The 67,540-nt window shown below is 41.5% G+C and overlaps 4 protein-coding genes and 1 long non-coding RNA gene across 9 annotated transcripts; 2 read left to right on the forward strand and 3 right to left on the reverse strand.

The window, feature by feature from the left end:
- Window positions 1-1,419: 1,419 nt before the first annotated feature.
- LOC124131068 lies at window positions 1,420-9,943 on the reverse strand. Of its 2 annotated transcripts, XM_046494157.2 has the most exons (6): window positions 9,840-9,943; window positions 9,104-9,241; window positions 7,555-7,704; window positions 5,099-5,332; window positions 4,254-4,420; window positions 1,420-3,585 (listed from the first exon to the last, which is right to left on the reverse strand). In XM_046494157.2, exons 1-6 carry the CDS (start codon window positions 9,871-9,873, stop codon window positions 1,801-1,803), a joined length of 2,508 nt encoding a protein of 835 aa, XP_046350113.2. In that variant the 5' UTR covers window positions 9,874-9,943; the 3' UTR covers window positions 1,420-1,800. The 2 variants fall into 2 exon arrangements, with proteins under 2 accessions (XP_046350113.2, XP_046350122.2); XM_046494166.2 differs by lacking the exon at window positions 9,104-9,241 and having other exon boundaries at window positions 9,840-9,930.
- A 1,411-nt stretch (window positions 9,944-11,354) lies between these two features.
- Window positions 11,355-28,093, forward strand: LOC124131099 (evolutionarily conserved signaling intermediate in Toll pathway, mitochondrial-like). The gene is made up of 5 exons (XM_046494194.2): window positions 11,355-11,413; window positions 20,407-20,901; window positions 21,530-21,753; window positions 24,009-24,225; window positions 27,742-28,093. The coding sequence occupies exons 2-5, from the start codon at window positions 20,433-20,435 to the stop codon at window positions 28,002-28,004; spliced, it is 1,173 nt and encodes a 390-aa protein (XP_046350150.2). The 5' UTR covers window positions 11,355-11,413; window positions 20,407-20,432; the 3' UTR covers window positions 28,005-28,093.
- On the forward strand, window positions 11,424-15,619 carry LOC124131081. Of its 2 annotated transcripts, none has more exons than XM_046494177.2 (2): window positions 11,424-11,693; window positions 12,795-15,619. In XM_046494177.2, the coding sequence occupies exons 1-2, from the start codon at window positions 11,670-11,672 to the stop codon at window positions 15,114-15,116; spliced, it is 2,346 nt and encodes a 781-aa protein (XP_046350133.2). In that variant the 5' UTR covers window positions 11,424-11,669; the 3' UTR covers window positions 15,117-15,619. The 2 variants fall into 2 exon arrangements, with proteins under 2 accessions (XP_046350133.2, XP_046350141.2); XM_046494185.2 differs by having other exon boundaries at window positions 11,424-11,684.
- On the reverse strand, window positions 15,384-16,279 carry LOC125382675. Its single transcript, XR_007222530.1, has 2 exons — window positions 16,146-16,279; window positions 15,384-15,526 (listed from the first exon to the last, which is right to left on the reverse strand). It is a non-coding gene; the product is annotated as an uncharacterized LOC125382675 (long non-coding RNA).
- A 2,051-nt stretch (window positions 28,094-30,144) lies between the features above and the next one.
- Window positions 30,145-56,548, reverse strand: LOC124131108 (folliculin-interacting protein 1-like). Of its 3 annotated transcripts, none has more exons than XM_048400825.1 (20): window positions 56,457-56,548; window positions 50,013-50,136; window positions 49,268-49,336; window positions 48,921-49,021; window positions 48,438-48,500; window positions 47,884-47,984; window positions 47,386-47,466; window positions 46,399-46,559; window positions 46,073-46,143; window positions 45,349-45,469; window positions 43,583-43,755; window positions 42,803-42,920; window positions 41,898-41,950; window positions 40,097-41,308; window positions 39,217-39,327; window positions 38,748-38,916; window positions 38,017-38,078; window positions 36,838-36,973; window positions 35,769-35,884; window positions 30,145-34,514 (listed from the first exon to the last, which is right to left on the reverse strand). In XM_048400825.1, exons 2-20 carry the CDS (start codon window positions 50,058-50,060, stop codon window positions 34,442-34,444), a joined length of 3,039 nt encoding a protein of 1,012 aa, XP_048256782.1. In that variant the 5' UTR covers window positions 50,061-50,136; window positions 56,457-56,548; the 3' UTR covers window positions 30,145-34,441. The 3 variants fall into 3 exon arrangements, with proteins under 3 accessions (XP_048256782.1, XP_046350167.2, XP_046350160.2); XM_046494211.2 differs by lacking the exon at window positions 56,457-56,548 and adding an exon at window positions 54,281-54,398; XM_046494204.2 differs by lacking the exon at window positions 56,457-56,548 and adding an exon at window positions 53,673-53,918.
- Between the last annotated feature and the right edge of the window lie 10,992 nt (window positions 56,549-67,540).

A 67,540-nucleotide genomic window follows, 5' to 3' on the forward strand; every position in this document is an offset into this window, starting at 1 on the left:
GTTTTTACTTCACGACATTAGAGTGAGCCAGTCTATATTGTTTTTATTTTACGACATAAGAGTGAGTGAGTCAACATTGTTTTTACTTCACATATGAGAGTGAGTCAATATTGTTTTTACTTCACATGAGAGTGAGGCAATATTGTTTTTACTTCACGACATTAGAGTGAGCCAGTCTATATTGTTTTTATTTTACGACATAAGAGTGAGTGAGTCAACATTGTTTTTACTTCACATGAGAGTGAGTGAGGCAATATTGTTTTTACTACACGACATGAGAGTGAGTGAGTCAATGATTTTACTTCACATGTGAGTGAGTGAGTAAGGAAACATTGTTTAACGCTAAAATCCCCAATACGCCTGCTACATCACTACAGACCCCTGAAGATTCCGGAGTAGAATAGGTCTTCAGCAACCCATACTTGCCGTAAAAGGTGACTATGCTTGTCGTAAAAGGCGACTGACGGGATCGGGTGGTCAGGCTCGCTGACTTGGTTGATACATGTCATCGATCCCAATTGCGTGGATCGATGCTCATCATGTCAATCACTGGATTGTCTGGTCCAGACTCGATTATTTTACAGACCGCCGTCATATAGCTGGAATATTGCTGAGTGCGGCGTTAAACAACAAACGAACAAACAAACGAAACATCACTACAGCCTGTCTAGGGCATATTTTGGGATGAAAAAAGGGAAGAGAAAGGATCTTTCTTTGACTGTTTCTAAAATACACTGTCAATGCACGGTAGCCCACCTAATTATGTGGTCAACGGTTTAAAATGATAAAGACAACAAAGACAGCCACTAAATAAAGATTGCAGTCAGCATGGACCATTTCCGGCATATATACTGAGGAACCCACTAAAACCCTAATGATTTGAAGAAAAAAGTATGTCAGCCAAAAATAAAACAAGGTCGAAATATATAAGATTGTTAAAAGGCGGAATATATGCGTTGAGTCCTACTACTTACAAAACAAATTCCAGATGTCATTATGATTGATAAATTTTCCAATATGGCTACTGTGGCGGCAGTTGTTTTTATATCTAGAGAGAATATATGATGAGTTACGATTGATTCCTGTCATTCAACTTTCACAGTATAAATTATTTAACGTGTCTTGGAAATTTTGGGTTCTATCTAGTTGCTACTGAAAAGTGTGAATCGCCAACAGCTGACATATTTGAAAGTCATATATACTATAAACAAATGTTCTACATTGATTCTAGCTGTATTATGTGCACTTATAATGTAAGTCATGTAAAGGAGTGACATTCAATATACCTCTGTCGGTACAAATGGGACGAACTTAATTTTAAGTTCATTAAGGATCTATCATACATTCTGTATCCTATCCTTTCAGAACAAGGCAGTCATTTTTTAAAGCGAGTATGTGAGTGAGTGAGTGAGTGGGTGGGTGGGTGGGTGAATGAGTGAGTGAGTGAGTGAGTGAGTGAGCCATACAGCGACTAATGTTACATTACACAAGAAAGAATAACTCTTAGGTTTGATCAGAAGTGATATGCTTTCAAGGAACGGCTAACCCAGTACTAAATATTACGTCCCTTGGCAGTGCCAGCATTCAGTTAATTTGATTCAAAACCCAGTTGTCCATCCACATGAAGATGCCACGCTGGAACAAAACGGACATACTGCTTAAAGCGGTGTTAAACACTCACTCACTGACTCTAAGAGGCAATGGAGCCACGCGTCACATTCTCACAATAAATACGCCTAAAAACATACGAGTCTTTTCTCATCTGCTTCTTCATCCCGACTACACAGTTCGCGGTTGCCTCTAAACATCGGATGGATTCCACACAGCTGCAAAGTTCAAGACACCTTCTGACATATAAGAAGAACACGACTGCAATCTAAGATTCCTGGAGGCCGCTTCACGTAGCTCTTGTAGCAGACCATATTTGGAAGCACCATGCCTCTGGTAACGATCGGAAGCAATGTTCTTAGTTGCCCAAACCGCACTGACATAGGGTTCTTCATCCAAAGAATAAAACTTGACATAGTGTAGGTCCCGGCATTTCTTCATCTGTCTCTGCTGCTCCACGAGAAACTCCTCGGCTGTTATCTGGAGCCAAGAGACTGTGTCTTGACCTGTGTTTTGTAAAATGGACGATACGTAGATATCACCATTTAGGACAGATGCTGACTGGCATGTCACTCTCATACCGTTTGCTTGTTTTTCAGATATCATTTTGAGGTACACCTTCGCAGGCACTATAGGCGATATGATTCGCCCTTGGTTATGGCCTGTACTTTCATGAAATAATATACTATGGTGGATTTTGTCATTTGTCGTATACGATTCTATAAGAACTGGTTGACGGTTTCTATGTTCCTCCTGTTCAAGAATTACAGAAAAACCATCATCGTCAACATCAAAATACACCGACCAACGGGTGATGGATTGTCGAAAAATTAAATTAAAATACACATTCGTGTCAACATTGCATGCATTAATCCACGTTAGCATAAAACCAGCTGACTCAGCATCTGCAATCAGTGCCTTGACGTCTGGAAGCGGAACAAGCAGCAGCACCTTCTCCTGCACATCCTGAGAAATGATCTCATGGATGTTCTTGTCCTTATCGGCTTCATAATAGAGCGGATATCCCTTGACGGTACTGAGGGCGTATTTAACAAGTCCGTCTAAGTCCATGTCTCTTGACCAAGCATTCATCAACATGACCCAGCTGAACCCTGATTTATGTTGCATCATTGTTCCACAGGAACCTTCCATAGCTCCAGTGTGTCCAAAAGAGGTGCCACAATCCTGGACATCTAATCCAAGACCATACCACTGTTTACCATCGTCACAACCGGGTCCCGCCAACATCTCAGAGACTGTGAGAGGTTCAAGTACACACTCGTGTTGGATATTATCTGCGGATGTTTCTTCTTTATAGTCTTTCTTTAGATCTCTAGCAGTTTCATCACTCATCCAGGTGTGTCTGTGACACTCAAATTCACAAGGCTTATTTCGGTGAGAATATTCGTCTTGTATTGGAACTCCGAATGATGTGAATGTGTTACATTCCAGACAGCAGTGTGACACCCCATCTTCATCCCGAGACGTACCCACGTCATCCCACGTGCAAATCTCCACCTCGACATAACCAATTACAGGGTGATGTGGTGTGGAAGGTTCCTGTGTGAAACAGCTTTCTTTGACATATTTGTGACAATATTTCATTCTCTTAACATCAGTCTCGTCAAGCATCCCATCTACATCTCTCTTTGCCCCAATCTGTTCACCGAGAGCCTTCTCTCTAGCCTTAGATGTGGGTTGAGGCCCAGTCTGAAGCCTCTCCATACACCCTGGGTGGATCTGGCCGCTCTTTGGGCCTGGGTCTCGGGCCTCTTGGATGCTCTCCACAGCAACCTCGTCTCCACAGCCGCGCTGCAATGAATGCAGTACGGTCAACAGATCTCCCACAGATGCCACCCAGCCCCCGTACGCGCCCGTATTCTCCATACTGAAGGAGCCGTACTGAGGCAGAACATGACCCTCGTTGGCAAAGAGGGACTTCATTACATTTGGATCTCGATTGTTGAAATATTCAACCTGAAACATAGGTACAATTGTTACTGCTTTCACTAATACAGCGCGTTATGCTGTTTGGTACATGCATATCTCGAACATGCACCTACATTTTTCATAAAATCAATACTAGTTTAATATATGACATGATTTAATTCATACTGACTGTATGAACGCTAAGCACTTCTACTCATCCAAATTCATACTGGAATTATTCATAGTTCAGAAGGTGAGTTTCCAAATTAACATATTTTTACTACATGATAAATACTAGTAATACAATATGGTTCATAAATTCATGGTTGAACGCTATGATTTATCATAAAATACGGAGGGAAGATTCTTTGTTTGTTTGTTTGTTGTTTAACGCCGCATTCAGCAATATTCCAGCTATATGACGGCGGTCTGTATAAATAATCGAGTCTGGAACAGACAATCCAGTGATTGATATCATGAGCATCGATCCACGCAATTGGGATATGATGACATGCATCAACCAAGTCAGCGAGCCTGACCACACGATCCTGTTAGTCGCCTCTTATGACAAGCATAGTCGCCTTTTAGGGCAAACATGAGTTTTTGAAGACCTATTCTACCCCGGATCTTCACGAGTCACGGAGAGAAGATGGCAAACATATACTTAGGGTCAAGCTATGTATTAAAGATGTTTAGGAGTAATTAACAGTTAGCACCTCTTCTGTATCACAGAGGATCCGTTTCGTGAAGCCGACTCGTAGCCGAGGTAGACCCATTTTAAGAAAGATCTCCCTCATGAATGTTTCATATTTCATCTGTGTCATTTTCTCCAACACCAACCCAAGAACCAGGAAGCCGAAGTTGGAATAAGCATGGCGCTTACCTAGTGGGACAAAACACCGTGTTAGTCGCATGACGTTAAAATGTATACATTTCACAGTTGACATGTATTCTCAATACATTAGACCTTTCACGGCAAATTCTATTATATGCTCTCACCTGAAACAAACGAATCGATGGTGAAGACGAAAAAAAGATTCGCTGGTGCGATGGTGCAATTTTTCACGAGAACAGAGTATATTTACATATACCCGATAAAAATCTCTTGATGACTGAGACTTAATATATTTTTTACATACATGTGGTTACTGGTACTATTGTTTTCCCTTTGAATATATACATACATCAGTTCACTGTGTGAGTGGGTGAGTGAGTTAGGTTTAGCACAACTTGAACAGTATTCCAGTTATATATTGTGGGAGGCAACCCGAAGTGATGCAGGTCTCGGGCGTTTACCACTTCGGTTAAACCCACGAGTATGGGTATGGTGCTGACAAACATAGAAACATAATCAGAGCGAACCATGATTCAAACCCATAATCATAGGTTTCTGGCGTGCGCAAGGGACACAACTCTACACAGCGAATTACGAAACCTTATACGACGGGGCAATCCCGAAGCCCTTCTGGATTTGAAAAGCCATCTTGCTGTGCGAAAGTCAGCGTATTTAAGAAACATATTCTTATCGGGAAGAATACAGGTTTTTAAGCCATTGCTTCACCTGGTGCAAACTGCAACTTCCTCGTCATCATAAATTTCACCAGTTTGACATTTAACTGGTCACTGATAGGCGAGACAACACCGTGTTTTGCGTCTATGGCGTCGAGATTAAAGAAGACTGGGTCTCCCGCTTGATCCCGGTCCCAGCCGGCCGAGTGACGCAGCAGGTGGCGCACTGTTATCTGTAAAACACGCTTATCTCCCTTGGCGCTTGGTTTAAATTCTTTCAGAATTCCTACAAGAGAAAATGTCATGCTTACCCCACGTTGTTTAGGTATATAAGATATCTCAAGGAAGAAAACAAATAAAGATTAACTTTCAACGCTGACCTTGTCAACAATAATTTAATTAGCTATGAATAACAACAACTTGTATACTTAGTGAAGTTGAAGAGGGCTGCCAACTCATTTTTGGTACGCGGGATTTCCATTTAGACGTTATTCTGGACTTAGCAGTGGGCACGCGGGACGGACATAAGATCGTATTTGATACGCAGATTATACATTTACAAAATAAATAATGGTGTACGCAAACATTTCCTTTATATATTATACGTTTTCGCTATTTTTCAGACATTTAACATAAATCGAACCCTTTTCTCAATGCCTTAAGTATTGGTGAGCAATGAAACTCAGAGTGAAAAATTAGATGGTATACGGGAGGAGGGGCGGGGGTGGGGAGTGGGGAGGACACCCTCTTGAAGTTCCGACAAGTACGAGTCATGTTACACATATCATGGTCGAATTGTGTAGAGACATTAAAATTCTTATTGTGCTTGACTGCAACAGGACAAATTAAAAGATCGCGGCGAATTTACACATGAGTTTGGGTTTTACGTTGCTTTTAGAAATGTTCCAGCAACTTCACCGCGGGAGACACCATGGTCCACCCATGCTCACTTGTGGGTAAATACGGGCCTTCAGAATTACAATGATAAGCGAGCGTTTTAACCACTAGGCTAACCAACCACGCCTACTGTGGTGCCATTAGAGATGACTGATATGAAAATTAAGGATCTTCGAAATTCCATGCCCAGGTCATCCTCTTACATCCGGTGTATGTAATCGCCATTCTATTGTGATGACTTCATTCGCTACTACAGCTCGCTATCATGTCCTATTCGAATGACTAATGGCTGAAAATTACCAGCCAATCAAATCACATTCTAACGTAGCTATGGAAACGAATAGGTCCAGGGAACACACTGAATAAACGAGGATGAGCCCCCAAATGTACTATTTTATTTCTCTTTAACATATACATACATACGTTCACTGTTGAATGTATAACATTTTTGTTCGAGTTCAACTAAGTTCCGGTTTGTGAAATCCTGAGTGAATGAGTGAGTGAGTTGGGTTTAACGCCGCTTTGAACAGTATTCCAGTTATATCACGGAGAGTCAGCTTCATGTGGGAGGAAAGGCCGACGTGATGCAGGTCTCAGACGTTTATCACTTCGGTGAAACCCACGAGCACGGATATCGTGCTGACAAACCTGGATATTATCGGGGCGAACCGGAAATACAACCCACAATCATAGATCTATGGCGTGCCCAAAGGGACGCAACTCTGCATTGATACTCTACGCAGACAGAATATACTGAATCCAAGCCAACAAGTCCTAACTGTATCCTCTTAAAGCCAAGCAACATCTTTTAAAGTCTTTTTTGGTATGTTTGGTTGTTTATCGACGCACCCAGCAATATGCCAGCTATATGACGGAGGACTGCATATAAACGAGTCTGGACCAGACAATCCAGTGATTGACATCATGAGCATCGATCCACGCCATTGTGATACGATGACATGCATCAACGAAGTCCGCGAGCTTGACCACCCGATCCCGTTAGTTGCCTCTTACGACAAGCATAGTCGTTTTTCACGGCAAGCAGGGGTTGCTGAAGACCTTTTTTACCCCAGATTTTCAGGGGTAATTTTTGGTATGAAGCGGCCGACGACCGTACCATGTACCGGGCCGCCATCGTGGTCTAGTGGAAGAGCGTCCGCGCGGATACCAGAAGGTCGGGGTTCGATCGGCATTAAGGGGCTAAAACAAAGACTTGTCGGCTCGGAGTCAGTATACTGTGTCTGGGTAGCCAATGGGGTATTCATTTTAAACTGGGGCATGGTAGATAGCGCTATAAAAACGTTATTACTCCGAACACGCGCGTGCATGCCAGACGCTATATCATTGCAATTATTTTGGACGCGACGTTAAACCCCATTTCACCTCACCTCACCACCATGCACCGACCTTCCGCACTCCGGGTTGTCTCTTTATATCCACTCGGTCACGGAGGCGGTCGGTCCATATTCTAAGGAACATACCTAACGGATTATCATTCCTTCCCATAAGCTTCAAAAGGAGAGGATACACATCTTGTAAAATTGTAGTTTTAATAGAATAGTTCATGGATGAAAGTGAACAAACGCAAAACACTAAGTACTGTAGCCTTACCCTTGGGGCCAAACACTTTATCCTCCAGGGTCAGCTGACCCTGTTCAACCAATCGCATCACGCCTATGGCCGTGAGCGGTTTGCTCATACTTGCGATACGGAACCGAGAGGATGACGTCACCGGCCTGTTGACTCCTGCCATCCCGTAGCCTGAAATACACAGTGGTAGAGGTGAGGTGAAATGGGGATTAACGTCGCGTCCAAGATTATTGCACTTATTTAGCGATGTGCATGCACGTGTGTGTGTGTGGCTGCTTGTACTAGTCCGGACTGATGCCGATTTATAGTGCTAGCTCACTGAGATACCATGCCGGAGTTTAACATGAATACCCCACTCAGACACAGTATACTGACTCCGAGCCGACCAGTCTTTGTTTTAACCCCTTAATGCCGAGCGCCAGACAGGGTAACAACAAGTACCATCTTTTAACGTCTTTTGGTATGACGCGGTCGGGGATCGAACCCCGGACCTTCCGCTCTCCGGGCGGACGCTCTACCACTAGACCACGGAGGCGGTTCACAGTGGCAGACCTCTCATCTGATGTGATGTCGTACTCAAGCTACATTCATTTATAATATACTCAAAAATATCTGATAAAACACGAGTCTTTCATAAACTAATCAGGAGATACTGTAATGGTTATTATTTTCTTATTTAATGCCATAATACATGGCTACATTTGTATTTCATATGGACCGGATGCCTTGGACACAAAAAAATACTTTGATTATGACTATGTATCATAAAGTTATTTATTACCAACGTGGTGATGAGACAGGTGGAAAATATTACATCCGTACGTCACAAATGTGTTTGTTTATTTGTTTGTTTGTTTGTTTGTTTGTTTAACGCCGCACTCAACAATATTCCAGCTGTGTGACTGGGGTCTGTAAATAATCAAGTCTGGACCAGACAATCCGTTTATTGACACCATGCGCATCGATCTACGCCATTGGGATACGATGACATGCATCAACCAAGTCAGCGAGCCTGACCACCCGATCCCGTTAGTCGCCGCTTAGGACAAGCAAAGTCGCCTTTCACGGCAAGCATTGGGTTGCTGAAGACCTGTTCTACCCAGGATCTTCACGGGCGTACGTCACATGTGTGTCGTACAAGGTTGGTCTCGTTCTGTTGATTATGATTGGATAATCGTGACCCTGTTAAGTCACTAACGAAAGGTTACGCCGGAGCGATTTCCTTTCATTCATAAAATCCTCCTCTGTTCTACAGCTTGGAGGGGGCATGGGTGGCCCAGTCGTCTAAGGTGCCACGATTCGCTGTGCAGAGTTGCGTCCCTTGGGCACGACAGAAACCTATGATTGTGGGTTCGAATCCCTGTTCGCCCTGATTATGTTTCTAGGTTTGTCAGCACCATACCCAAGCTCGTGGGTTTCACCGAAGTGGTAAACGTCTGAGACCTGCATCACTTCGGGCTTTCCTCCCACATTAAGCTGACACGCCTCGATATAACTGGAATATTGTTAAAAGCGGCGTTAAACCCAACTCACTCACTCTAAAGCTTGGATGTGCATGCTCATGGCCTACCTTGTGTATATATGACGTTACCATGGTAACTGACTGTCAACGCGAGACCAGGAATTCCTTGATCCTTCATAAATTCAGAAATGACGTCATCGAATTCCTTGAAATCCCTACTTTTGGCCTCGTTTCCATCCTTTGACGCTACAACGACATTATCACAAAAATAAAGGTTGTCTGTCATGAAGGTGGTAATATAGAAATTAGCATGAGGACAATTATATTTGTAGCTTCAGTAAATAGGTGTGACATATATTAATATACCAATGTAATGTATAGACTTTTGGCACCAATCCACTTCTTCCTGGATAGAGTATGTATTCATTAAGTTTCCCCATTGTATACCATACTCTGCCAAATAAGACTGCCTTGAAAATAGCCAAGCTTAAATTGATCTCTATACGTGCGCGTTACCGCCTAACATTCTAAGCAAGTCTTGCAAAACTAGAGTTACGTCCCTTTCTAAGTACGTCCCGTTGTGTGCACCTCATCAAGATATATTATAGATGTCAAAACTGTCTTCGAATCAGCCCAGCATGAACACTGAGAACAGTGCCGACTAACAATACCTGCTTAAAACACAGGATATTGGAGGTTTCAAATTATGCTGTTCGGACACAGGTGACATACATGTGAAAACACAAAGACTTCGTTCATCTGATGACAAGTCTATTGAAACTCTCTCATCGTAAATGTTGTTGGTTTTTACGTAGCTTCCCCAGTGACACATAATTGAGCTTACCAAACAATACACAGTAGCTATGATCGGCAGACATGTTGCCAAACAAGAGACGGTCGCATCGTTGTTTACAATGGCGGAGCTACGTCCGATATGTGGGTCAGCTTCGGCATATTTTATGTGCGCTTCTTTAGGATAGCAGTATTTTCTTCGTAGACCTAAGTCAACAAGACTTATCAGATTAAATAGGTTAGTACCTGTTTGATAAAGGAGATTGCCTCTCTCTCTCTCTCTCTCTCTCTCTCTCTCTCTCTCTCTCTCTCTCTTTCTCTCTCTCTCCAAAAAAGATCAAACATTTGCTATTGAATTAGCATTGACATCTTAATTCAAACATAGTTACGTTTCTTCAGTACATTCAAATGGCTGAGTAACTGATTAACTGATTATACGAGCACGTACACGTATGTCAGTTCTTACATATATTATAAGAAAAAAGGAAACAAAATAAGAAGAAAAAAATTGCCAGTGAATATATACAAGTTAAACAGTGAAAATACAAAATATGTCTGACAGTGTGTGTTTCTTCAAAGGAAAGTTGTCGTAAATGAATTTCCGTCTTTTGCAGTATTTATTCAACACTGTCGTCCTGCCATGTCATTGTTGTTGTTGTTATTTAGATAACACCAGTTTATTCCATGCAATGTATTTCCATGTTTCACAGTCGTGGTCGCCATCTCACGCGAGTTTGTTACCCACAGTCCCAGCTGTGAACTGAGTGAGGGAGTATTGTACGCCGCTTTTATCAATATCCCAGCCATCTCCAGACGGGGGACACCAAGCAACCAAGGATGTCACACGTTGTACCGTGTGGGGAACCGAACTCGGATATTCAGCACTACGAGCGAGCACTTAACCACTAGGCTACCCAAACGTCTCTGTATATACTAGAAACTACATGGCTTGATATTATGTGCCTTGTCTACATGCCGAAGATTTTGGTTTGTTTGTTTGTTTGTTTGTCTGTTGTTTAACGCCGCACTCAACAATATTACATTTATATGACGGCGGTCTGTAAATAATCGAGTCTGGACCAGACAACCAAGTGATTGACTTCATGAGCATCGATCCAAGCAATTGGGATATGATGACATGCATCAACCAAGTCAGGGAGCCTGACCACGCAATCCCGTTAGTCCCCTTTTACGACAAGCATAGTGGACTGTAAGGACAAGAATGGGTTGCTGAAGACTTATTCTACCCCGGATCTTCGTGGGACAGTGATGCTGTTACGTATACATTTTTATTAAAAGGCAAATGTAGCTGTGAATGTTTGAAATTGATCATAAATAGTTTGGAAGCATAAAATACTCTAAATTGTTTTATTTTAGGTTTCTGGTGAAGACACCAGTGGCTTTTTAAAGATATGTTGTAATATCTTTAAAAAATCATATTCCAACTGGGTTTTAAATGTTTGGTTGGGTATCAGTCTTCCTTCACTATCTTACTATACACAATATCCGCTACAGGTACATAACACACAGACATTCGACATATTCATCTGAATATTCACTAGTGGCGAGACAATGGAGAAATTGTATGTTGAGTTACCTCCCTTCGACTGACTTTGAGAAAATGTGGTAAATACTTTTATGTCAAAGAAGTTTGTGTAGAATCATTTATATGCGTGTATGAAACTTAAAATAACAACATTAAACATATGTTTTATTTATCGTATGTACCTTGGAGATTGCATTTCAGAGACAAGCGCGTAACATTGCCTTGCAGCGTCGTGTTCCACTTTTCCACGGGTCATAGTTTTCGTGCACACCGGTCACGCGAGATGAGAAGATGGCGAAATATTGTGCATATTTTACGAAGTAAAAGCCACATGTAATGGCGAGGAAGAAGGTAAATCCGGTAATTATTAATCATCCCTAGCCCCTCGATGTACCTTACTAACTTGACATTGTTTCGGAAGTGTAGGCGAAATCTGTAAATAATGAGGTCACTGTTTTCGCGCACTTGCATGACAACATCATTTAGCATTATCATATTCTGTATTTCTACATATATCTAATGTTTTGTACATGTTTACGAAGATTTATTCAGGGGGAAAATTCAGGGGAAAAACTCCGCCTGCTTCAAACTGAGACACGATTAGGCTTTGATACAACGTGCAACATGACTGTTTGACATATTATTGCATATGTTTGTCCTTTATTTCAACTTGGTGGTTTTTTACCGAAAGGCCGCCTATAGTGGTGAAGGGAATTATTTCCCATAGTTTTAGTAATGGAGGGATACTCAACACCTTAAATTCAAGCTAGTGGACAATAATGTCAGTATTTTATCAATTGATTTTGGGAAGAAACAACTTAGGCCTAATCCTAATAGATTTTCACTTGTCTTGGACTAACAGACTCATATCTATTCCGGTGATGGCATGATTTGTATATTTGGTAATCTTGTTGAGGTATCCCAAAAGGCCATATTAATGCCTGTTTCTATCCTAATCTACTATCAATGGGCATACATACCAGTCCTACATACACTATGTTAGCAAGTTGCCAGTCTTTGTCAGAGTGTAAACACATGACTTCAAGCTCAAGTTTCAAACGCAAGATATAAACCCAACTACCAACACATCATTTGGTAGACATTTTTTTCTCTTTAAATATGTGTTCAAACCTATGATATACAGATTTGGTGTTACTGTTCATTCCACCTTATTGTGCTTATAGTTATATTGAACTTTCATGAATGTATGACCATCATGATAATTAGTGCTTTTTACATTGTCCACTTCAGATGAAAGCATTTCCAAATTACAACGTGGTATTAATCAGTGAGCTAGCTCTATAAATCAGCATCAGTCCGGACTAGTACAAGCAGCCACACACACAGGTGCATGCACATCGCTATATAAGTGCAATAATCATGGACGCGACGTTTAACCAAATTTCACCTCACCTCATAAAATAGTTCCAGATTAGTCAGAAAGCATTCTTCTGTTTTCAGGCCAAAGTTAAGAAGACGTCCGACTCACCAGGGAAGGTGGACAGCAGAACATCCAAGTACAGAAACTACGACCTTCAGGATGTGGAGAATGCTTTCAAGGATGTCATGGAGAACAAGATGTCTATCCGCTCGGCCGCCATCAAGAATGGTGTTCCAGCATCCACCCTCCGAGACCGAGTTCAGGGAAGGATAAAGGTCAACACTGTTCACTCAGGACCACCCCCGTTCATGCCCAAGGAAGATGAAAGGTCTTTTGTGAAACACATGTTGAAGCTTAAGGCAGTTGGATACCGTTATCGGCAGATCGACATCGCTGATGGTGCTGCAGACTATGGACATTACTATGGCAAGAGGGACATTTCTGAAGGACCAATGAGTCGCGGTTGGATAAAGAAGTTTGTGGACAGGCAGAAGAAGAAGATCACTTACATGGAGTATCACTTCCGTGCAAAATGTCCTTTCCCGCCAGTAAGTGTACAGAAGAAATATTATGAAGAACTGGATTCTATTCTGGTCAAGAACAATCTTAAGGACAGGCCACATTTGATATATAATCTGTCTGAAACTGCCCTTACGTTGACCTATGCAGATGAGCCTCACGAGCCTGAAGCTACCATCTTCAGCTGTTTCAACGCCTTAGGACTAAAGCTCCCTCCTTTCTTCATCTTCAAAGGAAAGAAACCAAATGCTAAACTGACCAAAGGGGGTCCCGATGGCCTCGGGGCAGTGATGTCCGAGTCCGGAGCTCCCAACAGTCGAATCATGCAACATTACCTCAAGGACCACTTCCTGAAGAACCTTGAAGCAGATGAAGAAGATGAGAACACCCATGTCCTCCTCCTTTATGATGGACACCGGTCTCGAATCCTCTTCCCTGTCATCCGATGGGCCCTGGAGCATAGGATCATCCTCTTTGTCATCCCACCCCACTGTACATACACTGTTGATCCACACAACCTTGCCAACTTCAACCCCATGGACATATGCTTCCATAAGGAATGTTCCTCCTACCTTCTAAAGCACCAGGATAAGACGGTTGACCGGTTCAATATCTGTAAAATTGCCAGCAAGGCCTATGAGAAAGTGTTCACTACTCCTGCAATAATTGCCTCGTATCATGAGGCAGGGATCTATCCCTACAAACCAAAGATTCTTCATCATCTGCCGACAGCCCGGCATCAAGAAGGCTCTCTTAGGAGGAGAAAGAGGAAACATGCCAGAGAAGTTAAAAAGGAGCCTAAACGAGCGAAGAGGGCAAAGGTGTCCACGGAGGACTATGATGATGAAGATGAAGACAGCTTGTTTGAAGAAGAGTCTAGTGACTTTGAAATGGAGTCAGATGGGGAGGAAGATGTCTCAGGGCACATCTCAAGGGCTGCAGATCGTGATCACAGCTATGGGACATGTAGCAATAATCAGGACAATGATCTTGAAATGGATGGGGAACCAGCATTAGGAAACAGTGGAGTCACTGACAGTGTAGACAGACAAACAGTTCTTGTCAAACCCCCTGATGAAAAAGACTCCACTGCAGGAGTTAGTGTTGTGGCTGTTGGAGAAGTTGGCGATGTTGTAGAGGAGGTTTGCATCCAGAGTGGCGAAGTTTCTGTACCCAGTCAGACACCCGAGTCACTTATGAATGTTAAGGGAGAAGGGACTGCTGATGGTGAACCTAAATCTGACCCGGGGCTGCTATCAGAAGCATCTGTGATGAACGTGGACACGGAGCACAGTGGAGTTCTTGTCACCCCAGCAGGTGGTTCCAAGAAACGGGAATACATGCTCATAAAGCCTAAGGCCAAACATGATACCCAGTTGAACATCTCAACAGAAGTCCATGGATTCATTGATCCAGGGGGACAGTTGATCCCTGTGGTGGACACTCAGCCTGATCAGAAAGCTTCTGTGAATATTGATGGTCAGGACATAGTGGTGACAGTTATCGAAGTGAGTCAGACAATGTATGATCAAGTCCTGGCTGGGGGAGATGTGGTCCTCACAGAGGACACCGTCAGTGAGGAGGTGCTCAAGGAGGACACAGTTGGAGAGGAGATGATCTCGGAGCAATATGTAGAAGGTCTAGTCAGCAAGGACGTCCCTACTGAGGATATAGTCAGCAAGGACGTCCCCACTGAGGACATAGTGTCCAAAGACATCACCAGTGAGGACATGGATGTCTCAAATGTAGACACAGTCAGTAAGAACGCAGAAGCCCCCACTGAGGACACAAGCAGGCAGACGGTGCTCAATGTTAAATTTCAGGAAGATGAAAAACAAAATTCTGCCAGTGCTAGCGTGAAGACTGAACCTGAATTGGTGTAACTTGAGAACCTCTTAGTGTTTATTAACACTCCAGACATGATTGTACAGTCAAGAAGTCAGACATTGTTAATGCAATCTTTGCAGTACTCCGGGGACACTTGGACTGGACCATGTGAGCCCCGATATTGTCTTTGGGAGGTTGTGAAAGATAATAGGGATCTTGCCATCTAATTGTTTGGATTTACATGTTTCTGTACTGCAACAAAAAGTGTCAGGATTTGGAGTATTCTGGGGAAGAGCCTAAATTATAAATTCTCAGTCCTTTACATATGGCAGTCTGCGACTTAAGCCACTAGTCTTTTCTTGGTTTGATAAGCTTACATAGAAACAACAGTAAGTCTCTTTATTAAGACCAAAATCTGCTGTAGACATGGTAAATGATGTCAAGTGTGTATACACGTGCTAACACTCTTTCCTCTGTAAAGATGGTAAGTTTCTAAACAGTATTTTTGCTGTATTTCTTGGTGAAGTAACCTGTGTTATCCGTTTGTTTGTTTATTGTTTAACACAGTAGTATTAGCAGTATTCCAGCTCCATGGCGAATTTCTGTCAGTCACAAACCAGACAATCCAGTGATTGACATAACGAGCATCGATCTACTCAATTGGGATACGATGACATTATGATGCATCAACAACAGGAACTCTATGATAGTGTGTATAGCATAATATATGCATATAGAAAAAAATCACACCTCTCTATACATTTAGACAAGGTGTGACACAAGGAGAGGGTGTGATTATTTTTCTATGTGCATATATTATGCTATACACGCTATCATCGAAGTCCTGTGGCATCAAACAAGTCAGTGAGTCTGACCACCCAATCCTGTTAGTCGCCTCTTACGAGAAGCATGGGCAGCTGAAGACGATTTCTAACACAGATCTTCACCATGAGTGTTATCAGTAGTAAATTACTGATGTTATTTGAATCATGCTTGTATCTTATCACATTAATATCAGATCTATGTTCCCACTACGGCTACACGAAGATTGGAGGACATCCCATTACAGGTCATGTCAGAACGACCTTTTGCAAAATTTGACTGACCAGTGAAATTACTTACAAGAAGTCGACATTAGCAAGTCAGAAAGCAGCTTTATGGCACCAGTTTCAAACTGGCTACTTCCTTTCAAGACTACACTTTGGCAAATATTATGGTCTCATTTTAAAATTTGAAAACTGAACAAAAGAAAAATTTGGAATGTTAAACAGCTAGGTGAGATTGTATGGCAGTGCATCCCACTGGCTATGGAAAGCCTCTCCTACTTATCCCATTGAAGAGAGAGATAGTTGATGAGTTTGATTGAATCACTTGTACAGCCATTTAGTTTAACTGTCATTAAGAATACCCTGTGTTAACCTATTCGAGGTTGCATAATTAGAAAACACTTTTATAGCATGAGCGATATTCGATATTCTGACTGAACAATATTCTGACTGCCACTTTCCCAATCTGGTAGACAATGCTCTGATTGGTTGGATGAAAGGTCGTTCTGATGTGACCCACTATGGGATGTCCTCAGATATTTGTTTAACAGTAAAAAGAGCTAAGGTATTTTATTTAATGAGATTGGTTTGTATCACTAGTAACTGATAACAAGTTGTGTTATCATCTGGTGCACCAGTGACTGATAACCTGTAGCATCATTCGTCTTTTGGCATGCAACAGTGTCAAGATCACAGCACACCTCCTTAGAAGGTCACATCAGATGAACCCTGAGCGATCATTTACCAGCTAATCTAGTCAGAAGATACATCAGTTCTGGTCCAGTCAGATGTATACTGATTTGGCTTTGTTTCTTAGCCACCTCAGGGGCGGTGGGTAGCCTAGTGGTTAAAGCGTTCGCTCGTCACACCGAAGACCCGGGTTCGATTCCCGACATGGGTACAATGTTTGAAGCCCATTTCTGGTGTCCCCCGCTGTGATATTGCTGGAACATTGCTAAAAGTGGCGTAAAACCATACTCACTCACTCACTCTTTACCACCTCAAATCGGAAATTTCAATTTTAACCAAAAAAAACACATAGAATGCTTTATTCCTTTGATGGTACTCTTTGGGTGTGGATGCCATGGTGCTCAGAAACAACAGGGTGTATAACATATCCACAATATCATGGCATGTACGTTCAGTACGGGCTGGTCAACATTGTTGTCAAGATACAGAAATCAGATGTGCTGGTCTGAATGTTTTGCTCATTCATACACAAAATATGAAGGTAATTAGGAAGTTCACATGGGACCTTCTCTAGACAAATGGACCCGTGAAGAGTCTGGGGTAGAACAGGTCTTCAGCAACCCATACGTGTCACTCACACTAGCCGTAAAAGGCGACTAACGGGTGGACAGGCTTGCTGACTTGGTTGATACATGTCATCCATCCATATTGCGTAGATCGATGCTCATGATGTCAATCACTGGATTGTCTGGTCCAGACTTGATTATTTTACAGACCACCGTCATATAGCTGGAATATTGCTGAGTGCGGCATTAAACAACAACAAACAAACAAACTAGACAAATGCAGGATGAATCGAAGTTTCGTATCAGAGTTGTAATGAGATGGTTCTGCAGAGCAATTTTCCTCATCTTTGAATTGGACTACCCATGCCAACCGAGATAAGCTTAGATTTAATTAATCTACCTTATGTATAAACCATGTGTATGCCACTGCCACTATATAAAAACATGTAACAGTGTTTGTTTTCAATGTTGACAGTTTTGTACTTTACAGTTGCATGGTGTCATACTCAGAGACATGGTGAGGAAAATAATGGCAAATTCAATATTTAACATGTTTTTGAACATGATGAAATCGAGAGAACCTTAAAGGTATTTTGAATACGACTGAACAGATATTATTCTGTGATCCAAAATCAACACGTTCATTCCACTAAGGATGCTGAGTACATTGGGTACATGATGTTGAGATGAGATGCCCAAAGTCTGCATGACATGTATGATGAAGGCAAACCGGCTTATCAGCTTATCTGCTCTGTGGTCTAGGGTAATAGATACTAATTATTCAATTTCAAAGTAGGCTAACAAGTAGACGAAGTCTTTGAATTTTTCTCTCTTTTTTCCATATATGCAGAATATTAGCGTGATTAAGAAAGACCTAGATATTTTTAGCATTTAAGCAATGTCAGTTATCTGTGGTAGTCAAATATAGGGTCCATTGGATAACCAGAGACCATGTGTTTTTTAAAAAAAACATTTGTTCATGAATTTCTTTCAGTTAGTGTGAGGCTGACAGTAGTCATGAGCAAAGCAAGGACACTTATTATAGTGCTGCCGGGATGAAGCTCTACATCAGTCTGTTGTGAATGGTGGTGTAACTGTAAAACAGGAAATCAAAAGAATGTGAAGAAACACACCTGTGATGCACAAATCAATGTGTGAATGCTAATATGAATAATGTTAAAATATTGTTTATTTGTTCAGGATGTTTTTTACTGTGGTTAATACTTTTGTACTGTGATGACGCTAATCTTCAGTGGCTAAACAGTTTGATGTCGACATTATTCATGAATAAACACTTAAGTTAAATGAAGACTTGATTGTTTTTTATGCGTTTTCTTGTTTTTTTTTATGAGGTGTTTTCTGGGTCATGTTATGAGGTGCGATTAAGTTTTTGTACTAGCATCCCTATGGGTAGTCCCCAGTACCCCTTGCTTGTCTCAGTTCTGTGATTTCAAGACAGAACAGGTCCCCAGTACCCCATGCATGTCTCCCTGTTGAAATGTCCGAGTGCTGAAATACCAGGGCAGAATAGGTCCGCAGTGTGATTTGTGAACGTTGTTGCAAATATGCCCCCAAAACTGCTGAAAAGTTTTATAGGTGCTTGCAATGAGAGGAATCAAATTTGTGAGGGCATCAAAATATATAAAGTTTTTGTTGTCTGGGAGTTTACATGCTTTAGCCCTGACATGTAATTATAGCCTGTTAACCTTAACTTACAACTGGGGCACGGGTGGCCCAGACGTCTAAGCGATTCGCTGTGCAGAGTTGCATCCCTTGGGCACGCCAGAAACCTATGATTGTGGTTTCGAGTCCATGTTCGACTCGATTATGTTTCTAGGTTTGTCAGCACCATACCCGTGCTCGTGGGTTTCTCCGAAGTGGTAAATGTCTGAGACCTGCATCACTTCGGGCTTTCCTCGCACATTAAGCTGACACACCGCGATATAACTGGAATACTGTTAAATGCGGCGTTAAACCCAACTCACTCACTCATTTACTATCTTACAACTTTTCAGAAAGCATAGTGCCCAGCTAGCTTAAGTTTATGACCTGTCATGACGATGATTGGTTTTAAGTTCATCACAGACATCATGTTCTTGTGGTTGGCACACAACATTAACCAGTGGTAAGAATATTGTTTAAGACATGTTCTTTGTTCGCTAAATATCAGGCTCTGAGTTGCTCCAGGGGGTTTGTGTATGAGTATTTAGATATGAAGTTATAATTAAAGTTTAAATAAGGTCAACCACTAATAGGGGTTCAGCTAATTTTATTTCACAATTTTCACCCACGGGTGGCCAGTATTCTCCATGTTGTCAGGCACCATAACACACAATACAGAGTTGGACCGCAGCTGTACAAGGATCTTCTGGTCCTTGGGGGAAATCCTATTTGCCTCCATTATGATTTTATGTCAACACCACACCCATGACTGCTGGGGATCACTTTGGGCTTTCCTCCTACAGGGATTTATCAATACCTGCTCTGAGAACGACATTCGACCCTAACAAATTACAGTAAAAATTCCCAATTTGAATTATAACTTTCATATTTCCTCTGAATTTATGAAATTTTGAACAAAATTTCTCAACTTTTTCTCAATTTGCCTGGCAAAGGCACTTTAGGTCAGAATCTTAAACAGCTCTGTGTCATACCTCAAGCTGCTTCATTGTGATATAACTGAAATACTGTTCAAAGCAGGGTTAAACCAAACCCACTTACTCATTTTGTTGTAAAAGGCAACTATGCTTGTCGTATTGTAAAGAGGCAACTAAAAGGATCGGGTGGTCTGCCTCGCTGACATGGTTGATGCATGTCATTGTATCCCAATTGCATGGATTGATGCTCATGATGTCAATCACTGGATTGTCTGGTCCAGACTTGATTATTTACAGACGGCGTCATATAGCTGGAATATTGCTGAGTGTGGCGTTAAACAACAAACAAACACTAATGTATTTCTTTATTAGCCTTCATATTTTTACACAATTGTTCCTGTTAATTACCTTGAACAAAACATCTCAATCAATGTCACTGAACTCCAGGTAAAATGTGAAGACTCTCCTCCAATATGGCGACCTTGGCGCGAAGTGCAAGATGGATGTTCCGGAAGCTGAGTGTCCACCAACAGCATGTCCTGGCCTCTGTCCAGTGCCGGTCACTTCACACATGCTACAGGTCACTGGCCAGAGACGTCCAGACCTACAAGACAGAACAACAGCTTCAGAGCAAAGCAGCAGAACATTTCGATGAAATCGCGAGGCTGAGGGAAACCAACAAGCTGTCGTTTGAGATAGCTGTGGATATGTATGTTGCTAAAGAGAGTGTGTACAGACGAGGGCATGTTGAGTTTCTGTACTCGGCCTTGGGTAGGATGAAGGACTTCAAAGTGGTCAATGACCTTGCCACGTACAAGAAGCTGCTGGAGATATTTCCCCCCGAGAAGATGATCCCGAAAAGTTCCTGGCAGGTCGAGTTGATGCACTATCCTCGTCAGCAGCAGTGTGCCATAGACCTCATGGAACAGATGGAGGATAATGGTGAGTGGGGATTATGTGGAGCAGATGGAGGGACATTGTGAGCGTGTATGTGTGGAGGTGATGTGGTTGATGGTGGGGATGTGTAATGTGTAATGTGTAATGTGGAGGTGATGTTGTTGATGGTGGGGATGTGTAACGTGGAAGTGATGCTGGTTGATGGTGGGGATGTGTAACGTGGAAGTGATGCTGGTTGATGGTGGGGATGTGTAATGTGGAAGTGATGTGGTTGATGGTGGGGATGTGTAATGTGGAAGTGATGTGGTTGATGGTGGGGATGTGTAATCTCGAGGTGAAGGTGGGGAGTTAAGTTAAATTTGGGGGGGGCGATTTATTGATATAATATAATCGAAAACTGGCATAACCCAAAATCGTCATGGATGTTCAATGCAGCCTTTGAAATTTACACGAGTCGGCTAGACCAGGACTACAAAATTTTGCTGAGGACAAGTAAAAGTTTTATAATGGTAGTCCTCGTGGACTCGTAGCATTTGAGGGTTATAAATCTGAACCAAGTCTCAATGCTTCAATTTTGCTTCAAATTTGAACTGAATAAACCTGACAGAAAATTTCAGGATACCATATTAGCGTGAATTTAGAAGGCTGTCTACCCAAGTGGACTTTGTTGCAGGTGTAATACCCGACCATGAGTTTGGCAGTATCCTGAAGAAAGTATTTGGTCCCGATGCCCACGCATTCAGGAAGTATCGTCGTATGATGTATTGGCTTCCCAAGTTCAAAAATGCAAATCCCTACCCGGTACCGAAGGAGCTCCCGGAGGATCCATGTCTGCTGGCAGCGCTAGCCCTGAAGCGGATGGCCATTGACAAGGAGAATGTCATTGACATGTGGAAGGTACCCAAAGATCGTAACACAGCTCGTTACAACACGACTTGTTTATTCAAGATCCAGACTCAAACTACCATCCCCACAATCTCTGTTACATCCTCACAACCTAACCAGATATCCTAGCAGCATGTACCAAACATTCATTCACCATTACTTACCAGTTACTTAGCAATATTAGAATTTCCCCACACTAACGGTGTTTACATTTGTTATCGCTTCTGGTATCTAGAGTTATCTCCCTTTGACCGCAAGCGTTTTTCGCTACTTGTACAGTTTTGACAAATGTCAGCAATGTTTGGTATCGAATGAATAATGGTTCTTGGAGTAGCTCAGATAGAACATCAACATTTCTATAGCTAGCAGACCTGTGGGGATTTCGGGGAGGAATGGAGGTCCCCGGCAACCCATGTTTGTCGTAACAGGCGACTACATGGATTGGGTAGCCATAGACTCAGTGGCTTGGTTGATTACATGTCATCATCCCAATGGTGTAGATCGATGCTCATAATGTCAATCACTGGATTTTCTGGTCCAGACTCAATAATTTACTGTCTACCTTCACACAGCTGAAATATTGCTTAGTCTGGCATTGAACAACCAACAGTAACAACAAAACTAACAGCAATGAAGTGGACCAGTCTAGATAGTCAAAGTTTACCAAAACTTAATAATTACTATATTGTTGTTATGGATCGTTAGCCATTAATTCATTCCCATGTCATTGAGATTACAGACTTAAGCATATGTTTAGTCAACTGTCAGTGCAACAAAAGGACAAGTTCAAGGAATAGATACAAAGGTTTGGGAACAGACAGTGATAGATATTGCCTCTCTTGTTTTGATTGCAAAGGTTGTTCTTGCAGATTGAAATGTATTGCACATACTTTACTTAGAGAATAAACCTCTTGAAGGATTACAAGAACCTTCAACAGACTTCACTTACAATCTTTATAATTCATGTGTTTAGTGCTGAAGTAGGAATAAACGCCACTTCATGTTTGTCATTTGTGACACCATTTTGCAATACCCATCCGATCAAACTGAGACTGTCTCTTGAAGTGTTTGGCAATACTTTTCCTCAGAGGGAGACAACTCATGGTGGCCTATTGCTCACCTGACACTCTGTAAAGTGTAGGTTGCTGGTGTTTTGAACTAATTCAACTGTTTGTTCTGTCCACTTCATCATAATGAGAAACAAGTTTCCTGACAACATAGATTATGTTCAAATAACATACAGGGTTCACGGTATTGTGCATGGTATCTCTCTTGTCACTTGTTGTCATGGCAACCATCCGTATCTCTGAGGTCTAGTAGACGGGGCATCTGTGGTTCAATCCCTGGCCACGTCATACCTAAAGACATTTCCTACTTGCTGCAAAGGGCTTTTGCACATTATTAAATGCATGGCATAGACTGGCTAAATATGCTCAAGTAAAATGTATTCATCACTCAGTCATGTCAGTATCTGTAGACTCCAGTACTACAGTGTCAAATTATCATGGTTATCGTACAAGATTTGAGCATGTTTGAAGCAACGGTACTTATTGGTGCCAGTCATCTAAGACGCCACAATTAGGTGTGTAGTTGTCTCCCTTAGGCAGGTCAGGATCTGATGATCATGGTTTAGAATCCCAGAAAGCATCATAACATTGTACACACACAAAGCTGACATGTTGTGATTTAAATGAAATACTAATCAAAGGGACATTAAACCTAAGTGACTCACTCAATATTACTGTAAATCATCATTTTTTCCCCTTCCACACTAGATCGCCCACCCAGAGAGTGGAAGGTCTGGGGTTCGATCGCCGGCCACGTCGTACCTCTTAAGACGTTAAGAGATGGTACTTGTTGTTACCCTGCCTGATGCTTGGCATTAAGGAGCTAAAACAAGGACTGGTTGGCTAGGTGTCAGTATACTGTGTCTCAGTGAGGTATTCATGTTAAACTGCGGCATGATATCTCAGTGGGTTAGCACTATAAAATCTGCAGAAATTAGTCGGGACTAATACAAGCAGCCACCCACACACACACGTCGCTATTCAGGTGCAATAATCCTGTGTACATTTCACGTCACATCACCATCTTTCATGCTAATGAAGGTAAAGAAAACAGGATAAAGACATTTCAGATAAATGTATCAACAAGCTCGTTGAACACCAATATTAAGAATTCTTGATCATGATTCATGTTTCTTGGGATTTGTCTTGTGGACATATTTTTCGCACCCTGCGATGTTTGCATCTTCTGTGTTTGTGCAGACCATTGAAGTGGAGATGGAGCCCCTAGAGGATACATTTGTCGTCTCCGCCCAGAGCCCCGCCCAGCAACAGCACATCAGTGAGCACCCCAGAGACGTCCCCTTGTTTGTTGAGGGGGGATACAAGGTGTGGCTGAGGGGACAGTCACTGACCTACTTCATCCTGCGAGCTGACCCCGCCCTGGGGAGGGTGGTCAAGGAGGAGAAGGTAGAAGAGGGTAAGTTCTGTATCTCTCACACGCTGGGGAGGAGAGTCAGGTGGTTCATAGTGGATCACGTCAGGTGTTCTTTCTTATCAGCCAGTCAGCATCGAGGCTTCCAAATTCTGGAGCATTCAGACCTGCATATCTCATTGCCGAATCTCGAAAACAAATAAGTCTGAATGCGAAAAAATAATGCCTCGCTATTATGTTATTTTTGATATTTCACCCTACATCCTGGTCTTTGTGAGCGCCATCTACACCAAATATGGTGTACTGTTGAGGGTATGCTTGTGTTTGGAGGCAGTTTTATTTACTAAAGATCAAAATTCCAAATGAAGCTGACATATATATCCTCTCTCCATCTCTCCCGTAGGTGTTTTAAGGAGACAGGCGAAATATACCATCTCCCTCCATCTCTCCCGTAGACCTGTTAAGCAGGCAGGCTATATATATCCTCTCTCCATCTCTCCCGTAGATGTTTTAAGCAGACAGGCGAAATATACCATCTCCCTCCATCTCTCCCGTAGACCTGTTAAGCAGGCAGGCTATATATATCCTCTCTCCATCTCTCCCGTAGATGTTTTAAGCAGACAGGCGAAATATACCATCTCCCTCCATCTCTCCCGTAGACCTGTTAAGCAGGCAGGCTATATATATCCTCTCTCCATCTCTCCCGTAGATGTTTTAAGCAGACAGGCGAAATATGCCATCTCCCTCCATCTCTCCTGTAGACCTGTTAAGCAGGCAGGCTATATATATCCTCTCTCCATCTCTCCCGTAGGTGTTTTAAGAAGACAGGCGAAATATACCATCTCCCTCCATCTCTCCCGTAGACCTGTTAAGCAGGCAGGCTATATATATCCTCTCTCCATCTCTCCCGTAGATGTTTTAAGCAGACAGGCGAAATATGCCATCTCCCTCCATCTCTCCCGTAGACCTGTTAAGCAGGCAGGCTATATATATCCTCTCTCCCATAGACCTGTTCAGTAGGTAGGCTATATATATCCTCGCTCTCCATTTCTGCTGTAGACGTGTTCGGCAGGCAGGTTATGTATATATACAATCTCTCTCTCCTGTAGACGTGATCGGCAGGCAGGTTATGTATATATACAATCTCTCTCTCCTGTAGACGTGTTCGGCAGGCAGGTTATGTATATATACAATCTCTCTCTCCGGTAGACGTGTTCGTCAGGCAGGTTATGTATATATACAATCTCTCTCTCCTGTAGACGTGTTCGGCAGGCAGGTTATGTATATATACAATCTCTCTCTCCTGTAGACGTGTTCGGCAGGCAGGTTATGTATATATACAATCTCTCTCTCCGGTAGACGTGTTCGGCAGGCAGGTTATGTATATATACAATCTCTCTCTCCGGTAGACGTGTTCGGCAGGCAGGTTATGTATATATACAATCTCTCTCTCCTGTAGACGTGTTCGGCAGGCAGGTTATGTATATATACAATCTCTCTCTCCTGTAGACGTGTTCGGCAGGCAGGTTATGTATATATACAATCTCCCTCTCCGGTAGACGTGTTCGGCAGGCAGGTTATGTATATATACAATCTCTCTCTCCTGTAGACGTGTTCGGCAGGCAGGTTATGTATATATACAATCTCTCTCTCCTGTAGACGTGTTCGGCAGGCAGGTTATGTATATATACAATCTCTCTCTCCGGTAGACGTGTTCGGCAGGCAGGTTATGTATATATACAATCTCTCTCTCCTGTAGACGTGTTCGGCAGGCAGGTTATGTATATATACAATCTCTCTCTCCGGTAGACGTGTTCGGCAGGCAGGTTATGTATATATACAATCTCTCTCTCCTGTAGACGTGTTCGGCAGGCAGGTTATGTATATATACAATCTCTCTCTCCTGTAGACGTGTTCGGCAGGCAGGTTATGTATATATACAATCTCTCTCTCCTGTAGACGTGTTCGGCAGGCAGGTTATGTATATATACAATCTCTCTCTCCGGTAGACGCGTTCGGCAGGCAGGTTATGTATATATACAATCTCTCTCTCCGGTAGACGTGTTCGGCAGGCAGTTTATGTATATATACAATCTCTCTCTCCTGTAGACGTGTTCGGCAGGCAGTTTATGTATATATACAATCTCTCTCTCCTGTAGACGTGTTCGGCAGGCAGGTTATGTATATATACAATCTCTCTCTCCGGTAGACGTGTTCGGCTGGCAGGTTATGTATATATACAATCTCTCTCTCCTGTAGACGTGTTAGGCAGGCAGGTTATGTATATATACAATCTCTCTCTCCTGTAGACGTGTTCGGCAGGCAGGTTATGTATATATACAATCTCTCTCTCCGGTAGACGTGTTTGGCTGGCAGGTTATGTATATATACAATCTCTCTCTCCTGTAGACGTGTTCGGCAGGCAGGTTATGTATATATACAATCTCTCTCTCCGGTAGACGTGTTCGGCAGGCAGGTTATGTATATATACAATCTCTCTCTCCTGTAGACGTGTTCGGCAGGCAGGTTATGTATATATACAATCTCTCTCTCCGGTAGACGTGTTCGGCAGGCAGGTTATGTATATATACAATCTCTCTCTCCGGTAGACGTGTTCGGCAGGCAGGTTATGTATATATACAATCTCTCTCTCCTGTAGACGTGTTCGGCAGGCAGGTTATGTATATATACAATCTCTCTCTCTCCGGTAGACGTGTTCGGCAGGCAGGTTATGTATATATACAATCTCTCTCTCCTGTAGACGTGTTCGGCAGGCAGGTTATGTATATATACAATCTCTCTCTCCGGTAGACCTGTTCGGCTGGCAGGTTATGTATATATACAATCTCTCTCTCCTGTAGACGTGTTCGGCAGGCAGGTTATGTATATATACAATCTCTCTCTCCTGTAGACGTGTTCGGCAGGCAGGTTATGTATATATACAATCTCTCTCTCCTGTAGACGTGTTCGGCAGGCAGGTTATGTATATATACAATCTCTCTCTCCTGTAGACGTGTTCGGCAGGCAGGTTATGTATATATACAATCTCTCTCTCCTGTAGACGTGTTCGGCAGGCAGGTTATGTATATATACAATCTCTCTCTCCTGTAGACGTGTTCGGCAGGCAGGTTATGTATATATACAATCTCTCTCTCCGGTAGACGTGTTCGGCAGGCAGGTTATGTATATATACAATCTCTCTCTCCTGTAGACGTGTTCGGCAGGCAGGTTATGTATATATACAATCTCTCTCTCCTGTAGACGTGTTCGGCAGGCAGGTTATGTATATATACAATCTCCCTCTCCGGTAGACGTGTTCGGCAGGCAGTTTATGTATATATACAATCTCTCTCTCCGGTAGACGTGTTCGGCAGGCAGGTTATGTATATATACAATCTCTCTCTCCTGTAGACGTGTTCGGCAGGCAGGTTATGTATATATACAATCTCTCTCTCCTGTAGACGTGTTCGGCAGGCAGGTTATGTATATATACAATCTCTCTCTCCGGTAGACGTGTTCGGCAGGCAGGTTATGTATATATACAATCTCTCTCTCCGGTAGACCTGTTTGGCTGGCAGGCGTATGACAGCGAGGAGCGAGACGACCTGATGCCGGCGTGGAGCATGCACCAGCAGGAGGATGGCACAGTGATGGCCATGTGTATCACCGGCTCGGCCAGCAAGGACTCCCTGGTCACGTGGGTGAGGTACCTGCAGAGGAGGAACCCCGTGTTGGAGCACATCCCTGTAGTGTTTAAGCTGAGGACTCCTGATGCGGAACTACAGCCAGTGCCAGGGACGAGGACAGACCTGGCTCAGTCCTAGCTGGGTGGTATCTGTATATAGACATGTGAGGCAGCTACTACTAGAGTGGAGTGTCAAAGGAAGCTATAATAAATGTATCATATCCATAGGACACGGTGTTGTCTTGTCACTGTGCGGAGTTGCTTCCCTTGTCAGGATCCTCTGAACATGGGTTTGAATCCAGTCTCATAATGATCCTTGGTTTGCCAGTACCTTACCCAGGTTAGAAGAAAAATAGTAATTACATAAGTCTCTTTATTGGTAATTGGACCGCCTCCTTGATCTAGTGGTAGACCATTCACCCAGAGAGCAGAAGGTCTGGGGTTCGATCCTGGCTGCATCATACCAAAAGACGTTAAAAGATGGTACTTGTCGTTACCCTGCCTGGTGTTCAGCATTAAGGGGCTAAAACAAGCACTGGTAATCTCAGAGTCAGTATATTGTGTCTGAGTGGGGTATTCATGTTAAACTGAGGTATATCTCAGTGGGCTAGCACTATAAAAGCGGTATTAGTCCGGTCTAGTACAAACAGCCACACTCACACACACACGTGCATGTACGTCACTATGTAAGTGTAATAATATTGGACGCGACGTTCAACCCCATTTGACCTTACCCTCTTGGTAATTGTGAGTACTTCTTCCATCATTTAAAATATACATACTTATTATTTTGATTATTATTTTACTTGACAAGTAAAACATGAAGAAATTTCAATTAACATTCATACAAGTGGTTATTAGTGAATGTTTTCTACCCATAGGTAATGAGTGGTATTTCCTGAGCTTGCTGTGTATCCATCATCTGAGTGTGATAATCCTATGAGTTAATCACAAGTGAGTGAGTTGGGTTTAACGCCGCTTTTAACAGTATTCCAGTTATATCACGGCATGCCAGCTTCATGTGGGAGAAAAGCCTGAAGTGATGCAGGTCTCAGACATTTACCACTTCGGTGAAACCCACGAGCACGGGTATGGTGCTGACAAAGCTAGAAACATAATCGGGGCGAACCGGGATTCGAACCCACAATCATAGGTTTCTGGCCTGCCCAAGGGACGCAACTCTGCACAGCGAGTCGCGGCGCCTTAGACGACTTGGCCACCATTAATCACAAGAGTATATACATGAGTATATGTTCAGAGGTGTCTCCAAAACAAAAGTAGACAAGGGCAAAAGTGAGCGTGGCTCACTAATACCCCTGACCCGCCTAGTGTGTCAGTAGTTTCAAATTAAATAATGGATAGGGTTAGGGTTTGAAAAATTCATAAAAAAATGGAAAATTAATAAAAACAATTTTTTTCTTTTGGCTGCACCCCTCCATATGACACAGGTTATATGTACTAAGTTTGAGATGAATCCATTGAATAGTTTAAGAGAAATCGTGCGGACAAGGTTTCAGACGGACGGACAGAACCTTGGTATAACAAAGTATGAATATTATTCTTGTGTAACTATGGTAACTGAACTACTGTATTAAGGGGTTTTGTTTTCTTCACATCTATCCTTGTGGGAAAACAACGTTAGAATAGGTTCCAAGCAACTTTTGATGGTCATAAGGGGCTCTGTAGCTTGGTTGATTGCGTGCCCAATAAACATGCTAATAAAATTAATCACTGGATTGTCTGGTCTAGACTGGATTTATTTCTTATACAGGCCGCCTTCATACAGCTGCAATATTGCCATTAAACAACAAACAAATCTTCGCAACCACATGTGGCTGATAGATACAATTCCTTTATTATTCCACAGGAGATATATATATATATCCTACCCTGTATAAATCTTTCTGATATCAAGCCCTGCACAGACAAGTCAAAATTAACTGTTTATAATCAACTGATAATGACCATGTTATTCTCACAACGAACTGAAAGTTACCTTCAGTGTTTTAGGTGAGCTAAAAACATTAGTAGACAACCAAGTTGTGCATATAGTAGACCCCTGAAGATCCGGGGTAGAATAGGTCTTCAGCAATCCATGCTTGTCGTAAGAGGCAACAAACGAGATCAGGTGGTCAGGCTCGCTGACTTGGTTGATGTGTATCGATGCTCATGATGCCAATCACTGGATTGTCTGGTCCAGACTCGATTATTTACAGGCCTTCATCATATAGCTGGAATATTGCCAAGTGCAGCATTAAACAAACAAACAAACAAAAACATATTCCATAATGTCATTTATTCAATTTCATGGGACACGTGTCTCAGGGGTGGCTGTTGTCTTCCGACAAGAGTTTGGCACATCCCTGCTCACAGAAACAAACACATCATCATAAATAAGTTAAAAACTCAGTCTTCGGGTAGCACTGTTTTGCTGTAAAGTGAAGACAAAGTTAATGTAACATCAAAGTAGGGACCATGTCAAATCTCTAATATTTACTGTGAATGCAAACATCCAACAGGGGACCATGTCAAAGCCCTAATATTTACAATGAATGCAAACATCAAACTAAACACCGTGTTAAAGCTCTTATATTTACCATGAAAGCAAACATCAAACTACGGACCGTGTTAAGCTCTAATATTTACCATGAAAGCAAACATCAATCTACGGACTGTGTCATATAAGTTGTAGCAGTATCATGAGGGATACATGTGGTTTATGCGTTTCACGGGGGACCTCATAAAGTTCCATGTACTCCGAGTGATGGTGCAACAACGAATTTATCTTACCAACATGTTTTAAAATGAGATTGTAAAAGAATTAAAACAAATTCAAAATTGATAGAAAACAGCTGTTTGAAAGAGCTGAGGTTAACTTGTGCTATTTCACATGACTTTCATTGATTGGAAAAAGCGTGCAGGTTTTTGCTTTGAAGCGTGCATAAGTGATTTATTCTTTCCGTCAGAAATCCACGTGCAGCCTGTCTTATTTGTGGTGGGGTATAAGGGATTTCTTCTTTCCCTCAGAAATCTACGTGCAGCCTGTCTTGTTTGTGGTGGGGTATAAGGGATTTATTCTCCTGCTGAGAAATTTATTTCCCTCCAAAGCGGGATACACAGTATTTTATCAAGATCACGTGGACGAATCAGATCTCATTCTGACATGGAGGTATGATAAAAGCTCTTATACTTATATAAATGTAAACATCATACTCATAGGATATCATCATTCACAAGCTCTGATGTTAATTCTACAGTAAACTTCCTAAAAGAAGCATCTATCTGTAAGTAAATCAAACTAAATGTTTTGACACAATCCCAACATCAAGTATTCATTAGCTAGACAACAGCAAATGGAACCTTGAAGTGTTCAAGGGTTAAATACAAATATCACAGAGTCTAGGTTTCAGCATGTAATATCAGATTCCATTGACACAAATCATGAGGACACAAGTACCTGTGATGTCATGATACAGACATTTTCACAACATGTAAAGCTCACTTATAAATAGGGATGGGTATTTGAGGTTTACCACAATATGTTACGATGCACAAGGGCATATTGTGATACCTGTCATGTTATATTGTATAATTCTAAATTTTGAATTCAGAAGCAATTTGAAACATCGGTGTATGTATTGAAGTTCATATATTGGACAAAACAAGATGCTGGTACAACATGATGTTTACTTATTCAATATGTACACACAGATGTATGCTCTGGGTATTTGGCAAGACGTAGTGTATAACATTGAATGCATGATAAAAAAGAAATATCACTATTTGAAATCACCGAGCATTAAAAATGATATTGTGATACATATGGAAAGAGTGAACGTCAATTTACCGATGTACAAGTAATACGATGCACCCTTACTCATTAGTGATCGTACTTTGATGACGACAATCATAACACTATTGGTCCAGCCATTACAGACACTGCATCAACAGCTGTGACACTATTGGCCCAGCCATTACAGACACTGCATCAACAGCTGTGACACTATTGGTCCAGCCATTACAGACACTGCATCAACAGCTGTGACACTATTGGCCCAGACATTACAGACACTGCATCAACAGCTGTGACACTATTGGCCCAGACATTACAGACACTGCATCAACAGCTGTAACACTATTGGCCCAGACATTACAGACACTGCATCAACAGCTGTGACACTATTGACCCAGACATTACAGACACTGCATCAACAGCTGTGACACTATTGGCCCAGACATTACAGACACTGCATCAACAGCTGTGACACTATTGGCCCAGACACTGCATCAACAGCTGTGATACTATTGGCCCAGCCATTACAGACACTGCATCAACAGCTGTGACACTATTGGCCCAGACATTACAGACACTGCATCAACAACTGTGACACTATTGGCCCAGACATTACAGACACTGCATCAACAGCTGTGACACTATTGACCAAGCCATTACAGACACTGCATCAACAGCTGTGACACTATTGGCCCAGACATTACAGACACTGCATCAACAGCTGTGACACTTAGGAGATAGTTCCAATAATCAGAAGGACTTATTTACTTTTGGTAAATGTTGTAAATACAAAATTCGAAATTCAGGGTGCATTTTGTGATCACAATCCACAATTTGTATTCACCTGATCATATCTAAAGCATCCAATGAAGTGTTTGGTATGCTTAAAACATTTGGTGTGCACACCAGTTTTGTTTACCACATCAGGGCAGAATCCATTAACACAAAATCAACTGTCACGCCATTTACATGCAAGCTCATTCAAATCAGAGCTAAGTTCTCGTTACCGCTAAACAAAGACCTGAGGACATCCCACAACAGGTCACATCAGAACGACCTTCCATACGACCATTCCGAGCATCGTTACCAGATCAACCGGAATGTGTTTTCGAATCATCCAACCTCAAAACCATTAACACAGGGTACCCCGAAAGGCTGTATGAATGATTCTGTCAAAATCATCGTCTATCTCTCACTTCAATGGGACAATCATTTGAAACAGGTGAGAATTTCCATAGCACATGGGAATTACTGCCATACAATCTCGACCATCTATTGGACATTGCAGCATTTTCTTACGTTCACATTTCAAATTTTGAATTAAGACCTTAGTCAAAATATTTTCCCAAGCTTAGTCTGGGATGGAAGTTGCCAGTTTGAAACTAGTCCCGTAAATCTTGAGAAAGCACTTTCTTATTTCTTTTTGTCATTCTATTGGTCAGTGAAAGATCGCAAAAGATCGTTCCGACATGAACTTCATGGGATGTCGTCAGATTTAGGTGAAGTGTTAGAGAGCACTCTGACTTGATTTTAATGAGATTGATTTACAAGAGATATGGCATTCATCTTTAAAGTCACAACACTATGAAATGTAGACACAAGTATGACTTCCTTGGACAGTCGTGTTTGGCTACCACATGCAGGTAAGAAAAAGGACCAATATTTCAAAACAAAATTACAATCAATTGAAACATAATGTTTTGTTATTCCAAGATAAAACTGTTTTGGAAAGACAACTAGTTCTCTATATTCTCGAAAAGTTCAGAAAACAGTATAACATTACAGGTCTCCCAAGCCATCAAACTTTCAGATCTGTAATTGTATATGTGCTAAGAAATCATTGTATAAAGGATCAGGAAGATGGCAAGATTTGACCAGTTTCATATCATGTTTCAAGCCAAGAGAAACTCTTTCAAGAATTATTCAAACCTTTTTCTCAAAATACCCACTTATTCAGAAACAACATTTGGGCAAAGTAAATAGCTTTTTAATTTAGATTTGTCCACAAATTCTGAAATGAGGGCAATGTTTGTCAAACAACAAAGTGTATACATGTATAATAATATGAAATTGTGGACCAGAATTTTCACAAGAATAATTATTCTAGCAACACTATCTGTCTAACTACTCTATGTCGTACTCAGGGTTAGAATGTCACACTAGGCCAATTCTTACAGGTTAGTACAAATTTCCCCATATTTTCACATTACAATGGCATTTTCTCTTTACCAAGGAAAGTAAAGCTTTGAGTTTAGTTCTGACCCTGCTACAGAAACAATAAGCACCAGGTTGTATTCAATAACAAGTCTATATAACATGATATAACAACATAAGACATCAGCTCCATGACATCACATCAACATACAGATAGCACAGTGCATCACACAGACAGATGCATGCACTCTGCCCCCAACCCTGGGGTTGCTGCTGTTGCCGCTGATGTTGATGGTTTACTGCTGAATGAGGTAGATGATCCCGATGGGTCGACTACCATCAGCTGACATAGCAGCATGTGTGGGCACTGAAACCGTACTCCAGTTTCCAGTACATCAGGTGCGAGGTGGAGATGGACCAACCCGACAGCTCTGTGAGGCTTGAAGGCATAGAGCAACCATTTCCATTCTCAGTCAGCCCCAGGAATGGGAAACGACTACCAACAATGGACGCCAAGGTAATGGACATGTCATATCAGCATGCTCAGCTACCTCCTGCTGATTAGGTTCAAGGATTGTCTGTCTTGACGGCCAACCGTGTGGAAATCTCCAGTGTCTGGCTAGGTATCTTCAGTTGACGCTGAAGGATGGGGAGTGGGTGCTACCGATGGCTGCCAGCAGGGGATGGTCACTGGTATCAAACCTGGAGACGACACAAGTTCAATATAGGATTGGTTGGTTGGTTTGTTGTTTATTGCCGCACTCAGTAATATTCCAGCTATAGGACGGCGGTCTGTAAATAATCGAGTCTGGACCAGACAATCCAGTGATTAATATCATGAGCATCGATCCACGCAATTGGGATCGATGACATGCATCAACCAAGTCAGCGACCCTGACCACTCGATCCCGTAAGTCGCTTTTTACGACAAGCATAGTCACCTTTTACGCCAAGCATGGGTTGCTGAAGACCTATTCTACCCCGGAATCTTCACGGGTTGTTAAATATAGGAAGTCATACAATGGGTTAGGGCACACATTTTTTATTCAATGAGTAACAGATTATTTGCTTAAGCTTGGTTTTGTTAAGGCAATATTGATATACAAATAGATTTGTGAACTTCAAAATGTTTTCATTGGCATAAGGTTGTTTGGTGGGGAAAACTAAATGCTTAATCTAGTTAAGGCGCAGGATGTTAATTTGTTTATGGTAGCATATATTTACTTCTGTCAGCTAGCCAGACTACTGCATTTGATTACATATACTACTCAAAAGAAGTTAAAGAACACCCAATATTTCCACATGACTTAAGTTAATTTGTCATGACATGACATGCCCTGAAAGGTTATCTATAGTCAAATAAGTGAGTGAGTGAGTTGGGTTTAACGCTGCTTTTAACAGTATTCCAGTTATAATGCGGCGTGTCAGCTTAATGTGGGAGGAAAGCCTGAAGTGATGCAGGTCTCAGATGTTTACCACTTTGGTGAAACCCACGAGCACGGGTATGTTGCTGACAAACCTAGAAACATAATTGGGGCGAACAGAGATTCGAACCCACAATCATAGGCTTCTGGCGTGCCCAAGGGACGTAACTCTGCACAGCGAATCGCGGCACCTCAGATGACTGGGCCACCCGTGCCCCCTATAGTCAAATGAAAAAATCAGATGTTCTTTAACTTCAGTTGAGTTGGATCTTTTTCACAAACTTAAACACATAGATATTGATAGACTGGTTCTTGTAGATTTTTACATTGCAGATTCAAAGATAGAGCAGCTTGGCAAATAAAAATAACGGAAAACTGTTTATTTGAATTGCTGGTTATGGCTACTGTCTGTTGTGCACCAATGCTGTGGGGCCCATTTCTGCCCCAGAAACATCAAAGGTATGAAAGAAACCCTTCTTCGTCTCAAACATCAACAATGTATCAGGATGAAGGATATGATAAGTATGCCTACCCCAGCATGTGTGCCAGCTCTTTCATGTTCTTGCGGGACGAACCCTTGACATACTCTGACAACATCTGGCTCTTGAAGTAGATTTCCTGCAGACGGTCCTCCACATGCATGAGACACTGAACAGAAGGGACACCTCATTAACTCAGCTACATAACACATCTAGTTAAACAATAGTGCTGATATAAATAGTCAATCATGCACACAAGTGAGTGTTAGTGGTTCACGCTGCTGTGATATGTATGTCTGTTGTTTAACGTCGCACTCTGCAATATTCAAGCTATATGACGGCGGTCTGTAAATAATCGAGTCTGGACCAGACAATCCAGTGATTGGCATCATGATGACATGCATCAACCAAGTCAGCGAGCCTGACCACCTGATCCCGTTAGGCACCTCTTACAACAAGCATTCACCTCTTACGGCACGCATGGGCGGCTGAAGACCTATTCTACCCCGGATCGACATGATGCTATGAACAGTATATCAGTCATATGTCAGCTCAACATGCTTATTGTGGGAGAAAAGCCAACAGCTATATAAGCAGATCAGGCCTAACCCAGTATGTTACTCTGTCAGTCCATAAATAACCAAGGTGAATCGGGGAAAGGAATGAGTGAGATTACTGAAAGCTTCTTTGAACTGTTCTTCTGTAATGTTTCTGTGTTTTCTAGATGAGAGCAGAAAACCCAAAGTGATGTCAACGCTCATGGTGCTGACAGACCAAGTGAGATCAAACTGCAGCCTTTTAGAGCACGAGGCCTTGAGTGGCCCCTGGCCTAGAACCCACAACCTGAGGATCCTTGAAACCAAGGGAGACAACTCTGCAGAGTTTATATTTTCACATACACCATCAATTGAGTAACTCAGTCAACAGTTTTCAAGTATCCTTACATAAGGACAGTGAAACCATCTCAAACAGGTTGTTTGATCAAACTAATGCAGCTAGAGGAATATTAGCTACAGTTTAGAAAGACGAAATATGACTTGGTATAGAAATAAATACTTAAAAAACTGTAAACACACTGCTAAAAAACTATAAAATTCTTAAAATTTCTATTATCCTACTTACAAATTCTGGACTCATTTTCAACTTCCAAAGGCTGAGCACCGATTCAATGAGGTTGCAGACGAGTTGGGAGGTCATCCAGGTCATTGTAGCAGATGGTGACTTCTCTAGCAGACGGCTACTAGCAACCTCAACCGTCCTGTGAAGGAGAGATACAACAGAGTACAGAGAAGGAGTCAACATTGTAAATTTTACATTAAACTGTACATTTAAATACTTATCCTATCTCACACCTTCCTTGGATCCTTATGGTTAGAAACGTGCTTCAACAATTTTTGATAGGTGAGGTAAGGTGAAATTGGGTTTAACGTCGCGTCCAAGTATATTGCACTTATATAGCGACATGCATGCACATGTGTGTGTGTGTGGCTGCCTGACTAGTCCGGACTCATGCCGAATCATAGTGCTATCCCACTGAGATATCATGCTGCAGTTTAACATGAATACCCCACTCAGACACAGTATACTAACTCCGAGCCGACCAGTCCTTGTTTTAGCCGCTTAATGGCGAGCGTCAGACAGGGTAACAACAAGTACCATCTTTCAAAGCCTTTTGGTATGACACGGCCAGGGATCGAACACAAGACCTTCCGCTCTCCGGGCGGACACTCTACCTCTAGACCACGGAGGCAGTAATTTATGATTGGACATTCTTCAATATCATTACCAAATTTGACAAAAACATCTTTAGGACATTTTGGATGAAAATCAGTCAATGTCCTTGAAAATGAACTGATCTCAAACCCTGGATTCGTATCTTCGTCAGGTCCTACAAAGAATACGAACTCGCCTGCCCATGACATTTTGTAGAAAATGTGGAGTTGTGGGCAAATGAAACCATGAGTCTCGTTTGTCTAACGCTGAACCATGCATGCATGGCAGAGTGAAGTCAGACACCAGTTCAAGTGTCACCCAGTTTCACCATCAGAGAATGAGAATGAGTCAGTCCGTCATTGTATTTGTAAAAATGAGGAAGGAAGTACATCACTCATGAAAGGTATCCCCGATCAAGGGCTATAGACCCAGGAAATAGGACTAGTGCTCAAAGTCACATGACTACTGAATCATCCAAATAACCCGCAAGACCTTCAACACACGAAGGAACCAATACATTGTTCACAACATCTTGAAACATGTTTTTTGAGTGTACATGGGATCTTCTTTCCAATCTACATTACTCACCAGTTGTCTGTGTCGGCCACAATACACACAGCCTCTGCAATGGGTTCGTCAAGCACAGAATTCTGAAATAGGAAGCATTTTTGATAACCCACTGCTCTTTGTGTGAGTGAACTGTGTTGATAATAATTGTGTGAGTTTAATGTGTCTGGAAAGCTCAATGTGACACAGGTCATGTACACTTATTACTCTGGGATAGGGTGCTGACAAGCCAATTAACCCGTGAAGATCCAGGGTAGAGTAGGTCTTCAGCAACCCATGTTTGCCGCAATGGCGACGAACAGGATTGGGTGGTCAGGCTCACTGACTTGGTTAATGCATGTCATTGTATCCCAAAGGCGTGGATCGATGCACATGATGCCAATCACTGGATTGTCTGGTCCAGACTCGATTATTTACTGACAGCTGTCATATATAGGGACTATTGCTGAGGGTTGCTTTAAACAACAAATAAACAAACAGACAAAGGATCATAATTATGGTTAACCTGTTAGAATTGTTAAAAGAGTTGTAAAAGACCAAACCGATTGGTTGGTCATACTCGGTGACTTATTTGATAGCATGTCATCATACCCCAAAAAGCGTGGACAGTTGCTCACAATAGCAGTCACTGGATTGTCGGTACAGATTCGATTATTTACACACTGCCATCACACAACTCGAACATTGCGGAGTGCAGTATCAAACAACAAACAAATCTTACAGAAAAACAAATCCTTAACCATGAATCTTACCTGTGATGCCAGCTGAAGGTCGTTGAGCATTTTCTGTCGGAAGTTCTGGTCGGAGGTGCCGTGAAGGACGAAGTCTGACATGTAGTGATCGGAGTAGCCAGCCAGGAGTGACCTTCCGAAGTTTCTGTCAAACGTCTTGATGCTCCACGGTGACACATCGGACGGCAAGCTGAATAGAGCAAATATTTCAATGACAGCAGCAGAAGAAGAAAGTTTCACAAATAAAGTGTATTTGAAAGCAGTTCTTCAAATTAATCCTTATTTTCTACAACTAATCCCTAGACCTACTCAGCATGGTGAACTGAACAGAACAAATAAATGACACAAATCACTGACAGCAACTGACACATCCATGCTTTTTCTCTTTCATATCTGCAGTCCATGAGAAATAATTATTATACTTTGAAGTTTTTCAAATGTCTCGCTATTTTCTTCCATTAAAGTGGGATATATTGATCCCGAGACATACTCAGGCATGGAGAGCTCCTTGCAGTGGCTGATGGGGTCAAAGGGCTCCACCTCGGTGCTGCTGGCGGAGGAGAGATGTCGTCGTCTGCCCAGCTCTGTCGGTGTCACTGATCTGAGGAAACAAGCATCAGCAATATTAAAATAGATGAAATGAGGTTTAACATTATTGAACTTCTGAACATGTGTGTGAATTTTATAAAATGACTCAATTTTTTCATATGACCACAGTTCATCTATCATGGCCAACAATAGTCATATGAAAAAAATCATATGTTCTTTAATTTCTTTTGAGTAGTATATATTCATATCCTGTGTGAACAGTCTAACAAACATGATTAACAAATAGAAAGATAAAGAATATCCTGGGGCCCAAGTTAACAAATTCTGCTTCTCCAACATGTACTAAATTATCACTTACAGTACTGTTATTTGTTAATTTTAATTACAGTAACACCCTTCATCCCCTTAATAAAATCAGTTTGGTATGTTTCTTTTTAACACCAGTCTGGACCAGACAATCCAGTGATTGATAGTTTGAGCAACGATCCATGCTGTTGGGTACTGGCTGCAATCAAGCAAGTCACCGATCCAACAGGTTGCCTCTTGCAACAAGCAGAGGTTGCTTTGGGCCAATTTTAACACGGAATCCCAAAAGGTGCAAACAAGTCAGAAAAGGAAGAGAATTTATGGATGTCAACTTCTTTATTATGAGGAACACAACGTTTCGGAGTACATGCTACGTTGTGTTCCACATAATAAAGAAGTTGACATCCATTAATTCTCTTCCTTATGTGTATCACTTCTAAATGCCTTTCAAAGACAAGGCAGAAAAGGCCAAATTTTCCAACATGACGTCAAAACCAACTCTGAAACAGACTAACCTGCATCTGCCTGGTAGAGTGGTTGGTCGGGTAGAAAGACCAACTTTGTCCATACTGTTCTGCCTCGACATAGACGTCCTCTGCTGCTTCTGCAGCTCCGGTACTACATCCTCCACCACCTTGACACCATCGGCCACTCGGGGTCCATCGGTCGGGCTGGCTAGAGGGTGGTTGACCACTCGCTCATGATCGGCCACATCATCAATAGTCTTTGCCTCTATCCCATCCACGAAATATTCCTCAAACATGCTATTGGAACCTTCCTTCTGATACAAATTTCTCACCTCACTGGTGGTCAGCTTGAGGTCGGACTCCGATCCTGAAGACTGCAATTGCTGGGACAGAACAGACACTACTTTCGCACTAGATCCTTTCGAATCGGACACCCCATCCTTCACAGTCCTGTCACTTATTCCACCATTTTGCAACACTGAAGCACTGTCTTTGCGAACATGATTCACATTTTCCACACGAAGACTTTCCATTACTTTGGCTGTGGATAACCTACATTCCCTTGAGTTCATATTTCCTTCTTTGTCCATTCTAAACACAAGATCCTGCCCGTCAATCACATCACCACTGTCAAACACTTTACCACCATCAATCACATCACCGTTGTCAAACACTTTACCACCATCATTCACATTATGACCGTCAATCACATTCCCGCCATCGATCACATTACCTCCATCTATCACATCACCACCGTCAATCACATTGGCAAGGGGTACGGAACTTCCAATTCCCCTCTCCTTCAGAACAGATCCCACATCATGAGATTTCTTACCACTGATATCAATCAACTCAATACATCCCCCGACCCTGTGATAGCTCTTATCCTGCACCTCAAGCAGCCACTCCTCGGTCCGACTCCGGACCCGCTTCAACCTGTCCACCTTGTCTCTATCACAGTTACACGCCCCTGACACATGCTTCTCGGTCAGCGCGGAACAGCTGTTGTTAGTACTGCCCCCCTCCTCCTCCCCCGGGACCAAGTCCAAGATGGTCTTCTCGCTCTCGGAGGGGGAGGTATCAAAGAACATGTCGTTGATGAAGTCGTCCAGCTGCCCCTGCTCCTTCCGCTCGTGGACGTCGCTGCAGCGGATGAAGTAGCTGAGGACGTACAGGAATTTCTTGACCAGGTCCTGCTTCCGGCCAACCACCACCGTCCTGGCCAGTTTGAGGGGGAAGCCAATAGCACCATACAGATCCCTGCAACCATACACAGTACTCTGTAGTCAGGCACAGGTCTCTCCCTAGCAACTTCAACATTTCACAGGCACATATATTTGTGATAATAAAAACATTACAAGTTCTCAAGAACAACCCACCACTAAATTATATTAATAACATCAATGGTTACTGTTCAACAATTATTGAGGGAACAAAACTCTAACATTCTTCAAATAATCATTATTTACATCCCTATGGCTATATGTGGCCAACAATTGTATCATAACTATCAATCCATCATGTTCAAACAGTGTTCAATAATCTGAATGCTAAAAAACAGGTTGACCACAAAACTAGTTACATTTATACATGACACTTCCCTACAGTCTTATGCCCCCATGGGTATTCTGGGTTCAAGGTTGGTCCCGAGGAACATATGCTGGTCAAAAGAGGTAACGAAATGAACATGGTTGATGGAGTGTCATTGAACCCCAACAGCATTTCTTATGAGCTTGATTATTTACAGGACGCCGACACATAGCCGGGAAATTACTGAGAGTGCCATTAAACAACTAATAAGCACAGTCTAATGTTAAGAACAAACATGACAAAATCAGGCAACTCTCACCCCAACTGAGCCCACAAAGGATTGTAAGGATGTGTCTTTGCCAAAGTGTCCAGCTGCAAATAGAATTAATCATTATTAGTAAAATCTATATATTTTCTACATTTCTAGTAAAATCCTAGATATTTTGTATTTTTGTATACTTATCCTGCATTACCCCTTAATGTATTTACTGCTTACTTTTGACAGAAAACAAAGCTGCGGGGGTCCAGCGGAGAAAGAAGTGCAGGACCCAGCAGATGAGACCACTTGACCAGGATGTGATGACGTCACATAAACACCACATTTCTGCTTGTAACATGTGTAATGCAGGATATGACTGCTTAATTATAACTTAACTCTAGAGGCAAATATCTTGCAGTTCAAACTGTTCTACCAATGAACAATGACACAATGGGCCCCAGTGCCCCAATGGTAACCTAAAAAGGGCATAGTGAGGTAGGTGTCAGGGTTGGTTGTGTCTTTACCCAGTAAGGGTGCACGGTATTACCGGTATACTGAGGTTCACTCTTTCCACGATACGTATCACAAAATCATTTATTAATGCTCGGTTTATTGGGTGATTTCAAAACGCGATTTTTATCAAGTGTTTATTTAAAAAACTTGCCAAATACACATAGCGTGCATCCGTGCATATTTAGTAAATGAGTATTCAGTATTTGGAAAAAAAGATTTTTCGAGTATTCCAGCAATATCACAGCGAGGGACACCAGAAATGGGCTTCACACATGATACCCAAGTCGGGAATCGAACCCAGGTCTTCGGCGTGACGAGCGAACGCTTCAACCACTAGGCTACCCGACCGCCCCTAGGCTTCTATGAACTTCATGGACTTGTGGTCATGTAAACATTTCAGCACCAGTGTTCCGATGGTTACTGGAATGTCAACAAGCTCCGAACATACTTACCCACTTGGCAGAGTGTTTATCCAGGTAAGTTTTGGAGGATGTTCCCCCTGCAGGTGTGACAGTTGGCACCCAGGCCAGGTGGTGGGTGAGGACGGCCGACACCAACGTACTCACAAAACTGCAGCACAGAACATACATGTTTGTCATCATCACAGAACACTGATGACATCACGATTTAACATGTAAACCTTCTAAACATTTCATATAAAGACACAAAATAACGAATCCACATAATTGGGCTACTTCATCATTTATCATCTAAATGGCAACATGTTTGTGCCATTCGCCAACTCATTTACTTGTACATTAAACTACGGTTATAACGAACATGCTTATAACGAACTGACCGATATAACGAACTTATTTTGTAGTCCTGTCTATGTGTTGTATATATGCTGCATATATGCTTATAACGAACAACGGTTATAACAAACTAAAATAAGTGGTCCCTTTGAGTTTGTGATAACCGTAGTTTACTGTATTGGGGTTATAAATCTATCGAGAGTTTAAAATGGTCAAACCATTAAAGTCAGAAACACAATAAATCTGATCAATCATACATCCAAAAGCCAAAGCATGACTATGAACGTTTTCCCAACAATAACTTAATGAATAAATGATTATAATCATGATAATATACAACCAACATAGAACAAATGTCCCTAATTATATTCTCAATTACAAGCATGAGCCCAATGATGCAAACGATACTATTTGTGCAGTACTTCGGGACCAAGAGTTGTCTCCCTTCCCTTGCATCAATCTAAACCATAAACTTACAAATTGGTCGACTTGTTGTCAAACTTGGCAGCCAATGACATGAATTCATTGATGAATTTTTCACAGAAGACATAGCGATGATTACTGAATGACATCATGTTCAACCACACGGGATCTGCCAGTCTGGGGGCCGTGTACAGGTCATGTACATCATCACGGAATCCTTCCAGTGCCTGAAAATGATACAATTTGATGAAACAACTTGAGTTTTCACTAGGGCTGTTACAATTCACTCGCGTATTCGGTGAATCAAACTGTATCCATTCATGAATTGAATTCGTTATTCGTGGCCACAAGAATCAAATATTTATGAATATACAAGCATGTGCATTTACATTAAAAAAATACCCATAAGAACATATTTTATGCATAGATTTCTTCAAAAGACAACACTCTTATACTATTTGATTTGACAGTATTGTGGTCACTGGTCATTGTCACATTTGAGCAGATACTAGTACCTGGATAAATGCGGTATATAAATGAATAATATATTTAATAATATATTAATAATTAACAAACCATGTCAAACAATTTATGTTGTTATTGCTTCACTGAACATAACAAATAATACATCAACTGCTGACTTGTTATTGTATTCGTGAATTAATATTCATATTCGTTACCCTATATTCATGATACTAATCGTATCCGCCCCATAGTGTATTCGTTGCAGCCCTTGTTTTCACAAACCCAAACACCAAGGAATTAACCTGCTTCAAACATGGCCACTAGTTTACTTGTAACTTGGTGGTCTTAACTGGTATCCATGATAATTAACCAAGCTTTGGTTTGTTTGTTGGTTGGTTGGTTGGTTGTTGAACGCCGCACTTAGCAATATTCCAGCTATATGACGGCGGTCTGTAAATAATAATCATCTAAGGACCTGACAATCCAGTGATTGACATCATGAGGATCGATCTACGCAATAAGGATATGATGACATGCATTAACCAAGTCAGCAAGCCTGACCACCCGATCCCGTTAGTCGCCTCTTATAACAAGCTTAGATTTTCACAGAACATGTCTTAAAGCAAAATCCACCTGAGCTTAAGATTTCCCATGGGAGCTGAAAAAAAACCGACCCAAATTTGGTCTCCAAGCCAAATATGTCTGAAGCCGGACCTATCCTTTTCACGGGTGCCTCTTCTCTACTAGGTCATGGCGAAATCTATATTTGAAGAGAATGTTAGTACAAATGCGAGGTGACCCGTGAAGATTCCGGGGTAGAATAGGTAGGTCTTCAGCAACCCATGCTTGCCGTAAAGGGTGACTATACTTGTCGTATAAGGCGACTAACGGGATCGGGTGGTCAGGCTCGCTGACTTGGTTGAATCATGTCATCGATCCCAATTGAGTGGATCGATGCTCATGATATTAATCACTGGATTGTCTGGTCCAGACTCGATTATTTACAGACCGCCGTCATATAGCTGTAATATTGCTGAGTGCAACGTTAAACAACAAACCAATCAACCAACAAAGGCTAGGTCACTTCAACTATTCCAAGAGAATTCTTGATTTAGATTTGGTCCCATGTGTCCTACACTGTTTGTAAAAGGTGATGTATTGATGGGTGATCATGCTTGATGGCATGGTTGACAGGTTGTCATCGTACTGTTACAGCAAGAACCAATACTCACAATTACAATCATTGGATTGTCTGGTCCTATTCAACTATTTATAGGCTGCCGTCATATAGAGTATTGCTGAGTGCAGGGATAAACAACAAGCAAAAGCATAAAAAACAATCAACCCTTTCCTACCTCCATCACCATTGGGATGAATCTCTGTCGATTGAAATAGCATCTCTCCACTAGTGCTGCCAACTTTTCCACATGACCCTCAAACAGAGTGATGTGGGAGAAGAAGAAGTTCTGGAACAACCTAAAATTCAAAATGGCAGTTTAAAACAAGGGACGTAACCCTGCATAATATATATCTTCGATGTGCGAACTCGGTCAACATATTAACTCTGTAATGATGTCAGCAAAATTTCATCCTCGAATCCAATTGAGTTTCTTTAGTTGGACAGACGGAAGGAGGGAAGCCAAATCTATATCACGCCCACATCGTCGTGGTCGGTAAAAAGGCATGCACTCATATAACTCAGAATTCTGTTCCAGATGCATCAGCAAATATATTTTTATCTTTTTGAATAAACATGGTAAAGTAATTTAACTTGTGCTGGGAGCTTCTTTAGAGTTGTTTTTTTTTGTTATCAAAAGATCAACATCTGCTAGTGGTGCCAAAGTCATGTACGAAAACATATGGCAATAAGTCATTTCAACACGCTGCCCTGTTGCTATGAAACAATCTGCCAAAGAAATCCGAGAAACAGAAAATCTGACAAACCTTAAGAAAAACACTCAAAACCAGTCTCCTCTAGTGAGCCCTTGACTAGATCAATCATGGTCAAAGCGCATTTGAGAACATGCCCTATACAAATTCTTAATTTCATTTAATTTTTCCCTTCATGCTAATACTCACTTATCCTCTTCATTTGGACCAAAGAGAATTCCAAGAGCAATCTTGCATTTCCTCTTTCTTGGGAGAGAATTCTGCAATTATAAGTTACAACATATACATTCCACAGATCCTTATTCATAGCTCTCTCGTCATTTTGGTCCTGGTACATTTTTTATGTGTAAAAACTCCATGCTTATGTCAACTCCTCCATGCAACATAAACCAAATTCCTGAATTTCACAGTGTGTGTAATTGTGTGTAATTGATTGACCTCAACTCTTTTTACAATATCAATATTTTTTATTTATTTCCACAAAAACAAACTGTTTGCAGTATTAAGTCTCCAACCTCTTGTTTCTGTAGCTGGTCCATGGCCGCAGTCTTCCTGCTTAAACTCTGCAGCGATGTTGTCTGCGTCCGCATCCACCGTCGATGTAGGCTGTTGTAGCTGCTGGTGCTGTTTCCACTCGGGGACGGCACCGGGGTGTGGAAACTTCCGCTTGATGTAACTGTACACAGACAACAGACGTTCATTACCTAGATACACAGACAGTCACAGCTAGGCTAGAGGCAACAACCAAATTGTCAACGGAATGCCTGGGCTAGAATAAAGCATATGGTTACCATGCCAGACAAATAGGTCTCACTGATGAGAATGAGTGAGAAGGTGCTGTCACAGTCACCAATATTCAAGCTACATCACAACAGCCCGTAAAGCAAGCAAAACTACAGTAAACTACCATCATATCAAGTGAGTGAGTGAGTGAGTGAGTGAGTTGGGTTTAACGCTGCTTTCAACAGTATTACAGTTATATCACGGCGTGTCAACTTTATGTGGGAGGAAAGCCCGAAGTGATGCAGGTCTCAAACGTTTACAACTTCAGTGAAACCCACGAGCACAGGTATGGTGCTGACAAACCTAGAAACATAATCAGGGGCGAACCGGGATTCAAACCCACAATCATAGGTTTCTGGCGTGCCCAAGGGACGCAACTCTGCACAGCGAATGGCGGCGCCTTAGACAACTGGGCCACCCTACCCCCACCATCATAACGAACCAAAAGGGGCTACTAATTTAAGTTAGTTAAAACCGCAGTTCGTTATAATCCTATATACAGCATATGGATGGGACCAAAATACATTTTGTTATATCCATCAGTTCAGTATAAGCATGTTCATTATAAACATAGTTTACTGTAATAGAACCTGGACCAGGCACACCAGTGATCGATAACATGAGCAACTTTTCATGCATTGGGTTCAATAACAGGGCAGATGAAGCTTATTCTGTCCGGACTCTTCACATGGATTATACAAATGTTTCTCTTCACTTACAAGAAGCAAGGCCACTGTCATCATCAACGGAATCGGTAAAGCTGTCATGTGGGGACGGAACTGCCATCGGCATACTCATAGCTGAAACAGTACGAACTGTATTGAAATAATTTCATATTGGCATTGTATGTATAAGTGATCAGGTGATAACGTGTACAAATCTATATCAACATACAAGTAAAGCAATAATCAGTTTAGCTTACAGTGACACCTCTTATAGCATACAATCTGGAATAACCAATCAATTAATTTCCACTGGTTTACACGATATTTCCAACAGTAGTTAAAAGGTATGGTTTCAGGGGTTTTAGGATTCAACTACGAGTGTTTTACTTCATTGTAAAACTACTGACCCACAACTTCATACTGGATCCCGAAAAATACCTGCACTGGGTATAACTCAGCATCTTGATTCAGTGATCTCTCACAACATCCATGTAACAATTGGCCCAAATCTACAGCCATGTCATCATGGTCGTCATCCCCATCTTGACTTACCTATGTTTGTTCCCGAGTTGGTCCTGCTTGAAATACCTCGTGGAAGTGAGAAGTCTCCCGTCTGGCTGTGAAAACTGCTGCACGAGTCGCTGTCCAGCTCACTGGAATAACAGAGTCCGGTTTTGATGTTTAGCACCGTTTTGAGCAGTTTGTTTATTTATTTGTTGTTTAACGCCGCACTAGGCACTATTCAAGCTATATAACGTCAGTCTGTTAATATTCAAGTCTGTCATAAGCATCAATCCACACACTTTGGATACGATGACATGCATCAACCAACTCAGCAAGCTTGACCACCCAATCTCGTTAGTCGCCTCTTACTGACAAACCAAGAAACACAATCAGGGCAAACTGGAATTCAAAACCATAATAGGTTACTTGCATACCAAAGGGAAGCAACTCTGCACAGCAAATAACAGCACCTAAGGCAACTCGGCCACCATGCCTCCTGATTCATGACATAATGTAACAGAAAACATGCATACGTTAAACAAGTTTACAAACTATTTTTATGAGTTACCATGTTCGTTTCAGAGAACTGTTGATAAACTCACCACGATTCTCGTTTTGGTTTTTCTGGATAAAACACTTTGCTCAGCATTATTTGTGGAGGAGACCTATAAAACAGAAATTTACACAATGAATCTAAACAAGCTGAAGATATGAATCATTATTAATGAAATATTTCATTTCCATAGTTTTTTTATTAACAATATTAAAGTTATCCTTTCACACTTTCAAACACATAATTCTACACGTTTTCAAATACATGCCACCTATATAAAAAGTGGTCTGAATTATGTTTTATCAAGTACGATGCAAATTTTTCATTTGCCCACTCCCATCCAGCCCACTTTTTCTCAAATTTCAGGATCTATCCTGGTTTAGAAACAGGATGGGAATATATATATGCATACAAACACAAATGAACAAACTTCACCATAAATTTTATGATAAGCAAGGTAATAAAAAATGAAACATAAACATGATAATTATACAGAAAATAACATCAGTGTTATTATTCTTTATTGCTGTACCTGATAAAATGCACTTTAAGTGTGGAGCCTTTGTAAGCCATTCCCACAGAGCCGAACATCATCTCCTCCAACACCTTGCTGTCACTGCCCAGCTTCGTAAACTAACACAGAAAACATCCTGTCAAAATGGGCACATGCACTGTCATCTTATCGAGGGCTTTCTACATTTTACAGGCTCAAATGGACATAAAAATATCCGATTAATACAGACTTTCACATTCATCTTTTGAAGATACCTGATGATTCAAATACGAATTCAGGACAGTTGGCAGCCATGTACACTGAAGTTTACAGCTCAACAACATTTTTAAGAAGTGACTTCAGACAATGGTTAAACGTGAAGATACCTGATATTTTGGATGACTTTTCTGTGCTGAATGGCTGCTGTCATCTCTCCCGCACAACCTTCTAGACGGCTGCACAAACAGAAAAACACATACAGCTTCGCAGAGTTTTCTGTACCAAATTCACTAAGCATTGCTAAGGATGTTATAATTGATTATTAAAAAGACATTTTAGTGGGAAGTCTTTCTGACATGTATTATGATACACATTGACGTAAAAAATACTTTCAACTTTAATTTCTCTGTCAAACCCATTCAATTGTGTCACCAGCCGTGCATCTGCAGGCAAACACATTTGTTAGGACACCCCGAAATAATACTTGCAACAAGTGTATACCAAGTAGGCTTTGCATATCATGGAAATCATTTGTGATATGCATAGATTCTCAGCTTTCTTAAAAAATGAAGCCTCGACTGCTTGAAATTGCCAGTCTGTAGCGCACCTAATACTGAAATATATCCAGTGGGCCGGGTTAGGAAGTGTGCTCACAATTCTGCAGGCTGAACGTTAATAGAGTTTTCATCACCATATTCACTGGGGATGCCATAATTGCTGATTAAAAAACCTTCCAAATTTATGCGATATCATCACGTCCCCAGAGATACCTGACCAATACAATCTTTGGTTGGTCCCATTATATTACTGACAGTTTCTAATCATGGTATAAGTTTCATAACCATCTCTGTTAGTTTTTGATATTTCGTAAACCGGAAATGATAAATACATTTTCAAGAATAAATGTATTACCTGGACAGGAGGATCATCTAGTTTTGTTATGGAATCTGAATCAAACATGGGTGTCCTTCCCTTGTCGTGGTCGACGTACACCACCAGACGGACCTTGCTACGATCAAGTTTCGGGGCATTCCCCCTGCAATCAGAACAAGAGTGATGAGAATTGTTGATTCTCTAGCATGTTTCAACACAGTGATACATTGATAGACAGGAGAATTGTTGATTCTCTAGCATGTTTCAACACAATGACACATTGATAGACAGGAGAATTGTTGATTCTCTAGCACGTTTCAACACAGTGACAGATTGATAGACAGGAGAATTGTTGATTCTCTAGCATGTTTCAACACAATGACACATTGATAGACAGGAGAATTGTTGATTCTCTAGCACGTTTCAACACAGTGACAGATTGATAGACAGGAGAATTGTTGATTCTCTAGCACGTTTCAACACAATGACACATTGACAGACAGGAGAATTGTTGATTCTCTAGCAAGTTTCAACACAGTGATACATTGATAGACAGGAGAATTGTTGATTCTCTAGCATGTTTCAACACAGTGATACACTGATAGACAGGAGAATTGTTGATTCTCTAGTACATTTCAACACAATGACACATTGACAGACAGGAGAATTGTTGATTCTCTAGCAAGTTTCAACACAGTGATACATTGATAGACAGGAGAATTGTTGATTCTCTAGCACGTTTCAACACAATGACACATTGACAGACAGGAGATTGCAGCGGCTTTGGCAGGAAACTTAACAGTTTCAACAGCCATGAAGCAATATGATGGTCAATGAGACCTAATACTCTAACGAACTGACTTCAAAATGTGTCATGGAGGTATAAACATAAAAAGTTGTGTGCATACTTTGCTTAAATCCATGAATAGAACCAGTGTCCACACTTTGAATAAATCCACTTTACACGGATTTAAACAAAAGTGTGCATACCAGTCTTATGTTTATATGTCCACAAAAACATTTTGAAGTCAATTCTTATCAATAAATATGTAAACAAAAATAACTTAAATATTACCTACCGTATTCGACGTAATAAGCGCCCCGCTCTAATAAGCGCCCACGGCGACATTTGTTAGAAATTGGTTTGTGAACAATCCCAATGAGCACCCTTTCCGATTGATCAATGTACACAACACTTATTTATTCGCGTATAATACGCTCTCGTGTGTTATATGCACCCTTAATCATGGGCATTTAATTCTGGAAAAATATATCTGTCGTACATAAACATTTCAGGCTGTCAGCATAAACCACGAAATGTATCTTTCAACTCTGTTTTTTTCCACCAAAATAACATTTTAATAAGAGCCCCCTATTTCTAATCTTGAGAGCGCCCTGGGCGCTTATTACGTCGAATACGGTATTTAATCATTAACACATAAAAAGTTGTGTCCTTCTATTATCAGTCAATCAGGAAACAGTAGTCCATTATTAGGCTTGATCTAATATTTTTGGATGACACATGAACACAAAGGAAATGGTTATTTCCAATTGGATATCCAATGAAATGCCATAGAACGCATAAAGACATTTCAAGAAGTCCAAAACTCAGACACTGACAGCCCCCAGGATACAATTAGACAAACATACTACTACTAGGGCCAGAGCCAAGTGGGAAGTGAAAGATTGACTATGTACATCATGATGGTCTGCGGGTATCATACAATAGGTCTGGGTCAACCGAGCATGTTGACAACACCAACCTATCATCATCCTGATCCTTGGAAACAAGACCAAATGATGCATGTAACTATTTTAGCAGGGTAGAAACTAACATATTTAGTCCACTAGTCCTTATAATGATAACATATAGCAAAACCCATAAAAATGGCAAATTTCAAGTCCTTATGATACCTTAACTATTGAGCAGTTTGGCAAGGACTACAGGACTAGTACCAATTTCTAATGCTGTTTTAGTCTCCGTTATGCTTTAATCATGTTAACTGAGAGATTTATCCAGGATTCTAAACTAAGGTAAGTGCCCCTGGCAGGAAAATGTAGGAAAAAAAATTGCTACATGGGGATTTTTTTCAAGTTTTTTTATGCTTGTATAAAAATCTCTATATATAAACATGAACTAGGAAATTAATTCCAATTTTTTCATTCGTCATTACATTTTAGCGTTAGAAACAAACAGTTTTAGTCCACTAGTCCTTATAATGATAACACATAGCAAGAGTCTTAAACAGGGCAAATGACCATCCGATCTTGTTAGTTGCCTTTTACGACAAGCATAGTCACCTTTTACGGCAAGCATGGGTTGCTGAAGACCTATTCTATCCCGGAATCTTCATGGGTCAGTTTGGCAAGGACTATAGGACTAGTGCCAGTTTCTAACGCTGATATTTGCTGCAGATTTGGGGCCGAATATCAGTCTGTCAGCATGCCTAGCCAAATCCTTGTACTGGGTACTAAGCTGATATGACAACCTAGCCTACTGCAGGCATAGTCACTCTAAAATAGATCATTTCCTAATAGGGCCACTTGTAAATAGGGTTGTATTTCAACAGTATATTATCAGTAATATTATTATGATATAAACATAATCAATACATATTTATCACAGGATTACCATCTAAAGTTTTGATAAATGGTAATCCTGTGATAACTATGTATTGATTATGTTAATATAACAATAAATATTACTGATAATATACAACTACAATTTACAAACATGACCAGTGACAACAGTTTTATTGGCCACGAAACATTGGCTTGCTCATCCAAAGCTATTACTCGTGCCTTGTTCTGTGGAAACTCAATGTACAGAGCTTTTTGCAGATGAGTTTCGCTAGTACTCACTCCATACAGTGGTGTCAATCACAAATAACTGTTTCATAAAATTAAAATGGTAATTTAAAAACAATTATGCCTGAAATTAGTGTCACTGTCGTAAAATATTAGCTTTACCCTTTGATAATATCTAGATGATTAACATAAATCTAAAGATGATTAGGCCTAACATAAATCTAAAGATGAAGATTGCAGTGCTGAGCATGCTAACAGTACCATAAAATGTACATAAATACTTAATAGTGCCAAGCCATGATGAGGATGACACTGATATTGACAGAAAAGGCTACACCCTGGTATCAATTTGATATTTGATAAATGTTGCATCACATAGATCCCTGTTAACCTAAAATGTTCCATTAACCATCTTAAGATAAGTTGTTGCTATTTGTTGTTTAACCCCACACTCAGCAATATTCCAGTTGTGACGTTGGTCTGTAATTAATCGAGTCTGGACCAGACAATCCAGTGATTGACATCATCATAATTTGGATCTTCATGGGTAATGTTAAGATAAGCACAAAATTTGCACATCAGGATAATGATATATATGTGATGAGTAACGACAGAAAAGTACAATGCATGTACTCACTTCCATTTGTGATGAGTAATGACAGAAAAATACAATACATGCTGATACTCACACTTCCATTTATCATACTGAAGGACACACTTGTTCCAAATGTTTAACATCAACACAAAACATTCACTTTCTGCATGTATGTAATAAGAAATCCACCACAAAAGATAACACCCATATAGGATGTTTGCGTAAATATTTTAACTTAAACGTAATTTAACAAAACTTTAAAATTATAATAAAGATAAATGTAAAATAATCCTTACCGAAACTTCCTGCTAAATGTCATATCATTAAGAAAATTATCCTTCAGAGCTGCAGTGGAAGCTAATATTTCTCCCAGATAATTCTTCATTTCTGATCTCATCTCGCATATACTACCGACTGTATGTAATGTCTCATCTAGACTTTGACAGCGTAGTATAAGGTCACATGCCGCGTGCCATCACGTGAAAGTTCTCTATACCTGCCGAAGGCGTGAAAGTGTTGTACAACCTGAGCTTATCCTGGCTCGAGCTCTCGCGAAGCCACGGTCACTGCACCCAAGTCAGTCATGTGCCTGTCATATGCTCCCAAACGGACAACTGAGTCACTTTCAAATTTCGTACACATTTTGAGTACTGGTATGAAGCAGAGACGTGTCATATTTAACATTACATTCTACAACGTAGTGAGGCTTTTTATCATCGCATGAAGTTTAATCAGTTGATATTTCAGTCAAATCGTAAATGGGACTTTTGAGTGTTTACAAACAGCATGTGACACAACAACTCGTGACTTCCCACGAGGTTGTTCGAGCGAGTTCGAGCACCTGTTACTACGCAAAGGGATGGTGATCGGGCGTCAGTATAATAGTAGGATTTCGGGTACTTACGATACATTTGACTCAGATCCTGACCATCTTGAACCGGAATTCCTACAGAATTTTCTGTGTTGAAATAATCGCTGTAAAAGAGCCATATTGACTCCATTTGGCTAACGTCACGCGCTTCTGAGCCGTAGTAACATGTAAACCGTTATCTGATTGGTTGGTTTGTGGGAATTCCCTTGTTATGATTGGATACAGGATACCTGACAATCTCACGAAGATGACACTTATTCCCGCCAGACAGAATGGGGGAATTCTTTGCTTTGTGTAGATTTGCAAGAAATTGTTTGGCTTTATTTAACAGAATGATGATAGCGCAAAATGCTTGTCCGTAATGCAGTGTCTAGACTGATGTCGTTCGTAAACTGGGTTTAAGTGAATAAATATTTATATGTAGAAAATACAATGGAGAAAATTCATACAGGGTGTGTAGTATACTAATTATATACATGCACGTACATATGTATGGACTTACAGACACCGATAAATATATGACTGTTTGCAAGATCAGAAACCATATACCGATATCGGTATATGGTCTCTGGCAAGATACACAGATTTTGTGTTCTTATTCGAGGACGTACGGCATTAAAGTGTGAACTGATTTGGGCAAGCTAGGGGGTTACGGTCAAAGTAGTATATATATATCCTACCATTTTGCCGTATGCAAACTTCTCAACATTTGGGGGGGGGGGGGGGGGGGGGGGGGATGGAGATGTTGTCATAAGAGTAGGATGGGCAGAATATCCTTATCAAATATTGTATAGTATATAACATCCCCAATGAAGAGCAACACAAGTTATGTCGGACCTAGAATGCACTGCATGCATGTATTGCATAATGCCTGTTACCTACATTCACTGTTCAATATGTGCAAATGATAGATATAGACAGGCGATTAAAGTCATTAATAACCGTTATTTGTTTGAATCATTGAGTATATATATAGGTGTATATATGTCCTGTACTATCAAACACTGATGATATTGCGTAGCATGAAGTATAAACGCTGTACATTGCTAGGGGTTTTATCGGACTGTGTCTCTATATAGATATGACCTTGTAAGTTTCTGCAGTTAGTTCCTTGTATGCGTGTGCAACTGAAATAGTTATCACGCTGTACAAAATGTCAGTATTGTAATGTAATATCGTCCGTTCGGGGCGAGTGAGTGAAACTTGACGCCGAGGTCAGAAACACGTACATTATACACTTATATCAAGACATTTTGTAAATTAAGCCTGCGCATTAACATACGTATAGTGGAAATCTCACAATTTAATCTACCTTCATTTGATTGAAGAATTAAGCATGCGTACAACACATACACGCACGCACGCACGCACGCACGCACGAACGCACGCACGTACACACACACATGTATGTCCGACTTCTGTTTAAAGGTGATCGGTCGTATAAGAGGTCAAGGTATCCTCTAATTTATTTACCTGTCACTTAATTAACTAGCGTCATTTGATCCAAAAGCAGTTAAACAATTGAACAACATATTTGCTTATTTTACCAATACGATAAACGAACACAATTATAGTTTTCAATCCCGTCTGAATAGACTTTTCAACCAATTGAGTATGCATATATTTAGTGCATGGTGTTATGACGTCACGTACTCACTGAATGCATGACCCGCCCTCGCTGTATACCGCGAGCTCCCTTCCTTGTTTTATGACTAGCCTCGCTATTTCACCAACAGATGTACCCGCATAGTGTTACAAAGGGTTTGTCACGTTTGACAGGGCTCTTTTGGCACATGGATGTAGCGTGAGTAGTGTGATTAGGTACCTTGCTCTGAGTCTGGGTTCGAATCCCGGACTCAACCTAAGAAAGTATACGTACTACAATTAATTTGTACTTTACTAAGAGACTGTAATCCCAATTTATATCATTTGTTACATTTGACCACTTTCTAAAAAAAACCCTTTGTATTCGTATTCATATAGCGTGAATTAACACACAAATGGTGTATTTTTCAAGGTGTGTGTGTGTGTGTGCGTGCGTGCGTGCGTGCGTGTGGCCCCTCTCAGGATGCGCCTATGTTTTTTGTGTGGAAAACAAATCAAGTCCATGAAGCAATAAGGCGGCACGCAAGTATACGTTATGTGTAGATATATAGCGTTGACATACTGTCCGACCTGACCCAACCGGGATATATACATGGATACTCACAACTCTGTGTATTTAGAGGTGAGCTGGACCTAAACATTTGTCCCTCATTGCGAAATGTATTCCAGGCCATGAAATTAACAGAGCACACGAAACTATTGAAAACAGGACAGACCCGGAAGCAACTATTTGAAACAGAATTGACAATTGATACTCCCTCTTGTATACTAGTGGGCTGAATATAAATAGCACTTGATCGCTTCGCGAGACATACTATGATCCCCACCCATATCTACATACATATACATAGGTTTATATGTCCGGCAGTTTAGATCAAGAACATTTTTAGGAACGTGAAATGAGGTACCCTTTGACATCAGGTATTTTCAGTTTACTAAATTTCCTGCATTTCATGTTGTCTTTAGCGTTAAATTAAGTATTGTTCTTCGTAAACTTGTCATTTTGCAACCTTGCCACAAGCTGGCATATACTTAATATACTGTTCAGTGTAGAGTTAAACTCAACCCACTCACTCACCCACTTATCCATGCTTACACACTCTCATTTGAGTAAACGTATGACAAATGTGTAGATTTAAAAAATGATTTCGTATGAATTATATACCATTTAAATATATATACAGTAAACTACGGTTATAACGAACTTAAAGGGACCACTAATTTTAGTTACTAATAACCGTAGTTCGTTATAGGCATATATACAGCATTTATACAACAAATGGTCGGGACTAAAAAATAAGTTCGTTATATCGGTCAGTTCGATATAAGCGTGTTCGTTATAAACGTACTTTACTGTATAGCTTCGATATATTTCTCTATATGCTATGGTACGTGTACCATGCAGTGCATTTTTATACGTTACCTTTTAAAATTTAAATACGGAAAACAATAAAACAAATGATGATACATATGCTGAAATCCTACTGAACACGTTAGATATCTCAATATGCTCTAAATATGAAACGTTATTTTTTTACTTTAATGTCTCGTAAACCGGAAATGTGTAGTCATTGTCCATTAGACGTGGCACATGTGACACTAGACATGTATGTTTTTTAAAAGTCATATTTCATAGGAATGGAGTACCGAGAACCAGTCGAGGCATCACGAAGTTCTATAAGTTGTGTTTAAAAGAATAAAATTTAATGACACATATTCATCTCTCATATATAGCTGACAATGCCCAATTCATTATTTTAATCAGGATTCTGAGGATTCCTTGGTAAAGCTGTATATAAACCATTGGTAATGTAATCTAAGTGAACAGTATAATTTCCATGAATAATATTTGATTTATTTTTTTTAAAACGCCAAACAAAATGAATTTTGTCTATACGCGATTGCAAGGAAAAACTAAAACATCGACATTGGGGACATATCTTTTAATTTGGGGGACATTAGTTTTGATTTAAACTGAGATGTGCTGATATCGTTCGGAGATTGAGACTTTTTTCATTTTATTCTCGTGGTGGAAGTAGTTATCAACTGATAGTACAGCAATAATTAGAAACGTTTCTTCAGGTTTTCCTTTCATACAGTGTCTTACTAAGAAAGATCCGTGAAGATCCGGGTCTCCAGAGACCGATGTATGTCTCCCCCGTGAAGATCCGGGTTAGAATTGGTCTACAGCAACTCATGCTTGTCACCCCCGTGAAGGCACGGGTTAGAACTGGCCTACAGCAACCCATGCTCGTCGTAAGGTGTAAATAACGGGATCGGGTGGTTAACTTGATTGATGCTTGTCATCGTTCCCCAAATGCGTAGATCGAAGCTCATAATGTCAATCACTGGATTGTACCCCACGCAGACACAGTATACTGACTCCGAGCCGACCAGTCCTTGTTTAAGCCCCTTATGCCGAGCGCCAGCCATGGTAACAACAAGTACCATCATTTAACAATATCATCAAAATCAGATCTAAGTTCGCTGCCGCTAAACAACGTTTAGCGACAGCGAGAACTAAAATCTGATTTTAACGAGATTAAATCTTTCAACGTCTTTTGGTATGACGCGGCCGGGGATCGAACCCCGGACCTTCCGCTCTTCGGGCGGGAGCTCTACCACAAGAACACGGACACGATCGAAAGAGTTCATGGATATCACTGAATATAAACATATGTAAAACACACATCGCCACACGGAGGAACCAGTTTCATAGGGATAAAACTATTTCTAGATCATTATCCATACTTAGAAATAAACTACATATTGTGCACCCCAATTACCACATTACTTACAGCCTCACAGAAGGGTATCAGATAAAGATGATCAATAACTACTCAGACATTCGGCAGGTCTTTAAATGGTGAGTAAATATTTCACTGGAGTGAGTGATTACACGAGAGAATACAGCAACAGGAGGTCTTCTCCCAACACACGTGACAGTCTCAGTGGTATGGGCGTAGAAAGTACATCATTTTGGTGAGGACTTTGAATAATAACCGATATTTTGCTGATAAATCCCAGTACAAAGATACACACACTTTAAGAAATAACAAATAATAAAATATATACGAAACATAAAGTAGACAGGAAATTGGGAGAGAAGCATTTGGCTCGGGTCTGTAGCGTCGTGTTACAAATAACTTGATTGTCTGAACCAAGATATATATAACAACTGCCCTCGAAACACGGAAATAATTAACGTATAACATAAGTTTCCAAACATGCATGGACTAATTGCAATGTCTTGACCTTGACCTGGAAACGGAGCACAAGACATTGTTACGACATTGAAAACAGTGTAATATATGCCCCCTGATATATACTTAACAGCATTGAAAACGCACCACCATGAAAATGGATGTATTTTTACCCGGGCTTAAGTCATAAATATATATAAAATATATATATAAGTGAATAAGTAATATACGACGTTCTGGACGAAGCATGAAGAAGAACAGCTCGTCAAAACACATTCCTAAATTTTTGTGAGCGACATTGCCAAAACGCAACAAATTGCGTGTACATCATGGAAAACGTGTTTTGTTTCACGGGAAGCATGCAGAATAGGGCTATAAAAGACAGACTTTTAAAAGCCACATCACTTTTTGCTACAGACGTAAAGGGTACTGACACAAGAAATGTAACTACACCACGTCAGGATCGCCTTATTGTTCGTCGGCATCTTCGTTATCGTACACTTCCGGCTACCAGGACTGCAGCAACCGTACAAGTCCGACGGGGTTTGATCAGCGATGACACCGTACGTCGACGTCTCCGCTCTGCAGGGCTACGTGCTCGACGTCCATATGTTGGACCCATACTCACTGATCGACATCGAAATGAACGTCTGCGTTGGGCCAAAAGGCATCGTCACTGGAGATTGCCGCAGTGGCATGGTGTGCTGTTCTCTGATGAGTCCCGTTTTCATTTACGGAATGCTGACGGTCGACTGCGAGTGTGGCGTCGACGTGGAGAACGTTACCACAATGACTGCGTTGTACAGACAGATCGGGGGGGGGGGGGGGGGGGGGGGGGGGGGGAGGGTCATGGTGTGGGGCGTCAGCAGTCATAACCATCGAACAGAGCTCCATGTTTGTCGTGGAAGAGTTAATGCCCTTTACTACAGGAATAACATATTGGCAAATCACGTCATCCCATTCTTTCATCAGCACCAGGATATGTACACCTTCCAGCAAGATAATGCAAGAGCGCACACAGCACGTGTTTCAACACAGTACCTAGCGAACAATAATGTGCCTCTGCTTCCATGGCCAGCCCTGTCACCCGATCTATCGCCAATTGAACATCTCTGGGATTACCTGGGTCAACGCCTCTCACGTCGTCCGCAAGTACAGAACCTGAGAGACCTTGAAGATACACTACGTCAAGAGTAGAATGCCCCAGAACACTATTCGCAGACTTTTTCGATCAATGAGAAGACGTTGCATGGCCTGTGTTGCTGTCAATGGCGGACATACCAGATACTGACTTTTCATTAAAACCCTATGTGTCTTCCTTACACTGATGACGTATTTGTAATTACTGTGTGGTATTCCTGTTTCCTTTGTCGTCTTTCTTAATAATCCGTCGATGTCTGTTCTATTTAAAATGCTCAAGTTGTTTTTGTAATATTTCAAGATTTATTGCTGGTGCGTTTTCAATGCTGTTCAGTATATATGTAGCATTCGTCAGTTTGTTGAGCATCATGTACATATCACCAGAACATATAAGAAGAAGAAGAAGAATGGGAGGGCGTGGTTTGATCAACGCGGAGTCTCTTCATGATAGAATGGTATTGTGCACTTTTGCACACATTTACACTCTTCAAAAACAGAAACGAATACTAGTTAAAAAATAAGGATATTTATTAAGCGGATGTAAAAGTATCTACACAGAATATGCGTGAACACAATCAAATGAAAGTAGACACAGTGATCGACAAAAGCATTGTCGTCATTGTCAGCATTAATTTAGTTCAGTCATTGTACATGTGTAGCCGCAAGGGGGCGTCATGATCAGTACCTGGTCACACCACCTCTTGCAGCCGTCACTGCTCGACACCTCCTTGGCACAGATTGCACAAGTCGTCGGATTTTTTCGTGGGAAATTCTTCGCCATTACTCCTGTAAGGCGTTGGCGAGTTGTGCCAGTGTGTGGGGACGCTGGTGACGTTGACGGACGCGTCGATCAAGTTCGTCCCACAAATGTTCAATCGGGTTGAGATCAGGCGATTTGGACGGCCATGGAAGGTCATTGATGTTCTCATTAACAAGGAAATTAACTGTTGCACGGGCAGTGTGGGGCCGAGCGTTGTCATGTTGGAACAGCTCCCTCTGGCGGTCCAAAGTTGGGAGGAGGTGAGGACGCAGAATTTGGCCTATGTATCGGTTTGCTGTAAGATTGCCCTGGACAACCACTAACTGTGATCAACCCGTGTAGGATATGGCTCCCCACACCATGACACTCCCTCCACCAAATCGGTCCACCTGTCGAACGCAGTTCGGCGCAAAACGTTCATGTCGACGTCGGTATACACGTTGTCGTCCATCCCGTCGTTGAAGAAGAAAACGTGACTCATTGCTGAACCAAACGCGTCGCCAGTTCCTGAGTTCCCATGCCTGTACTCTGTTGCACCACCGGACACGTCGTTGACGGTGTAGACGTCGCAAGACAGGTCCAACTTTTGGTCGTTTCGCTCGAATTCCCACTTCCGTCGGACGATATCTGATGGTTTGGTCGGAAATTCTTCGCATACCAGGCACTTGTCCTGCAGTGTCCGTTGCTGTAGCAAATCGTTTCCGAAGGTGATGCAACCGGATGTACCTATCCTGAGCAGGGGTGGTCACTCTTGGTCTTCCACTTCTAGGATGATCTTGAGTCGAATTAGTGCGGGTATATCGATCCCATAGTCGAGATATGGTGCTTTGGTGAACGTTGAAGTGTCTTGCAACGGCAGACTGGGACTCCCCTGCTTCCAAACGTCCAATGGCGATATTTCGGTCAGCTGTAGTTAATCTTTGCATTTTTCGATCTCCGTTCACGTCAGAAAATTCGTAATGAACTGATGAATTGTGTACGGTCTTTTATAGTCAATGTCTCTACTCTTGTTTCCAACACTTTGCACAAGCATTGTGCTGAAAACATTTTCTGAAAGCAATTTCCGTGCATCCTTTGCTTTTTTGCTGATAAACGTTTAAAAAACCCATTTTGAGATGAGTTTGCGCGCAATGCACAACAAACATGACATGATTAACGGGAATCAAACATAAGAATTGTCTTTATGACGATTGCTGGGGGAAAAAATCTAATTGGAATTCTCAAAACATCATGCGTTTCTTTTTTTTTGAAGAGTGTGTATGTCTGATGATCCTCTTGTGAAGCATGTCAAGACTCATGATGAAAACAAGGCATTCCACCGTTTCCTATGTGGGACATAATCTCAATGTCGGTGTTGGTTTTGTTGATGGTTCTGTACTGCTGGACGGTGCAGAATTGAGTGTCAACCAATCGAAAATCCATATCAAATCGGCCCAGACTTTCAACTTTCAGTTTTTTCAACTGCACGACCACTTCATCGAGTTATGTGCAGTGTGTTGAGAAGATAAACAACCCTGCAGAGTCCTTCGCTTAGACGAAGTCGGCTGGCCTGAAGTGAAGCAGAGGGCTTTCTGTTTGCTGTTCAAGACCAGTCACTTCCCACTCGAAACCATCAATGTGTGATTTTGCATCAAAATGAAAATATGAAATGTAGATTATGCAATGAATTTAATGAGACTGACAAACACATTGTCAGTGCATGCCCAGCTTTGGCACAAATACAGAATCTTGAGTGGAGACACCACATTTAACACGTGTTTCAGTGTGAGTCAGGACCGAAGTCCTATAGACTCTCGCCAAATACGGTCACCCATCCCTATTGTTGTACCGATCAATCAGTCTGCTTTGTATATACATGTGCATATAGTAAGGTTATCATATCGACAAACACATGTTATGGATTACAGGAGAAAGTCACATGGGAAAGTATATTAGTTGAAGTGTTGAATACAAATGAGACAAGATTTCAGTGCGGTCAGATTTGTGTACGTTTAACTTAAAGATGCTTGTCGTAAGAGGCGTCTAACGGGGACGCATGGCCAGGCTCACTGACTTGGTTGATGCATGTCATCGTATCCCAATTGCGTGGATCGATGCTCATAATGTTAATTACTGGATTGTCTGGTCCAGACTCGATTATTTACAGTCCGCCATCATAAAGCTGTAATATTGCTGAGTGCGGCGTTAAACAATATACAAACAAAACCGATGCTGCACTGACAGGACTAATGATGCTGCATTGAGATGGCTACTGATGTCGTTGATGTCGTTTCTGTTCTACCAGCGCTGCAGTGTCAGCGTTACGTCTCGCAGTGGTCTGTAAGTTCTGATATTGTACCGACGCAGTCTTCTGGACACTGTCCAGCGACTGACAGGATGTCTCAGCCGATGACGTCACATTGATAATATCATTCCTCAGATGGAGGATACGCATGAAGCGTTTTCCGGGTGGGGGTGACAAGACGTCTGTCACTCCTGGGACTGTCTGAATCAGGCAATGCACCCGGTGACCGTCATTGGTCTACAGCCAAAACTCCTTACAACGTCATCATGCGGTGCTCCTTGGTGTATCATACCGACAGCTTGTTCTTTCTTTTTAGGGTTAATCTTAGCATGCTACTGCCCAACGGGTCGGGTGTGAATGTTCCTCACATCGTTCCTTTTATACCCATATCTTTGTAGGTTGGTATGATGTAATTGCAGCCAAAGTTTCACTTCAAACTCAAGTTCCCTTGATCTGGGTATGGTAGCACGTTCATTACTCAGCAATTTGTTTTGGTTGTGTTTGGGCGATTCATTCTCAACCATTTTGTAACAGTATTCGGAGTTTGGACCCAACTTGACCAAATTTCAGTTTGGTAACGTTTCTTCGTCAGTTTTCATCAAAAGTTCTGATATTTATGTCCATCATCCACCATCTTAGTAACTGATGAAAACTGCACACTGGGATTTTGTTTCACATGGTGTTGTAAAATATGATCTTCTATTATATAAAAATGCGTTGTTACACTGCTATTTCAATGGAAACTGCTATTTCAAGTGGAAACTTAACAAGGGAAGCCTTGGACTTATTGCTTTGATCTTTGTCAGTGCCAGTTGTCTAGCTGGCTTCCATTTGCCCAGTGCTATTCCTCTACCTATCAGTGCTAATTACCCCCGGCCTCCCGTTTACCCATTGTCCATTGCCATTTACCTATCAGTGATAATTTAGTCCTGGCTTCCAGTTGTCCATACTATCAGCGCTAATTACTGTAAAGTTTTGGCTTCCATTGTCTATTGCTAATCACCTATCAGCGCCAATTATCTGTTGGCTTTCCTTGTTACGTTTCCACCATTTGGTATCTTATTACTTTTGTTGTTCTTACATGCACATATATACGCTCTCTGCCTCTTATCATTCATTCAAGTGCATCTAAAAACACAATAACCTACCAAATCAAAATCACATAAACAAACAAACATCCACCATACCCAGCTCCCTTAGTTTTCCTCCCCAATCCCATCGGCATCTATTCCAAATCTCAAAATTCCCAAATTCTATATAAGCAACCCCTAAACCCCCCCTCTTGGGTTGCACAGACCACTTTCGCCCCTTTCGGAAACACATTAAATGGCCTGGCCAGGGGCCCGTGTGCGAAATACGCATCAGTCGGAAAGCGCACGTTAAATCTCCAAAGTATGTAAGTAAGTAAGTAATCATTCATTCACCTGATGAAGGAGTAAGCATGTACTCCGAAACGTTGTGTTCCTCATAATAAAGAAGTTGACATCCATTATTCTCTTCCTTATATGATGTTTGTTGTTATTTTCCTTATTTGTTTGTGAAATTGTTTAATCATTTAGGACCTTCGAAACAGTGAAGTTACAGGGATTTGTTCTACGTTTATCACTTATACTTCTACCTGTCAAATTGAAGTGGCATTGTGTCAAGTATATAATAGATTATCACTATATAGTGCAAAGTTACTGTTTATGGGAGAGTCTGCTCAACATGTGCAGACATTGCTGAATAATAATCATAAAAATGTATGACTAGCCTCGTTTTCATCGGTGAATCCCTCTGACCAGTTTGGTATCCATGACGACCACTCAACGCCAGGCGACTGCTTCTGTGCCCGTTCTCCATGTGTCAAGAACACGTTGTCATATTACGTTGTGTTATTCTATAGACATAGAAATGTTCAGATCAACAATGCAGCGTGATGATAAGTCGTTATCAGCGCGTGCAAAGATAACTTCACCTCAAAGGTTTTAATGTATTGGCGATAAACAGTTTGTTTGTGATCATGATAGTCAGCTGATCTTATGGAAGGCAGGGTCAAGTCACTTTGACTCATTGTCATGGCCTCCAATGTCATCGATGAGAAAGTAGCAAACATTGGACACGAAGTAGAGAGAGAGAAAGAGAGGAGGGGGGGGGGGGGGGGGGGAGAGAGCGAGAGAGCGAGGAATAGGGAGAGAGAGAGAAGGGGAGAGAGAGGGGGAAGAGAGTGAGAGGGACAGAGAGGGATAGGGAGAGAAAGAGAGGGATAAGGAGAGAGAGAGAGAGGGATAGGGAGAGAGAGTACAGAAAAGTATGAAGTGTTCATATGTTCCCAAATTCTTTATTTCAAAGATCTGCATGTGACATAGTTTACAAGAACAGAATCATGCCACTTGGAGGATTGAATGGAAACAATGTCACCATGTCTAGCCCGATCATCACAAGGTTCAACAGCAGATATGTCAAGCTAGAATGTCATCTGAGCCGGGATGTGTCTATAGTCGGAAACTACAGGCCTACACAAGACAACGAGCTGGGACAACTTTAACATGGGCATGGTGAGGTGAGGTGAAATGGTGTTTAACGTCCCGTCCAATGTTATTGCACTTATATAGCGACGTGAATGTATACGTGTGTGTGTTTGTGTGGCTGCTTGCACTAGTCCGGACTGATGCCGATTTATAGTGCTAGCTCACTGTTTAACATGAATACCCCAGTATGCTCACTCCGAGCCGAGCAGTCCTTGTTTTAGCCCCTTAATGCCGAGCACCAGACAGGGTAACAACAAGTACCATCTTTTAACGTCTTTTGGTATGACGCGGCCTGGGATCGAACCCCGAACCTTCCGCTCCCCGGGCGGACGCTCTACCACTAGACCACGGAGGCGGTCAACATGGGCATGGACTTCTACCAGTCCCAATCTCCATTTTGTTCATCGCAAACGAATCCAAAAAGGAGTATGGTGTTTTGGCACATGTTGATACATGGAATTTTAGGTAATGCAACATATGCGATCGGCTGGGGTTACCCGTTATATTCCACATGTGTTGGTATTGTAGTTGCAGACCTAACAAAAGTTTCTATTCTGCAAAATATGTGCTGTGACCGATATGCAGTAGTTGAATAGTAAAATTCTCTTTACGCTTGGCTCCGTCTCAGTATGTCACAATTTAAAAAGTGCATGCAGCACACATTTAGCGGTAGGGGTTCGATCCCCGACCGCGTCATACCAAAAGACATTAAAAGATGGTACTTGTTGTTGTTGCGCCTGTCTGGCGCTCGGCATTAAGGGGCTAAAACAAGGACTTATCGGCTCGGAGTCAGTATACTGTGTCTGAGTAAACTGCGGCATGGTATCTGAGTGAGCTAGCACTATAAATCGGCATCTGTTCGGACTAGTACACGCAGCCACACAAACACAGACACACGTGCATGCACCTCGCTATATAAGTGCAATAATCTTGGACGCGACGTTAAACCCCATTTCACCTCACCTCACCATTTAGCGGGAACCAGCTATCACATACGAAGCGACTGCCTTGGGCTGCCTGTGAAAAAGGTCGCACATACGCCATTGCGTTATCAGTTATATCGTCAAAATGGTAGATAGTGAAATATCTGCACGTGGGAAGGTTGTTCTCGCGCACGTGTCATGAAATGTGTGAGGTCCACACCTCATATAGCATCCTGCTATACACACTCCACACAGCACGCGACAAGTACGTCAAGTGTAAGATATGTGCTGGCTCTTACTGAGTGAGTGAGTATGGTTTTACGCCGCTTTTAGCAATATTCCAGCAATATCACGGCGGGGGACACCAGAAATGGGCTTCACACGTTGTACCCATGTCGGGAATCGAACCCGGGTCTACGGCGTGACGAGTGAACGCTTTAACCACTAGGCTACCCGACCGCCCCGGCTCTTATTGAGGGTACATTGATACCATCGTGCTTGTGCACTTGTGTCGCTGTCATTGAATTATAACACTTTGATGGTGAGTGACTAACAACGGTCAAATTACTGATAAGTATATGATGCATAAAGTGACAAAAGCGCCGCAGCTTCAATCTCATTGAATCTCCTATCTTAGTTCTAATTTTAATGGTGTGGTGAGGTGAATGAGGTTTAACGTCGCGTCCAAGATTATTGCACTTATATAGCGACGTGCATGCGTGGCTGTATGTGTGTGGCTTCTTGTACTAGTCCGGACTGATGCCGATCTATAGTGCTAGCTCACTGAGATACCATGCCGCAGTTTAACATGAATACCCAGCTTGGACACAGTATACTGACTCCGAGCCGACCAGTCCTTGTTTTAGCC

Source organism: Haliotis rufescens, unplaced genomic scaffold, assembly GCF_023055435.1.
Source record: "Haliotis rufescens isolate VD_foot unplaced genomic scaffold, xgHalRufe1.0.p SCAF_20, whole genome shotgun sequence".
NCBI lineage: Eukaryota > Metazoa > Mollusca > Gastropoda > Lepetellida > Haliotidae > Haliotis > Haliotis rufescens.

Coding starts and splice junctions, on each gene's coding strand:
- LOC124131068 (XM_046494157.2), bottom strand. CDS start 9,873: ATGTCTGCCGATCATAGCTACTGTGTATTGTTTG. Junction 9,242..9,839: donor TAGCTACTGTGTATTGTTTG/GTAAGCTCAATT, acceptor ATGTCGTTGTAG/CGTCAAAGGATGGAAACGAG. Junction 3,586..4,253: donor TCCTCTGTGATACAGAAGAG/GTGCTAACTGTT, acceptor CCTATGTTTCAG/GTTGAATATTTCAACAATCG.
- LOC124131081 (XM_046494177.2), top strand. CDS start 11,670: ATGGCGAGGAAGAAGGTAAATCCG. Junction 11,694..12,794: donor CGAGGAAGAAGGTAAATCCG/GTAATTATTAAT, acceptor TTCTGTTTTCAG/GCCAAAGTTAAGAAGACGTC.
- LOC124131099 (XM_046494194.2), top strand. CDS start 20,433: ATGGCGACCTTGGCGCGAAGTGCAAGATGGATGTTCCGGAAGCTGAGT. Junction 21,754..24,008: donor ATGTCATTGACATGTGGAAG/GTACCCAAAGAT, acceptor GTGTTTGTGCAG/ACCATTGAAGTGGAGATGGA. Junction 24,226..27,741: donor GGAGGAGAAGGTAGAAGAGG/GTAAGTTCTGTA, acceptor TCTCTCCGGTAG/ACCTGTTTGGCTGGCAGGCG.
- LOC124131108 (XM_046494204.2), bottom strand. CDS start 53,773: ATGAGATCAGAAATGAAGAATTATCTGGGAGAAATATTAGCTTCCACT. Junction 49,022..49,267: donor AAAGTCATCCAAAATATCAG/GTATCTTCACGT, acceptor TTTCTGTGTTAG/TTTACGAAGCTGGGCAGTGA. Junction 42,921..43,582: donor GACAACAAGTCGACCAATTT/GTAAGTTTATGG, acceptor TCTGTGCTGCAG/TTTTGTGAGTACGTTGGTGT.